A 72,089-nucleotide genomic window follows, 5' to 3' on the forward strand; every position below is an offset into this window, starting at 1 on the left:
CTGGAGTGCAGTGGCATGATCTCACCTTTGCCTCCCAGGTTTAAGCAATTCTCTGCCTCAGCTTCCTGAGTAGCTGGGATTACAGGCGCCCACCACGCCCGGCTAACTTTTGTATTATTAGTAGAGACAGATTTCACCATCTTGGCCAGACTGGTCTTGAACTGACCTTGTGATCCACCCGCCTCAGCCTCCCAAAGTGCTGGGATTACAGGTGTGAGCCACCATGTGGCCTCTGTGCTGTTTATTTATTTAGGTATTTTTAGTAGAGACAGGGTTTCACCATGTTGGTGAGGCTGGTCTCGAACTCCTGATCTCGTGATCCACCCACCTCGGCCTCCCAAAGTGCTGGGATTACAGGTGTGAGCCACCGCATCCAGCCTTCTGTGCTTCTTTTAAGGAAGTAGTTCTCTCTTCTCCCAGTGGAGAAGGAGGCTGGCTGGAGGACCCGGGGCCCCTCTGTCCTCCCCGCGGTGGCAGTCGCTGATCTCTGCTCAGGTGTGAGGGGTGCCACAATGCCCTGGGCCTGAGGTTGCCAGGCCCCACTCCTCCTCACTCCCCTGGACTCTTCCATGGTGGGTGTCTCTGTGCCCCTGCATCTTCCTATGTGTCCCTCTGATGAAAGGGGCAGTGGCAGCATGAAGCTGGTGGGAGGATCTGGCCGCAGGCTGAGGAGGGCTCACCCTGCTGTGGGAAATGCTCTGGTTGACCTCAGCTTTCTGTGCACCGAGCTGGGCCTTGACCCAAGGTTGAAGGCAAGACGTCCCTGGGCTGAGCAACCCTGGGTGTGGGTGCTCCGGCTGCTGCTGCTGTGGTTCCTGCTGTGCTCGGCTGGGCGGCAACTGGTACCAGCGCCCACCAGAAGTGCAGGAGCCATCCCATAGGTGGGAGGAGGTACTATTGGGGGAAACCACCCCCAGTAATTCAACGTGAGTCCTTTTCTATTTTCCCTAAGTGTCAGCCAGTCTGAGAAATAAAGGGAAAGAGTACCAAAGAGAAATTTTAAAGCTGGGTGTCCGGGGGAGACATTACATGTCGGCAGGTTCTGTGATGCCCCCCAAGCCGCAAAACCAGCAAGTTTTTATTAGTGATTTTCAAAGGGGAGGGAGTGTATGAATAGGGTGTGGGTCACAGAGATGACATGCTTCACAAGGTAATAAAATATTACAAGGCAAATGGAGGCAGGGTGAGATCGCAGGACCAGAGCAAAATTAAAATTGCTAATGAACTTTTGGGCACGCATTGTCATTGATAACATCTTATCAGGAGACAGGGTTTGAGAGCAGACAACCAGTATGACCAAAATTTATTAGGCAGGAATTTCCTCATCCTAATAGGCCTGGGAGTGCTATGGGAGACCGAGGCTTATTTCATCCCTTATCTGCAACCATAAAAGAGACATTCCTAGATCGGCCATTTCAGAGATGTACCCCTAGGAATGCATTCTCTTTCTCAGGGCTGTTCCTTGATGAGAAAAAGAATTCAGTGATAGTTCTCCTATTTGCTTTTGAAAGAAGAGAAATATGGCTCTGTTCTGCCCAGCTCTCAGGCAGCCTGACCTAATGGTTATCTCCCTTGTTCCCTGAACATCGCTGTTATCCTGTTCTTTTTGTAAGGTGTCCAGATTTCATATTGTTTAAACAATTTGTGCAGTTAACACAATCATCACAGGGTCCTGAGGTGACATACATCCTCAGTTTAGGAAGATGACGGGATCAAGAGATTAAAGACAGGCATAGGAAATCACAAGCGTATTGATTGGGGAAGTGATCAATGTCCATGAAATCTTCACAATTTATGTTCTTCTGCCATGGCTTCAGCTGGTGCCTCCGTTCAGGGTCCCTGACTTCCTGCAACATGGTTCTAGCCATGGTCCCTGAAAACCAGGCTCTGCTGAGAAATCTCAGATGCCAGGAACAGAAGAACTCAGAAACTTGAGCCAAACAGATGGACTGTTGGAGTAGCTGAGGGTGAAGCTGCCGGAACTCCTCAAAGTGGAACAGCAAAGCCAGCACTAGAGATAGACAAGAAAAATAAAATTTCAAAGAAAATTAGAAGAAATCAAAGGCAGATGCTAAAGCAGCAAAAAACCCTCCACACCACAATAGAAACAGAGTTGATGAAGGAGTCTGAGAAACGAATCTTAGTCACAGAGAGAAAGGACAGCAGTGAACATGGTTAGGTGCTGATGATTCTGGTCCACTGGATCTCACCATCCCTAGGACAGTAAATACTATCCCAGTCATTACCCAGCAAGCTACCACTGCAGCATTTCCTGTGTGTTCCAAAATGAATAAAAGTGATTCCCATCACAAGTGCAAATAAAAAGTCATTTATCATGTTTTTAATCTAAACTGTCACAGCTTAGTTTACTATTTTGTTCTTTTTGTGCTAAAACATTTTTCATTATTTCAGACAGAGTCTCACTCTGTCACCCAGGCAGGAGTATGGTGGCACAAACTCAGCTCACTGCAACCTCCGCCTCCTGGGTTCAATTAATTCTCCTACCTCAGCCTGCCCAGTAGCTGAAAACTACCGGCGCATGCCACCACACCTGGCTATTTTTGTATTTTTAGTAGAGATGGGTTTTCACCGTGTTTGCCAGGCTGGTCTCAAATTTCTGACCTCAGGTGATGCACCTGCCTCAGCCTCCCAAAGTGTTGGGATTACAGGCGTGAGCCACCCTGTCTAGCCAAACATTTGTTTTTCATTTATTTTTAATTTTTTTAAGGCAGAGTCTCACTCCTGCCCAGGCTGGAGTGCAGTGGCGTGATCGCAGGTCACTGCAGCCTCTGCCTTGCAGGTTCAAGCAATTCTCCTGCATCAGCCTCCCAAGTAACTGGGATTACAGGTGCCTGCCACCATGTCCAGCTAATTTTTGTATTTTTAGTAGAGACAGAGTTTCACCATGTTAGCCAGGCTGGTCTTGAACTCCTGACCTCAGGTGATACACTTGCCTTGGCCTCCCAAAGTGCTGGGATAACAGTCATGAGCCACTGCGCCTAGCCACATTTGTTTTTTAAAAGTGGCAGCCACAGTTCCTGTCTGTCTAGATATATTTTGAACTTTTGTACGTTAAGTGTAACATAAAAACTGTTATGTTTTAGGTAATGTAAGATTGGTGTACACTTTACAGATTACTGTAGGGTTCAGCAAATGATATATATAATGACATTTATATCTGTAGTTTTTAATGTATAAATCTTCCTTCAGAAAAGATTGACTTCTTTAAAAAATGACTCCACAAATTCAGGCTTATTTTATAAAATGGCACAGTAGTAAAAAAAAAAAAATTTAAAATGCTTTTTTTTTTTTTTTTGAGACGAGATTGCACTCTTTTTGCCCAGGCTGGAGTGCAATGGCATGATCTCGGCTCACTATAACCTCCACCTCCCAGGTTCAAGTGATTCTCCTGCCGCCTATTCCCGAGTAGCTAGGATTACAGGCACGCACCACCGTGCCCAGCTAATTTTTGTATATTTAGTAGAGACAGGATTTCATCATGTTGGTTAGGCTGGTCTTGAACGCCTGACATCAGGTGATCCACCTGCCTCGGCCTTCCAAAGTGTTGGGATTACTGGCGTGAGTCACCGTGCCTGGCCAAGAAATGGATATTTTTAATTAATAATTTGTGTTTTCAAACATATTGAAGTCTTGTTTTAGTAAGTCTGGGGATAGTTGACTAATTTTATTTATTTATTTTTTAATGGAGTGTTCAAAAATTTTATTGATTGATGAGTAAACAAATCATTTTCTTTCAAATTTCATAGATCTATTAAAGTGTCAAATATACTTTTAATTTAAAAATGTCTTTCAGTATTGTTTCAGGGATTTAGGTCTAGTTGAATCTGCTCAACCTGTTAATCATTGTCACCTGCCAGATTCCAAATCACTGTCAGTGTGCCTGTATGACTCTTCTTTCCATAGTCTTTAAATTAAATTTGTATTACTTCTTTGAATGTTACATAATACAGCTCATACATTTCAAATGAAACCACCAGGTAAAATGAGTTCTGACTTAGTATAAAGAAGTTGTTGGCAACTCAGTATTACACATACAGATGGATGCAGCTCAACAAGAATTTAGACAAAAATATTGAACTATAACATGTTGCCATTACTTAGTCTCTGATGAGTTTATAGATAAATTCATATTTCAGCAGATATATCCAGTTGTGTTCAGTACCTCTAAACGTGGTATATCAAGAATTCTTATGCTACTGTCTGAGAAAACAGACTCTGCTCTTACCTAAGAAGTCAGCTGGAAGGTGGGCCGGGCGCAGTGGCTCACGCCTGTAATCCCAGCACTTTGGGAGGCCAGGGCAGGTGGATCACCTGAGGTCAGGAGTTTGAGATCAGCCTGACCAACATGGTGAAACCTGGTTGCCACTAAAAATACAAAAATTAGCTGGGCATGTGGCGCAGGCCTGTAATTCCAGTTACTCAGGAAGCTGAGGCAGAATTGCCTGAACCTGGGAGGCATAGGTTGCAGTAGGCAGAGATCACGCCATCACACTCCAGCCTGGGCAACAACAGCGAAACTCTGTCCTGGGTGGGGGGTCGGGGGGAAGAAAGAAATCAACTGGAAGGCATTTTTATAATCTTGCACCACATAAGTAAAAACTGAAAGGTAGTACTAATAAATGCAAACTACATCACCTGGAAAATGGTAATCCAGAATGTCGCTTTCGATATTTAAGTATTTGAATTTTTGATATAAAAAATTTGGTAAAATAAAGCTTTTGGTAAGCTTTGTGTAGCTTGACATCAGCATAAAGTAGGAAAATATCTTAAAAAGAAAAACAAAAACCGACACCAAAAAAAAAAAAAAAATAACCAATGCTTATATATCAATCTTTGTGCTGTGGGAGTCCAAAGCAAAACATTTGATGAACTTGATAGTTATTTTGAGCATATTGGCATGCTGATAAAATAATTTAGGTTTCATTTGAGTGAAACATGTCCACATCTCAAAAATACAGCTTTGTACTATGAATAATAAATGCAAAGTCTTTTTCCTCAAGAGGATCCTGATTCTCAGCCCAACATATATGGCAATGCTTTCCATTGGTTCCTCCAAACTGAGGCCTCATTAAGGCTCAAATATGGAGTGAGAAGGACCCAGCAACAGACAATGTGAAACAACAAGGATGAGGTAAGATGGGCAGCTCTAAGGCTCAGGAATTGCCTGAGGAATCCCAATATAATGACATCAACTATAAAGCTTACTGGGTTAAATAAAATAAAATAAAATAATAAAATAAAATAAAAAAACTTAAAAAGCTGAAAATTCCATGAGTTGACTTTGGTGGGAGGGAGACTCTAGAATTTTAAGCAGTTGTGCCAAAAGGATTGAGTCAGAGTGACATTTATCTAAGGATTATTAAGGCAAAGGTTTACAAGCATGTAAGTGTTTGTTCCAAATCTTATTACTGTAGCAATATTTTTTTCTGTAATGTCAGCATCCCCAAGCTAGGGATGCCATAGACAAACTAAGACAAGTGCCTAATATGTTGTAGGTAATTAGTTTCAAATTTCAACAAACTTTCAATAAACTCTGTTTCATGTATAAATCTCACTGAAAAGCACTATGCAGTAGCTATTTCTTTCAGTGATTTCTGGGATTTTTCTGTTGCTTGATTCAAAACCAATGTTATTTGAACCCAATCATTTCTAAATTTCCAAATGTAATAACAAAAGAGAGTAGAAATGAAGCCAAGTCACCCCATGCACTTCATGTCCAATATATTTGGTTCTGCAAATGAACCAAAAATCACACAAGCTAAACAATAGTGAGTTTAAAATTCAACCTAATTTCAATTGTAGCAGTCAAAACCATATGCTAAAATTAGCAAAGCCACAATGCAGAATCCCTTAGGCTGTTATTCCAGGAAAAATAATAAAATTCTTATCTTGGCATTTTCAGAAAGAATACACTAAATATGACAAAATATACCCAGTTATTAAAAGTCTTTGAAATATAAATTCTTATTCTTAAATATTTGCCATATTTAGAAGAGCCTTTCAGTGAAAAATGCTTATAGCTACTATATATAAATTAAAACAGCCCTTGGAAAAATAGTATCTTTTATTAATAATGTAGATTGAAGCTCCAAGGACGTAAAACAATTTCTCCTGGGCACACAGCTCATGACCCAAATCAAGCTCAAATGAAGATTAGTAACAGTCATAAGTTATATTATTAAATTAAAATACTTCTAGAAATAAAAATAAAAGGAGAGATATAAAAACAAGAAAGAAATTTTAAAAAGAAAGTGAATTCCTCACAATTATTCCTAAGGTATGGATTAAACCTAAGTGTTTTTTCTTTCTTTTTTTTTTTTTTTTGAGACGGAGTCTTGCTCTGTCACCCAGGCTGGAGTGCAGTGGCCAGATCTCAGCTCACTGCAAGCTCCGCCTCCCGGGTTCACGCCATTCTCCTGCCTCAGCCTCCCGAGTAGCTGGGACTACAGGCGCCGCCACCTCGCCCGGCTAGTTTTTTTTGTATTTTTAGTAGAGACGGGGTTTCACCGTGTTAGCCAGGGTGGTCTCGATCTCCTGACCTCGGGATCCGCCCATCTCGGCCTCCCAAAGTGCTGGGATTACAGGCTTGAGCCACCGCGCCCGGCCTAAACCTAAGTGTTAATCAACAGGTGAACGAATATAGAAAATGTGACATATTTACACAACGAAATGCTATTCAGCCCTTCAAAAGAAGCAACTCTTGTTATTTGCAAAAACATCAATGAACATGGAGGAGATTATGCTAAGTAAAATAAGTCAGCAGAGAAAAGAACCCACATATTAGTTCTCTCTTTTTTTTTTGTTTTTTGTTTTTTTTTTTGAGACAGAGTTTTTCTCGTTGCCTAGGCTGGAGTACACTGGCGCAATCTTGGCTCACCGCAACCTCCACCTCCCGAATTCAAGCGATTCTCCTGCCTCAGCCTCCAGAGTAGCTGGGACTACAGGCATGCACCACCATGCGCAGCTAATTCTGCATTTTCAGTAGAGACAGGGTTTCTCCATGTTGGTCAGGCTGGTCTCGAACTTCCAACCTCAGGTGATCCACCTGCCTAGGCCTCCCAGTGTTGGGATTCCAGGTGTGAGCTACCTGCCCGGCCACATACTAGTATTTTCTATGTAGAGTGTACAAACAATTTAAACCATAGAAGTAGAGAGTAGACATTTTTAGCTAAGACTTTATCTCATTCAAGTGTGTTTTATAAAATTTGTTTGACATTTAAGTGTCTCTGACTTACCTGGAATATTGTAATTTTTCATGAATCCAGGTTGAGTACTATAAATAAACAATCTTTTACTAAAAGCTTTTCTGAGGCAGAGTAAGATACATCAAATTTTATTATAATATGGTAAAAGTGTGTTAACCATGTGTAATCCCTCTGAACACAGCATTCTCAGTTCCCAGTATTCACCTTGAGTCGCTCAGGGGAAATTGTTATCTCTGTAAGCAGGCAGAAGAAGGTGCCCCATGGAGGTGCACCACATTGCACAGAAATGCTGTCCACATGCACCTCTAGTGTCTTAATTTAATTGGGCTGTCATTTGCATGACTAGATACTTACTGAATCTGGTCATACTGTTTTTGGCAGCTAATGGTATTTGTTCCCCATCAGTTTTCTGCAATTATTTGCTTTGCTGAAAAACAAATCTTTTGTTAATTGAAAAACCAGATTTGCAATTTTCAATTTTTACATGTGAAAGCAAATCAGAGAATAATAGTATGTGTATGTAGCATGCATTTTCCTATCAAAATTCTTCTTGTATTGCCTTGGAAACCCTAGGAAGTCACCTAAAGAATTCTCCCTTCAAATTGTTTAGCCAGCATTTTAGATTTCAAAAGATCCAGAACTTAATAGTTGAGTAAAGCAAAAATCTTGTCTTTGCTTCTTGTTAGTAATCTGGTCATTTCAAAAAGCATGGCAATTATGCCAAGCTATTAAAAAGATGTTGTTTTGATTAATTTTATCCCATTTCAAATGTTTTAACTGTTTCTTTTATCTTGTCAATCTAAGAGAAACTATCTACATAACTGTTTATGCATTCACCCCTGTAATCCCAACACTTTGGGAGGCTGAGGTGAGTGGATCACTTGAGGTCAGGAGTTCCAGACCAGCCTTGCCAACATGGCGAAACCCCATCTCTGCTAAAATGTAAAAATCAGCTGGGCATGGTGGCGGACATCTGTAATCCCAGTTACTTGGGAGGCTGAGGCAAGAGAATAGCTTGAACCCAGGAAGCAGAAGTTGCAGTGAGCTGAGATCACACCACTGCACTCCAGCATAGGTGAACAGAGCGAGACTCCGTCTCAATAAATAAATAAAAAATAGGTGCAGAATAGACATTTGGCAAAATTCAACATATACTCATGATAAATCTCTTAATAAAATAGGTATAGGACAAATGCACCTCAAGCCAATATACACCAGATATACCAAAAAATGCACAGCTAACAACATATTAAGCAAGGAAATGTAAGCTTTTACTCTAAAAGCTAGAGCAAGACAAGAATGCCCACTTCGGTCAGTCTTATTAAATATGGTATTAAATGTCCAAGTCAGAAAATGTAGAGAATAAAATCAAAGGCATCCAGCTTGGAAAAAAAGTTATATGATCCCTGTTTGCAGATGACATACTCTTCGGTATAGAAAAGCCTAAGACTTCACTTAGAACTAATGAACAAATTTTTAAACTTGCAAAATACAAAATCAACACACAAGAGTCAGTAGCATTTCTACACAAGAACAATTAGCTACCTCAAAATAAAATTAAAGCAATTTCATCTACAATAACTGTAATAACTACACTTTGAAATCAATTTAACCAAAAAGTTAAAACACCTTACATTATAATCTAAAGAACATTCAAGGAAGAAATTAAATACTACACCAATAAAAAAATAGTCCTAATTCATGAATTGGATTTAATATTGTTAAATACCCATATTACAGAAAATAATCTGCAGATATAACACAACCATTATGAAAATACCAGTGACATACTTAATGACAATTTAAAATATATATATCTAAAATTTATATGGTACCCCACAAAAGATCCAGTATAGCCAAAGCAATCAAGGAAAAACAAAAACAAAAACAAAACACTAAAGTTATTACCCTACCTGACTTTGAAATATACTACAAACCTATAGTACCCAAAACACTATGGTACTTGAATAAAAACAGACACATATGCCAATGGAGCAGTAAAGACAAACCAGAAATATATCCATGTATTTACAGCTAACTCAATTTAAATATAGGTAACACTTTCTTAGGGAGAGGGCAGCATCTTCAGTAAATGGTGCTGAGAAAATTATAGCCACATGCAGAGCAATATAATGAGACCCTCATTTCACACCGTATCTAAAAATCTACTCAAATAGTTTACTTACCTAAATGTAAGGCCTGAATCTCTGAAACTACTACAAAAAATATAGAGTAAAACTCCCATAACATTGGTCTAGGCAGTAACTTTTTTGATTTAACCTCAAAATCCCAGGGAATCAAAGGTAAAATTGATGTCAGATTACTTCAAATTATTAATAAAAAGCTGCTGAAAAAAATCTGATACAACAAACAGGACAAGAAAAGTAAAAAATGGGGGCCGGGCGCGGTGGCTCAAGCCTGTAATCCCAGCACTTTGGGAGGCCGAGGCGGGCGGATCACGAGGTCAGGAGATCGAGACCATCCTGGCTAACACGGTGAAACCCCGTCTCTACTAAAAAATACAAAAAACTAGCCGGGCGCAGTGGCGGGCGCCTGTAGTCCCAGCTACTCGGAGGCTGAGGCAGGAGAATGGCGGGAACCCGGGAGGCGGAGCTTGCAGTGAGCCGAGATCGCGCCACTGCACTCCAGCCTGGGCGACACAGCGAGACTCCGTCTCAAAAAAAAAAAAAAAAAAAAAAAAAAAAGAAAAGTAAAAAATGGGACAAAATATTTGCAAACCATACATGTGACAAGATGTTAATATCAAAAAATATGTAAGAAACTGGGCCAGGCTGCAGGCTCATGCCTGTAATTCCAGCACTTTGAGAGGCCAAGGCAGGCAGATCACTTGAGGTCAGGAGTTAGAGACCAGCCTGGCCAACATGGTGAAACCTCGTCTCTACTAAAAATACAAAAATTAGCTGGGCATGGTTGTGGGTGCATGTAATCCCAGGTACTTGGGAAGCTGAGGCAGAAAAATCGCTTGAACCCAGGAGGCAGAGGTTGCAGTGAGTCAAGATTGCACCACTGCACTCCAGTCTGGGCAACAGAGTGAGACTCTGTCTCAAAATATGTGTATATACATATATCTATACATATACACATATATGCATGTGTGTATATATGTGAAATATATATGTATATATATGCATGTGTGTATACATATATATGCATATATATGTATATACATATATGCATGTGTGTGTATATATATGTGAAACTCAAATGACTACACAATAAAAAACAAATAACTATTAAAAGTGAGTAAAAGGCCTAAGAAAATACTTTTTCAAAAAAAGCATACATATAGCCAACAGATTTTAAAAATGCTGAACATCAATTATTATTAGGGAAAAGCAAGCCAAAAGAAAAAAACCTATGAGATATCAACTCACTCCTGTTACAATTACTCATATTAAAAAAAAAAAGTATTGGTAAACATACGAAGAAAATGAAATGTTTGCACACTGGACAGCCATTATGAAAAACAAAACAGATTCCTTAAAAAATTTAAAATCAAACTATTGTATAATACAGCAATTCCACTATTGCATATATATATCCCTAACAAATAAAATCATAATGAAGAAACATCTGCACTTCTATGTTGTTTGCAACACTCTTCACAATGGCCAAAACATGGAATCAACAGTTCAACATCTAATGAGTCAATAAAGAGATTGTGGTGTATGTACACAATGGAATACTATTCACCTTTTAAAAAGAAAATCGTATTTTCAATCACATGGATTAACCTGAAGGACACTATATTACTTGAAATAAGCCAAAGATTAATATCTCATAATTTCACTTACACATGCATTGTAAGAAAATTAATCTCACAAACTAGAGAGCAAAATGGTGATGACCAGATGCTGAGGTATTTAGAAGAAAGTGAGGTTTGGAAAGATGTCTGTCAAAGAATACACAATTATAGTTAAATAAGAGGAGTAAGTTCAAAAGATTTTTCTGTACAGCACAGTGACTATAGTTCATAATAATGTATTTGTATATGCTAAGAGAATACTGAAAAAATGAAGAGTGCTAAGAAAAATGCTAAGAAAATGTGAAGTGCTCTCACCACAAAATGTTAACTATGTGAGGTAAAGTATTAACCTAGAATTAAGCATTTGACATTGTACATATACTTCAAAACATGTTTTACAGAAAAAATGCACATTTTATGTCACATCAAAAAATTCATTTTTAAAACATTATGGAATGATGTTTCAAATACTGTGTCTTTTTCATAAACTTGGCTGAATAGTATCAAAAATACTTAGTTCTTGCGTGGTTTTTGTCATCTGTCATAATCACAGAAACTCTGATATTTAACACCATGTTCTGGACCCAGCACAGTCCATGGGAAAAGTCAATGTACTTTAGGGTTTTTAAGCTTGGGGCACCTGGAGTTTCTGGTACAGATGGTAATGGTATGAAAAACACTAAAAGGGCAGGTGTTTATGGTCCCATGACACCACTCAGAAAACAAATTTGCACGCAAAGAAATAGAAAATGTTTTAGTCCAAAAGTTGCCATGATCTCCACAAGTTTTCCAGAGAAAATGACCAAGTAGTTGGCTACAGATAGGTGACTAAGAATAAAAACTGTAGACTGAACTTCACCAACCAAAAAAAAAAAAATATATATATATATTTTGAAAGTGAGACCGGGAGCAGTGGCTCATGCCTGTAATCCCAATACTTCGGGAGGCTGAGGCAGGTGGATCATCTGAGGTCAGGAGTTCGAGACCAGCCTGGCCAACATGGCGAAACACCATCTCTACTAAAATTAGTACAAAAAAATTAGTACAAAAATTAGCCAGGCGTGGTGGCAAGTGCCTGTAATCCGAGCTACTCAGGAGGCTGAGGCAGGAGAATAGCTTGAACCCGGGAGGCAAAGGTTGCAGTGAACGGAGATTGTGCCACTGCACTCCAGCCTGGGTGACAAGAGTGAGACTCCACCTAAAAAAGTGAGAAATTCCTCCAAATTGTAATATCAATATGGAAAAGAAATACTATTCCAAATTTCAAATCAACAGAAGTCATTTTATTATTTTGCAATGTTTAACAGCCACACTTAAAAACAGAAGATTCTGTGTGAAAACATAAGTTGTGCTATATTGTAGAAAACTAAATTCAAAATGTTTGATTTATTGGGATTTTTTGTTGTTGTTGTTGTTTTTTCCTTTGATGGAGTCTCACTGTTGCCCAGGCTGAAGTGCAGTGGCGTGATCTCGGCTCACTGCAACCTCTGCCTCCTGCATTCAAATAACTGTCTTGCCTCAGCCTTCAAAGTAGCTGGGGCTACAGGTACACACGGCCACAGCTGGCTAATTTTTGTATTTTTAGTAGAGACAGGGTTTCACCATGTTGGTTGGGCTGGTTTCGCGCTCCTGGCCTTAAGTAATCCACCCAGCTCAGCCTCCCAAAGTGTTGGGATTAGAGGCATGAGCCAGCGTGCCCAGTCAGATTTACCATTAGCTCTCTCAAAAATTTAATTTCTGGCCAGGCACAGTGGCCTGTAATCGCAGCACTTTGGGAGGCCGAGGTGGGCGGATCACCTAAGGTCGGGAGTTCACAACCAGCCTGACCAACATGGAGAAACCCCATCTGTACTAAAAATACAAAATTAGCTGGGCATGGTGGCACATGCCTGTAATCCAAGCTACTCCGGAGGCTGAGACAGGAGAGTCAAACCTGGGAGGTGGAGGTTGTAGTGAGGCAACATCGGGCCATTACACTCCAGCCTGGGTAAAAAGAGTGAAATCCCATCTCAAAATAATAATAATAATAATAATTTATTTCTAACATATTTTCTAGCAAATTTTATATGTGCCACACTTTGTGTAAGAATCTAGTAAGATTTTTCTTTTACAGTTAAAAACAATGCCAAGTGATTTAATTCTCTCACCTGCGGACAGTATATGTCTTTTATCTTAATTAACAATCTGAGAGTTATATTGATAAGCAAACTCGCCAATTAAAAGCAATTTTTCAGTGCACTAAAAATACGAAATTTCTCATCAAAACTTACTAAATTACCATGCGAAATGACATGGCATAAAGACAACAGTGAGAAAACTGTAGCCATAACACAGAAAAAGAAGAGCTGTGATGCATACATTGTTGGAATACACATAAGACAAACAACCCCGACGATAATTAGAAAATTACCAGAATTTCTCTTTAAATTCAGCAGAATTCAGCTTTGCAGCCCGGAAAAAAAAAATGTCCTCTCCAAATGAAGAATCAATGTTACTGTTTCACTATTGATATATTCCATTTCTGACTTGAGGTTACAAACTAACTTCAACAGGAGTATTTATGTCTTACTATGGAGCATCTGTTACACAGCAAGCACTGTCATGTTTGTCTGCTATGTTTATATATAACAGCATCCTCATGACTCAGGAAGCCCTCCTAGTACTTACCTGAACAAATTCAATAAATAAATAAATTTACTTATATCAATTATGAAAAGTGAAAGAAAGAATAACTTTTTAAAAGTAGGCTCACATAGGGTTCTCCAATTAAAAGAACAAAGGGCAATGTTTTAACTAAATAAATAAATTATAACTTAATAGACTAATAGTTAAAATTATATCTAAAAATTACTTTTTGTACACTACTAAATTTTATAAAAAAGCATTGTTGTAATCCCTGACCAGCTCACATAATACTTCATAAACTGTATAAGAAATTGTAAGAAAAAAGAAATGTACAGCTCTACCATGAGTACCAGGCAAGTAAAAACAGAACATCTGCATGGGGAGATTCTGAACCATAAGCCATAATATTTTACAGTAATGAATTCAATACAAAGCAAAAAGAGTATAGATTTGCTTTCAGCATTTTTGAGGTTGTTAGTTTTCTAGTAAATTAGTCACTTATTAAAATGATTTGTTTTGTTCCAATATTGCTCTTTTCTTCTGAAAATAGGTACAAACATACTCACACAAGCACACTTACTCTACAATTTTCTTATACTTGAGATTTATCTTTAAAGTAAAATATATCTATATTTAACTCTATGTAAATCAAAACTAAAAGTATATGTTTGTAGGCAGAGGCCACATGTTAGAAGAAAAATATATAACACATTTTTAAAAATATTCAGGACTCAGAAATGTATTTTATTTACACTTTTGTAATTTTTATTATGACCATAAAAATAACCCTGTAGTCCACAACAATTTAGTTGTACATTTTAAAATAAAAGTATAGAACTGAACAGTTTGTAATACAAAGGATAAATGCTAGTAATGGATACCTCATTTACCCTGATGTGATTATTACATATTACATACCTGTATCAAAACATGCCATATATGGCATAAATATAAAAACATACTATGTACCCATGAAAAATAAGAACAATAAATTTAAATAAGAAAAAATATAAATGTAAAACCTATGGGAATATTCTTTGACTTATTTTTCGCAGTTTAAAGCCACTGGCAAAAGAGATTACTAAAGATGTTAGTCCACCATGTAACCATATAGTATATTGCTATCATCATCTTTTACCTACACCATTGAGTAAGGTGGGGCAGGTTAAAGTTTGTGGCATAAAAATGCTTCACTGAATACACAACAGTCTTAACATGTTAAAATATGTTTAAAAATCTAAGTTCATACATAATTAAAAATTTTGAAATGTACTGCATTATGAAAAGCACAATTCATAAAATACTGAATTTTAACTAAAATTTAAAAATTCACTCTAATGCAGAATATTACTCTGAACACCTACCTCATGCATGACTCAATATTATCAGTTAACCACAAGAGCCTCACTACTTAGATTTTCATCATGCGTCTTTCATTTTAATGTTCTTACTCTTCCATTAAAAAGGTCATAAATAATGCCCATCTAATAAAAAAAAAATCTCTCATATCTTTGATGCACCAACAGTTGATCACATGCTTTCACATGTGAATACAATAGGAACGTAGAAAAGGCCTGGACCAGGTGTGGTGGCTCATGCCTGTAATCCCAGCATTTTGGGAGGCTGATGCAGGCAGATCACCTGAGGTCGGGAGTTCGAGAGCAGCCTGACCAACACGGAGAAACCCTGTCTCTACTAAAAATACAAAATTAGCCGGGCGTGGTGGCACATGCCTGTAATCCCAGCTACTTGGGAGACTGAGGCAGGAGAATCTCTTGAACCCAGAAGGCGGAGGTTGCAGTGAGCTGAGATCACGCCATTGCACTCCAGCCTGGGCAACAAGAGCGAAACTCCGTCCAAAAAAACCCAAAAAACATGGATTTGAGAGTTGAATTACATCATTATTCACTTTTCAAAAAACCTGTAATTTTTTCCAAAGAAAAGTGTACTTTGAATGTAAATATACCTCTGCAAAAAACTTTTTCACTATTAGTTACCTACCAACTTGTGTTTTGGATAACTTTCTGTACTCAGCACTCTGATTTTGTGTAATGTCTGAAGTGTCAGTATCTTAAGATATCTGTACTGTGAATTCTCTGATATTTATATAAACCTAATTTTGGATCATGTATTTCATATTTACTGTTGCAGTTGCAAAAATATATTTTAGTATAATTCCTCTCATGTTTTCTAAGCTGTTGTTGAAAAAGTATTTTTCCAAATTCATTACACTCATAGGGTTTTTCTCCAACATAAATTTTCTGGTATTGAACAAAGTCTGAACAACTGCTTCAGGGTTTTTCTCTAGTACAAAATGTGTACAGTAAGATCTATGATACAAGCAAAGGTACTACAAACCTCTTCGTATTTTTGTTTCTCTTCAAAACATTCTGCTGCACTTTACAGGCTTATATTGTCTGAAAGATCTTTTGACAGTAATTTCATTGATAACACTTTTATTAAGTACCAACTTTCTGATGTTGAGTAAGATATGAGCAGATATTAATGACTTTTCTATTCTTTATACAATTTTTCTCAAGTATAAATGCTTTCCTGTGCAATAAGGTATGAGAATTGTTTTGTCACATTTGTCACACTTCTCGGAGTTTTCTCCAGTATGAATCATCTTATATACAATCAAGTGTGACAACCACTTAAAGGCTTTGTCACATTCTTCACATTTCTAGGAGTTCTCACCAGTATGATTTCTTTTATGTCTAGAAAAGTTTGAGGTGTTGTCAAAAGCACTGTCACGTCTTTTAGGTTTGTATGGTTTCTGTCCAGTATGAATTTTCTTATGTCGGGTAAGGTTTGAGGACCGGTTAAAAGCTTTTCCACATTCTTCACATTTGTAGGGTTTCTCTCCAGTATGAATTCTCTTATGTTTAGTAAGAGTTGAGGACCAGTTAAAGGCTCTGCCACATTCATTACATTTGTAAGGTTTCTCTCCAGTATGAACTCTCTTATGTTCAGTAAGGGTTGAGAATGCCCTAAAGGCGCTGCCACATTCTTCACATTTGTAGGGTTTTGCTCCAGTATGAATTATCTTATGTTTAGTAAGGGTTGAGAATACACTAAAGGCTTTTCCACATTCTTCACATTTGTATGGTTTCTCTTTAGTATAAATTCTCTTATGTTTAGTAAGAGTTGTGGACCGTTTAAAGGCCTTACCACATTCTTCACATTTGTAGGGTTTCTCTCCAGTATGAACTATCTTATGTCTAGTAAGGGTTGAGGACTGGTTAAAGGCTTTACCACATTCATTGCATTTGTAGGGTTTCTCTCCAGTATGAATTCTCTTATGTTTAGTAAGAGTTGAGGACCAGTTAAAGGCTTTACCACATTCGTTGCATTTGTAGGGCTTCTCTCCAGTATGAATTATCTTATGTTTAGTAAGGGTTGAGAATATACTAAAGCCTTTGCCACATTCTTCACAATTGTAGGGTTTTGTTCCTGTATGAATTATCTTATGTTTAGTAAGGATTGAAAATACACTAAAGACTTTGCCACAATCTTCACATTTGTAAGGTTTCTCTTCAGTATGAATTTTTTTATGTTTAGTAAGAGTTAAGGACTGGTTAAAGGCTTTGCCACATTCTTCACATTTGTAGGGATTCACTTCAGTATGAATTATCTTATGTTTAGTAAGATTTGAGAACTGGTTAAAGGCTTTTCCACATGTTTTACATTTGTAGAAATTCCCTCTAGTAGCAGTTTTCTTATGCTGAGTTAGTTGTGAAAGTATGCAACATGATTTGCCACACTCTTTACATTTGAAAGGTTTCTTTCCAGTATGTCTTTTCTTGTGTCTACTTGAATTTGAGAATTTATGAAGAACTTTAACATATTTATCACATGGAAATATTTTGCTCTGGGTAGTTGTCAAACATTGCTTAAGTCCATTATAACCTCTTTTGTGCACCTTATGTTCATCCACACTTTTACAGTCTTTTCTTAATTGTAAATTCTCATGTCCATATTTTCCATATCTTCTCAGTATCACTTTTTGAAAAGAATCTTTTAAGCCCTGCTTTGGCCAAAGGTCTTGGGCAAAATGAGAACACACAACTGAAAGAAATAAAAATAACAATTACTTCACTTACTAGACTCAGATGAATATACTTTACAAATCTAACCTATAAAAATATACAAACTACATAAGCAAGATGGCATAACAAAATACCACAGGCCCTAATTCCTTCACAGACATATCAATGTAACAAAACATACTGACCAAGATACATTTGTGGAAAATTTATAAATGAGTTAAGTGTGTGCAGTGCCCCAGGTGAGCACAATGCAAAGAGCCATATAGAAGGAAAAGAAAAGTCTACTGCGGGCCGGGTGCAGTGGCTCGTGCCTGTAGTCCCAGCATTTTGGGAGGCTGAGGCAGGCAGATCACAAGGTCAGGAGTTCAAGACCAGCCTGACCAACATGATGAAACCTCCTCTCTGGTAAAACCACAAAAATTAGCCAGGCGTGGTGGCGCATGCCTGTAATCCCAGCTACTCAGGAGGCTGAGGCAGGAGAGTCCCTTGAACCTGGAAGGTAGAGGCTGCAGTGAGCTGAGATCGCGCCACTGAACTACGGCCTGGGTGATCAGAGCAAAACTCTGTCTCAAAAAAAAAGAAGTAAATTGCAACTCTTGGTTTCTTTTTGAAAAGAGAAGAAAAATAGTGGCACACACATATTCATTTCAGACTTCTAGGGACCTTTCCAGACACTGATTTCTGTCTCTCATGACATAAAATGCAAAAGAAATGGTGACATACTATGGAATGACAGTTTGAGTCAACTGAGACCCAAGGTGAATGTTGCAGCAGCAGAGAAACTGCAGTACTACAGACAGGGAACAGGTGTAGCAAGTGACTACTACTGACTCATGAACAAACTCCTTTAACTAAAAAACCCAAAAAACTTCAGAAAAGACACACTTTAAGAACATGTTTGAAAGACTACCAAAATCTCTAGCCAAGACAGTTGGTCTCAGACTATGACAAGACAAAGATACATTATAAAGATTGTGATGGGTAGCTTGTTTTTAATGTCCAAATCTCAATAAAAAATTATAATGCATACAAAATATGAAGGCAACATGGCCTCATCAAAAACATTATAAAATTTTCTGAAAGCAACTATTAAAGAATGCAGCTGTAAAAATTAATTTTAAAAATTTAAAATAAATTGAATACTCAATGAATTAAATAGGGACAACTATTGAAAATCAGAAATATGAGGATAAAAACACGTGTTAACAATATCAAAAACAAACTGTTAAGGTAAAATTACAAAAAAAAACTAGAAAATTTTAAAAGTAGGAAAAACTGATGTAAAAATGAAGATGCTCAACAAACTAGGATACACACACAGATATTTATAACACACACATATATAAGCACGATTTCAACAGTCACAGGCAAGAGAATCTTGGGAACTGCAAGATGAAAGTGATGTGTCATTTACAAGGATGGTCTTATGAGAAAACCAGTGAATTTGTCAAGAACATTTTGCAGGCCAGAAAAAAACTGTGTGATATAGTCAAGTCCTTAAAAAAAAAAAAAAAAAAAGCTGCCAAGTGAGAATAATACCATCAGCAAAACTGTCCTACCAGATAAAAAGGAAAAGATCTTCCAAAATAACCAAATCCTGAAAAAGTATATTGGCACTCCATTTGCCCTACATATCAAAGATGGTGAAAAGGAGTTATTTCCACTGAAAATAACATGATGCAAGAAAACAACAGATAATCATATGAAAATACATAACTTTCTGGGAGAGATATGTACATACACAAAAATACTATTCCTTAGCATTATCATAATGGTGCAGTACACATTTTTAATTATTCTCTAGAACTGGAAAGATAAAAGCATAGAAACTATTATAAACAACTGTTAATGGACACACAACATAAAAAGATACAATTAGCACCATCAATAACAATGTTGAGAACAGATGTAACAAGGAAAAAACCTTGTATGCGGCCAAGCATGGTAGCTCATGCCTGTAATTCCAGCACTTTGGGAGGCCAAGGCGGGTGAATCACAAGGTCAAGAGTTCGAGACCAACCTGGCCAACATAGTGAAACCCTGTCTTTACTAAAAAAAATACAAAAATTAGCCAGGCATGGTGGCACGCGCCTGTAGTCCCAGCTACTTAGGAGGCTGAAGCAGAATTCTTTGAACCTGGGAAACGGAGGTTGTGGTAAGCCGAGATTGCGTCACTGCACTCCAGCCTCGGCAACAGAGTGAGACTCTGTCTCAAAAAACAAAACAAAACAAAAAAACTTTGTATGCAACTGAAGTTAATTTTTTTTTACCAGGTTAAACTATATTGTTGTATCTTTTAGAGGTTTTATGTAATCCCCAAGTTACCCCCAAAAATATCTGTATGGATACACAAATAAGAAAGAAATGAAAGCATCAAAGGAAGACAAAGAAAAATGAGGGACAAAGATACAAGAATCAAATAAAACAACTAATAAAATGACATTATAAGACTTTCTCCTTCAGAAAATTATTTGAATATATATAATTAACTTTCCAATCAAGAGACATACATTTAATAAAGGGATTTATTTAAAAAATTGAAAAATCAGCCAGGCGCGGTGGCTCATGCCTGTAATCCCAGCACTTTGGGAGGCTGAGGCGGTGGATCACCTTAGGTCAGGAGTTTTAGACAAGCGTGACCAATATGGTGAAACCCCGTCTCTTCTAAAAATACAAAAATGAGCCAGACATGGTGGCAGACACCTGTAATCCCAGCTACTTGGGAGGCTGAGGCAGGAGAATTGCTTGAACCTGGGAGGCAGAGGTTGCAATGAGCTGAGATGGTACCACTGCACTACTCTAGCCTGGGTGACAGAACAAGATTCCCGCTAAAAAAAAAAGAAAAGAAAAATCGAGATCCAATTTGCCTTTCTACAAGAGTCAGAAAAGATCTAATAATAAAAAGACTGAAAGTGGCAAGATGGAAGTAGACATTCCATGCAAATATTAACAAAACGAGAGCAGCAGACATCAAAACAGTATTCCAAGCTACATCTTAAGTAACTGTCATATTTTATAAAATGTACTTTAAGTCAAAACTCCAAAGAGACAAATAAGGACATTAAACAATAACAGATTCATGGGAACCTATGACAAATTTGCGTGTGTGTGTGTGTGTGTGTGTGTGTGTGTGTATGTGTGTCTCACATTAGGGTTCCAAATATATAAAGCAAATATCAACAGAATTGAAGAAACACATAGAGAACAATTATAGAATATTTTCATATCCCATTTTCTATAATAAGAATAAAACAAGACAGAATATTAGTAAGAGAACAGAGGACCTGAAGGCAGTATAAAACAAATATTCCTAACATAGGTATACAAAACTCAACAACATTAAGATACACACCCTTATCGATAGCTCATACAACTTTCTTCTCGATAGGCCACCAAATAAGTCAAAAAAGTCTTAAAAAGTATTTTAGAACTGAAATTTTATGGATTACTTTCCATAACAAAAATAGAATGACAATATAAAACAATAATATTAAAAGCTAACAAGTTTACAAATATATAGAAATTAAACCAAATTCTTTAGCATTCTTTTGTTCAAAAGTTGAAATATTGTGAAGATGTCTATACTGTTCAATACGCAAGATTTAATGCAATGTTTTCCCAATTTCTCATTGCATTTTTGAAGACATAAAAACAGCAACCCTTAAAGTATATGAAATCTCGCCTGTAATCCCAGCACTTTGGGAGGCCGAGACGGGCGGATCACGAGGTCAGGAGATCGAGACCATCCTGGCTAACACGGTGAAACCCCGTCTCTACTAAAAATACAAAAACTAGCCGGGTGAGGTGGCGGGCGCCTGTAGTCCCAGCTACTCGGGAGGCTGAGGCAGGAGAATGGCGTAAACCCGGGAGGCGGAGCTTGCAGTGAGCTGAGATCCGGCCACTGCACTCCAGTCCGGGCGACAGAGCGAGACTCCGCCTCAAAAAAAAAAAAAAAAGTATATGAAATCTCAAGGGACAATAAAGTACCTAACAATCTTCAAAAACAGGAACAATGTTGGAAGCATTATAGTTTCTGATTTTAAAACATATTACAAAGCTACAGAATTAAAACAATTTGCTACAAGTATAAAGGTTAAAAAAAAGTAGACAAAATAGAATGTAGCACATATATATACGGTCATATGAAGAGTCATTTTCATATCCATAATTATTATACCATTGCTACTGAAAGCCAATAGGTAAAAGCAAAACAAGTTTCTGTCACCAAATCATTCAGTAGGTACAATCTGAAATATAACAATACTTGGCTGGGCACTGTGGCTCATGCCTGTAATCCTAGCACTTTGGGAGGCTGAGGAGGGCAGATCACATGAGGTCAGGAGTTCGAGACCAGCCTGGCTAACATGGTGAAACCCCGACTCTACTAAAAATACAAAAATTAGCTGGGCATGATGGCACTCGCCTATAATCCCAGCTACTTGGGAGGCTAAGGCAGTAGAATCGCTTGAATCCCGAGGGCCAGAGGTTGCAGTGACCCAAGATCATACCACTGTACTCCAATCTGGGTGAAAGAGTGAGAATCTGTATTATAAAATAAACACACACACACACACACACACACACAAAACAAACAACAACAACAAAAAAACTGGACTGTCATTCAGTTTTCAAAAAGCAGAAGATAGTCTAACAACTATAAAGATAAATTTTGATGACATTATGCAAAATAAAATGAGCCAGCCATAAAAAGACAGAGATTGTTGAGATATATGATGCAGTTACACTCCTAGAAAAAAAAGACTGGTGTTTGAAAAGTGCCATGAAAATGGGAAAAATTGGTAGTTGTTTAATATGTGTTGAGACTTAGCTTTGCAAGATAAAAACATTTTAATAAAATGTTGCATAATTATAACTCAAGTGAATATTTAAGAATATTTATTGTAAATTTTGTGATTTTTTTTTTTTTTTATTTTAAATTTTGAGACAGTCTTGCTCTTTCACCCAGACTGGAGTGCAGTGGCACCATCTCGGCTCACTGCAGCCTCCACATCCTCAGCTCAAGTGATTCTCATGCCTCAGCCTCCAGAGAAGCTGGGATTACAGGCATGCACTACCACACCTGGTTAATGTTTTGTATTTTTAGTAGAGACAGGGTTTCACCATGTTGGCCAGGCTGGTCTCGAACTACTGACCTCATGTAATCTACCCGCCTTGGCCTCCCAAAGTGCTGGGATTACAGGTGTGACATGGACTAATCACTTGATCCAGGAGTTTGAGACCAGCCTGGGTAACATGGCAAAGCCCTGTCTCTACAAATAATACAAAGAAACTAGCCAGGCATGGTGGCTCACACCTGTAATCCAGCACTTTGGGAGGCCAAGGCAGGAGGATCACTTGAGGTCAGGAGTTCAAGACCAGCCCGGCCAACATGATGAAACCCCATCTCTACTAAAAATACAAAAATTAGTGGCTCTAATCCCAGCTACCCAGGAGGCTGAGGCAGGAGAATCACTTGAACCTGGGAGGTAGAGGTTGCAGTGAGCCGAGATCGTGTCACCGCACTCCAGCCTGAGCGACAGAGTGAGACTCTGTCTCAGGGGAAAAAAAACAAAAAAACAAAAACAAAGAAACTAACTGGGTGTCATGGTACGTACTTGTAACCCAGATACTTGAGAGACTGAAATGATAGAATCATCTGAGTTTGGAAGGTTGAGGCTGCAGTGAGCCAAGATCACACCACTGCAAACCAGCATAGTTGACAGAATGAGACCGTATCTTGAAAATAAATAAATAAATACAATTATTAAAAGAAAAAAAAAAAAAAGGAAATAGAATGCCAGAGTGGCTTAAGAAAAAAGCATAAAATATGCTACCTACAAGAGACTCATTTTAGCATTGAGTCAAATAGGTCACAGATTGGAAAATATCTGTATTCCGTGAAAATAGTAACCACAATTGGGTGAGGTGGTCATAATCATTTGACACAATATGCTTTAAGTATTAGTGGTTGGGCATGGTGGTTCACACCTGTAATCCTAGCACTTTGAGAGGCTGAGGTGGGTGGGTCACCTGAGGTCAGGAGTTTGAGACCAGCCTGGTCAACATGGTGAAACCCTATCTCTACAAAACTACAAAAATTAGCCAGGCATGATAGTGGGGGAGTGCCTGTAATCCCAGTTACTTGGGAGGCTGAGGTGGAAGAATGACTTGAAACTGGGAGATGGAGATTACAGTGAGCCAAGATCGTGTCATTGCACTCCAGCCTGGGCAAGAGGGCAAGACTCTGTCTCAAAAAAAGAAAAAGAAAGAAAAAAAAAAGCATTAGCATGAGGCAAAGATTGATATTACAAAATGGTAAAATAGGTCAATTTACCAGTAATTCATAACTATTATATCTATCTATCTGTGTATGTATGTATAACATCAGGGCTCCAATATATATATAGCAATTACCGACAAAAGTGAAGCAGGAAATACATACCAACATAATAATTGTAGACTTCAAGACCCCATTTTCAAAAATAGAAAATAGAAAATTCAAATAAATTAATAAAACAAAGAAAACTTAAGGCCAGGTGTGGAAGCTTATGCCTGTAATCCCAACACTTTATGAGGCTGAGACAGGCAGATCACCTGAGGTCAGAAGTTTGAGGCCAGCCTGACCAACATGGCAAAACCCCATCTCTAATAAAAATACAAAAATTAGCTGGGTGTGGTGGTGGGCACCTGTAATCCAACTACTTGAGAGGCTGAGGAAGGAGAATCGCTTGAACCCAGGAGGCAGAGGTTACAGTGAGCCAAGACTGCATCATTGCACTCCAGCCTGGGTAACAGAGCAAGACTCCATCTCAAAAATAAAAAAAAAAAAAAAAGAAAACTTAGACTTTATAGACCGTATTAATCATTTTGCATATAGAGGAATATCTGAGAGGGGATAATTTATAAAGAAAATAAGGTTTACTTGGCTCACCCTTTAGCAGACTATACAAGAAGTGTGTGCCAGCATCTGCTTCTGGTGAGGGTCTCAGGAAGCTTACAATCACGATGAAAGGCAAAGAGTGGACATATCACATGGTGAGAGAGCAAGTGTGAGGTGAAGGAGCCAGGTTCTTTTAATGAACCAGCTTTCATTTGAATTAATAAAGTGTAAGCTTTCTGATTACCAAGAGGATGGTGCCAAGCTATTCATGAGAAATTTTGCCTCATGACCAAAATAACTCCCATCAGTTCCCATTATCCAACATTGAGGATTACATTGCAGCATGATGTTTGGAGAACATGGACATTCAAACCATATTATAGATCAACTAGGCTTAACAGACATGCAGAAAATTTGCCAGTCAAATGCAAGAGATTACACAATATTTTTATTTACACCTGGTGTATTCTGTTAGGACACATATCAACTCATTTAATTTAAGAATACCATGGCCGGGCACAGTGGCTCACGCCTGTAATTCCAGCACTTTAGGAGGCCGAGGCGGGCGGATCACGAGGTCAGGAGATAGAGATCATCCTGGCTAACATGGTGAAACTCCATCTCTACTAAAAATATAAAAAAAAAAATAGCCGGGTGTGGGGTGTGGTGGTTGGCGCCTGTAGTCCCAGCTACTTGGGAGGCTGAGGCAGGAGAATGGTGTGAACCTGGGAGGCGGAGCTTGCAGTGAGCCAAGATTGAGCCACAGCACTCCAACCTGGGTGACAGAGCGAGACTCCGTCTCAGACCAAAAAAAAAGAATACCAGGCAGGCACAGTGGCTCATGCCTATAATCTCATCGCTTTGGGAGATCAAGGTGAAAGAATCATGTGTTTTGAGACCAGCGTGCACAACCTAGAGAGTCCTTGCCCCTACAAATAATTTAAAAAACTAACCAGACATGGTAATGCATGTCTGTAGTCCCCAACTACTCAAAAGCCTGAGGTAAAAGGATCACTTGAGCCAAGGAGGCTGAGGCTGCAGCCAGTGAAAATCATGCCCACTGCACTCCAGCCGGGATGACAGATTAAGATCCTGTCTCAAAACAACAAGTATAGAGGACCAAAATTATACACTGTGTGTTTTCTGACCAAAAATGAATGATACTAGGAATTAAAAGTAAAACTGGCAAATCTTAAAATATATGAAAATAAAATACTCTTCAACATATTTTTGCTCAGGGGTCAAAACATTAAATTTAAAAAAAAATATCGGCCAGGCACGGTGGCTCACGCCTATAATCCCAGCACTTTGGGAGGTCGAGGTGGGTGGATCATCTGAGATCAGGAATTTGAGACCAGCCTGGCCAACATGGTGAAACCCAGTCTCTACTAAAAAAAATACAAAAATTAGCCAGGTGTGATAGTGTGAACCTGTAATCCCAGCTAATCAGGAGGCTGAGGCAGGAGAATCGCTTGAACCTGAGAAGCAGAGGTTGCAGTAAGCCAAAATTGTGCCACAGCACTCTAGCCTGAACATACAAATTCAATATAATTTCTACAAAAAATCCCAATAGCACAGATTTTACAGAAATATTGTTAAATTTTGATTACGAACTATAGTCAAATATCCATGAAAAAGAACAAACAGACATTATACTTTCTGATTTCAAAACATATTAAAAGATACAATAACCAAAACAGCATGGTACTGACGCAAAAACAGATAAACAAATGAAAGAACAGAACAGGGAACTCAAAAATGAACTCTTCTGTATATGATCAAATGATCTTCCACAAAGTTGTCATGAGCACAATAGAGAAAAGATATTCTCTTCAAAATATAATGTTGAAAACTGGACCTCAACACTGATAACAGAAGATTGGATTATTTCCGTGAACCATATATGAAAAATATTTTAAATAAGATACTTAGAAAATTGGTCAGGTGCGGTAGCTCACGCCTGTAATCCCAGCACTTTGGGAGGCCAAGATGGGAGGATCAGATCAGGAGTCTGAGACCAGCCTGGCCAACATGATGAAACCCCGTCTCTACTAAAAATACAAAAATTAGCCGGGTATGGTGGTGCACATCTGTAATCCTACCTACTTAAGAGGCTGAGGCAGGAAAATTGCTTGAACCTGGGAGGTGGAGGGTGCAGTGAGCCGAGATCATGCCACTGCACTCCAGTCTAGGTGACAGAGCAAGACTCCATCTCAAAAAAAAAAAAAAAAAAAAAAAAGATACTTAGAAAAAAATATAAGGCAAAGACATGACATTGGTTTTGGCAACATTCTCTTAGACATGACATTAAATGCATAAGCAACAAACATAAAGAATAAAAAAATTTAACTACACTATATTTCAAAACTTTTGCACATCAAAGAAAACATTCAATAACGTGACAATGCCTCTTACTAAATGGGTGATAACATTTGCAAATCACATGTGATGCGAGTTAATATTCAGAATATATAAACAACTCTTAAAATGGAAAAATAAAGTTGAATAACCTGATTTAGAAATGGATAAATAATTTAATAATATTTTCATCAAAGATACACAGGCCAGCCACGGTGACTAGTGCTTGTAATCCCAGCACTTTGGGAGCCTGAGGCAGGAAGGTTATTGAAGGTCAGTAGCTCGAGACTAGACTGGCTAACATGGTGAAACCCCGTCTTTACTAAAAATACAAAAATTAGCCAGGTGTGGTGGCGCACACCTGTAATTCCAGTTACTCGGAAGGCTGAAGCAGGAGAACCAGTTGAACCCGGGAAGGCTGGAGGTTGCAATGAGCTGAGATCACGCCACTGCACTTCAGCCTGGGCAACACAGTCCATTTCAAACACACACACACACACACACACACACACACACACACACACACACAAATGGGAAAAAGTGTTTGAAAGGACACACAAAATTACTAATTTATAGAGAAATGCATAAAAATCACAATAAAAAATAAAATCATCTCACATTCAACAGAATGGCCACTACTAATTTTTAAAAACATCGAATCTTAATCATTTTTATTGGAAAATAAAACCCACGTTCATTGTTGGTGAAAAACCAGATGCAGCCATTATTTAAAACTCTTATAAATGTTCCTCAGATAATTAAAAATGAAATAATCACCAAATACAACAATCCTATTTATGAATCTGTATCCAAAACATGCAACACAGGACCTGAAAGACATATTTGAACTTTCATGTTTGTTGTACCACTATTCACAAAACCCAAAAGGCTGAAGCAACCCAGATGTTCCTTGAAGACATCAAAAAATGTAACACATACATAAAATGGAATATTATTGAGCCTTAAGAAAATCATGTCACATTTTAAGATAAACTTTGAGAATATTGTCTCCTGAAATAAGCCAGTGACAAAATGATGGATACTATATGATTCCACTTATATGAGATAGTAGTCACACTGATCAAAACAGGAAGTTGAAGGGTGTTTGTCAAGGGCCAAAGAGAGTAAAATGAACAGTTGTTACTTAATGGGTATTGAGTTTCAGTTTTACAAAATATAAAATTTCTAGAAGTTTTTAACATAACAATGTGAATATACTTTACATGTCTGAAATGTACAGCTTTTTTTTAATTCTTTTTTGAGACAGGGTCTCACTCTGTCATCCAAGTTGGAGTACACAATTTTGGCTCAATGCAACATCAAACTCTAAGGCTCAAGTTATCCTCCCCTCTCAATCTCTCTAGTAGCTGGGACCATAGGCGCACACCACCATGCCTGACTATTATTAAAAATTATTTGTAGAGAGGGCATCTTCATATGTTGCCCAGGGTGGTCTCAAACATTTGGGTTCAAGTGATCTTTCTGTTTTGGCCTTTCAAAATCCTGGGATTACAGATGTGAGCCCCCATCATACCTGGCCCTGAAATGTACACTTAAATAGATTTAAGATAGCAAATTTTATGTTATGTGTTTTTACAAGAATTACTTTTTTAAAAGAAAAACTGAAAAAACACACAATTATAAATCTTTCCAAAAATTACCTTCAAATAACAAAAGTGTTTTTCTTACATAAGGAAAACATATATTCAGGCCAGGTGCAGTGTCTCACACCTGCAATCCCAGCACTTTGGGAGGCCAAGGCGGCAGATCACGAGGTCAGGAGATCAAGACCATCCTGGCTAACACAGTGAAACCTCGTCTCTACTAAAAATACAAAAAAATTAGCCGAGTGTGGTGGTGGGTGCCTGTAGTCCCAGCTACTCTGGAAGCTGAGGCAGGAGAATGACATGAATCCGGGAGGCGGAGCTTGCAGTGAGCCAAGATTGCGCCACTGCACTCCAGCCTGGGTGACAAAGCGAGACTCCATCTCAAAAAAAAAAAAAAAACAACAACAACAACAACAAAAATACACATTGTTAAAAACACATGGGGAAAAGAAGACTACTTCCATGACTACTTACTTAGATAAAACAACCATTGAAAATCATCTAAGAAAGAATATATACAAGATAAGCCATGACCAAAATTGAGGTCATATTTATAGACAATAACACACACATATATAAAATCTGATTGTGATAGACTTGACTAACTTCTCTCTTAATTAAACTTCACATTGTCTTAAAGTATACAAACAGAATTGCAAATTGTCTAAAATTATATGTAAGTAAAAAACAAAAAACACAATACACTGATGTTAAGAAACCAACAATAAAATAACACTAATCTGGAATGGCAACAATAATAGAAAACGTTTACTCGTAAACTATGGTATGCAACATTGATGTACCATTAAAAAAGAATTTATTAGCCAGGCATGGTGGCTCATACCTGTAATCCCAGCACTTTGGGAGGCCAAGGCAGGTGGATCACGGGGTCAGGAGTTCGAGACCAGCCTGACCACAGTGGTGAAACCTCGTCTCTACTAAAAGTACACTGGGCATGGTGGGAGGCGCCTGAATCCCAGCTACTCAGGAGGCTGAGGCAGGAGAATCGCTTAAACCCAGGAAGCGGAGGTTGCAGTGAGCTGTATCATGTCATTGCACTCCAGCCTGGGACATAAGAGCTAAAAATTCTATCTCAAAGAAAAAAAAAAGGAAAAGAAATATAAAATAAAATAACAGAAAAAATTTGAACTAGCACATAGAAAGTAAACTATATAGGGAGAGTGACATTAGTAAGATGCAAAAATAAAAGGTGCCCTATTCGTTTATCCCCTCACAACAAGAAAATTTGTCAGCCATCCCTGAAAAAAATGCCTCTATGAGAGAATCAGGCATCATGGCTCACACCTGTAAGGACAACTACATGGTACATTAAGGTTGGAGAATCGCTTCAGGCAGGAATTTTAAGACCAGCCTGGGTTATGTAGCAACACTCCATCTTCAAAATAAACTCCTTTAAAGAATCTTTGAGATCCAGGGAGGAAGTTATGAAATTCTGCTAAAGTCCAAGATTGAGGAGTGTTTTTTCCAGAAGGTAGGCCCTCATTCAGGAGGCAAATTACAGGACCCCTGTTCTTGGCTGCAGACCACGAAATGGCCCACCCAACTTGGTCTCACTGCGAATTCTGAATTTACTCTGTAATGATCCCAAACTCCTCCCAGCCACAATCTGGGAGAGGTCCTGCCCTTCCAGAGGCTTGGAGGAAGACACACATTTATAGCCATGTGGACAGGCCTGCAGACCTTGGGTTTTACTATGGTCCCTGAAGCAGTTCAATGACTCAGTTCCAGCTCCCTGAGCTACAGCTCATGGCCAGTTCTGCCTACATAGAAATCCGCACAGTGACCTGGGAAAATCCTCTCTGGTACTCAGTGAAATCCATACTCATCCATATCCTAATAAAAGGCCCACCATATATAGACCCAACTGCAAAAACCTGCCCTGGTGTATTCCCCACAAAGCAAAGTCCTGAAAGATTCAGTCTGTCCAAAAATATAATGGGAATTACAACTACCCAAGCTCCTTGTAACAGTCAACTAAAGGTGGACCCTAGAGCAAACCCAGCATCCCTGTGAGCAAGCTACCTCTCCACTACAAACCCAGAGGGCAACCCATCACTCTGGGGGCCAACACAAAGAGATCTTTACCCCCTGAAACCAGGTTATAAAAACTTAAAGAGGTGTTTGTTTCTTCAAATTCACAGACATCAATGCAAAACAATATTGTGCCATTGTCAATTGCTTCTATTTTAACATAGCACTGGAAGTATGTATTAGAAGAATTAGTTTTTAAAAAAAAAGAGGCTGGGCGTGGTGGCTCACGCCTATAATCCCAGCACTTTGGGAGGCCGAAGCGGGTGGATCACGAGATCGAGACCATCCTGGCTAACATGGTGAAACCCTGTCTCTACTAAAAATAGAAAAAATTAGCCGGGTGTGGTGGCGGGCGCCTGTAGTCCCAGCTACTCGGGAGGCTGAGGCAGGAGAATGGTGTGAACCCGGGAGGCGGAGCTTGCAGTGAGCCTAGATAGCACCACTGCACTCCAGCCTGGGCAACAGAGCAGACGCCATCTCCAAAAAAAAAAAAAAAGAAAGAAAAATAGCCATTGAAATTGAGGACAAATAAGTTGCTGTTGCTGTTGTAAATCATATGATCTTATCTTTTAAAAACCACAACTAGTACGTGAAAACCTGTTTAAACTAATAAATACACTCAGTAAATTACCAAAATATAAAATTAACATACAAGTTATGATTCCATACACTTAAACTATCTGGTAAAATAGAGGAAGAAAACAATCTTATTTACATTAGCATTAAATCATAAATTTATGAGAAGAAATTTAACCAAGCTGGTAAAAAATCTTTTTTGACAGTTTTGCTCTGTTGCCCAGGCTGAAGTGCAGTGGGGTGATCTCAGCTCACTGCAACCTCCGCCTCCCAAGTTCAGGTGATTGTCCTTCCTCAGCCTCCCAAGTAGCTGGTGGTGCACACCACCACGTCCAGTTTATTTTTTGTATTTTTAGTAAAGACGAGGTTTTGCCTTGTTGGCAAGACCAATCTCGAACTCCTGACCTCAAGTGATCCACCCGCCTCAGCCTCCCAATATGCTGAGATTACAGACGTGAGCAGCCATACCCAGCCTAAAAAATCTTCACAATGAAAGATATATCAATGAAAAAAATTAAGACACAAATAAACTTAAAAATATTTTACACATATGGATTCAAAGAATAAATACTGTTAAAATGTCATTTATCCAAAGTGACCTAGAGATTTAATAAACTCCCTATCAAAATTGCAATGGTATTTTGTTTACAGTAATGGAAAATACAATCCTAAAATTTACATGAAACCACAATAAACTTTTAATAGCCAAAGCAATCTTGAGGAAAAAGAACAAAGTAGAAGGTCATCATACTTTATAATTTCAAACTATATTTCAAGGCCATAGTAATAAAAACAGGATTGTATGTGCAGAAAAATGAAGAAAAATCCAATGTAATAGAAACTACTCCCACATATTTCAGACACGATGCAAAAAGAGAACTTGAAAAATAGTTTAACATAGTTTCTCAAAATTATGCAGATATCTGTGTGTCCCCAAAAACAATGGAAAAGCAGTAAGACTGTGCAGTCTCCTATATGCCATGAAGAGGACTTTAGCTTTCACCATAAACTTGAAGGAAAAATCACTGAAGGGAAAGTAGAGCCTTAGAGAATTTAAAAGCACAGACAGAATATGCTCCTATGCAAGAGCAAAAGAAAAAAAACCCAGCTCCCCAGAAACAACTTCTTTGGAACACAGCTTCCCAAATCACATTTTTTTCTTTTTTTTTTGAGACGGAGTCTCACTCTGTTGCCAGGCTGGAGTGCAGTGGCACGATCTTGGCTCACTGCAACGTCCGCCTCCCTGGTTCAAGTGATTTTCCTGCCTCAGCCTTTCAAGTAGCTACAACTACAGGTACACGCCACCACGCCCAACTAATTTTTGCATTTTTAGTAGAGACAGGGTTTCACCATGTTGGTCAGAATGCTCTCAATCTCTTGACCTCGTTATCCCCCCGCCTCCCAAAATGCTGGGATTACAGACATGAGCCACCGCGCCTGGCCCAAATCACATTTTAAGAACTGGCTTTCTCCTTGACCTTTAGACCTGTTATCTGTGTCATCTGTTATATTCACTGTCACTCTCACCTACCTGGGGGTTTGACTACCATCGCATGTCTCTTCATATTGCAGGGCTCTTTTCCTTGCTCCAGACAAATGATCAGGTCTGGCTTGGAGACAGCAATACCTGTTTTATTAAAAATGAGTAACATGAATCTTGCTCATATTCTCCCATTATCAACCTAGTAATGTGCTCAGTAAAGAGGATGTAATTGTTGTAGTAAATTAATCCCAAAATATCTAATAACATAAATTTCTAAATATTTGGAAAATATTTTAAATTTGTATGTTCTTAATTTCACTACTCAGTACTACTGCATCATTGGTGGTGGCAATCAGATTTTAAGGTGTAGGCAACTTTTATGCCACTAAATTTTTGGAATTATCATTAATCTAGAGTGAAGGATACAGAGTAGCTCAGGAATGAGGAAAGTTCAGGTCAAGATGAAACATCTTAAAGAGATTCGTTTCTAAATGAACAAATCCCCAGGATTTTCTTGAAAACAGGGATCTAAAACTTATTTATGCAACAGGGATCTAAAACTTATTTATGCAAAGCACAAATTTCCAAAAAAATACCTACAGAAAGGAGCAATGAAACCTTTAAATTATGTATTAAAATTATCCTCACCCAGGAAGACCAGGTTTCTGTAGTTATCTAACATCACATTCCTATACAAATTCTGCTGTGAAGTGTCCAGGCATTGCCACTCCTCCAGAGAGAATTCTATGGCCACATCCCTAAATGTCAGTGGTCCCTGAAAAACATACACACAAACATATTTACCAACTTGCCCTGGACAGAATTTTTAATTTGACTCAAGGTGGAATGGGAAAGTAGATAATTGGTTTTTACTTATAGGAGTGACTAAAATTATCCAATAAAATAATTTTCAAAACAGAAATATTCTCAAATGTATTCTCCAACTCTGAGAAAAGAGTGGCAGAAGATCCACAACAGCAGTTTATATATGATACTTTTCTAGATAATAAAGTATAGAATTAATGACACAAAAACATGTACATTTGTGAGTGCTATATTTACATCATACAGAATGAGCTGTGTATATTTTTCAGATAGAAAGAAATGTGTTACAAGCTAGATTTAAAATTTTAATGTGTACAATAATAAACTGGAGATCTTGTTATGCAGATTTTCTTTCCAGAGGATCTGGAATAAAGTCTGAGTTTCCAAATTTTTAACAAGCTCACCAGTAATGCCAATGTTTTTGGCCCAAGAAGAATATTTTGTCAAACATCCAGTAAGTGGAAGAGCCTGTGTCTTTCCCAGATTTTCTGGCCTGTAAACAAAGATGAGAGCCTTTATTTTCCAAAGACAAATATATACAAAGGAAACCTAAGAAAGAAGGGCAGCTTCCAGATTAAATGTGGTTTACGCACATTAGCTGCATAAAGATACTTAATAAAGAAGAGAAAAACAACTCTATAGTAAGAAAAATAAATCTGTCAGGGAGCTCTTTTATTATACATAAGTTCTGGGTTACATGTTCTGTTACATAGGTATACCAAATGAATCACTAACGTCAACTGAACTAGGACAAATTTGTATGATGTGCTGAGGCAAACAGAAAAACACAGCATCGCTGCTTCAATATTGCCCCTCGCAAAAGTAAATTATAGTCTGAATGTAACCATACATAAATATCAGTTTTATGCCCTCTTTAAGATACAGATAACTCTTACGTTGTTATTTTGTGTGTGTGGTTTTTTTTTTTTTTTTTTATCTGAGACAGTTTTGCTCCCTTGCCCAGGCTAGAGTGCAATGGTGTAATCTCGGCTCAGTGCAACCTCTGCCTCCCTGATTCAAGCGATTCTCCTGCTTCAGTCTCCCAAGTAGCTGGGATTATAGGAGCCGGCCACTATGACCAGCTGATTTTTTTTTTTTTTTTTTTTTTTTTTTTAGTAGAGATGGAGTTTCACCATGTTGGCCAGCCTGTTCTCGAACTCCTATCCACCTCAGCCTCCCAAAGTGCATGGGATTACAGGCGTTAGCCACGTACCTGGCTTATGTTGTTATTTTTAATAGTAATTTTAAGTAGTCTTTAACACCATAGAGAGGATTTTCTCCTAATATTTTTTTTTTAGAGATACAGTCTCACTCTGTTGCCCAGGCTGGAGTGCAGTGATGCAATCTCTGATCACTACAACCTCTGCCTCTCAGGCCCAAGCGATTCTCCTGCCTCAGTCTCCCTAGCTTGTAGCTGGGACTACAAGCATGCGCCACCACACTCAGCTAATTTGTGTATTTTTAGGATAGATGAGGTTTCACCATGTTGGCCAGGCTGGTCATGAACTCCTGGTGTCAGGTGATTTGCCCACCTCAACCTCCCAAAGTGCTGGGATTACAGGCATGAGCCACCATGTTTGGCCATCTCTGAGTAATTTTTTTTTTTAGAACTTTTTGGGTAATAAATGTTATTCTGTTTAAATAAGCATTTTGTTAATTCTGTTTTGCATAGAGCTAATGGAGAACACAAATGGAACCCCAACATTACATGTTCTCCATATTTTACAAATGACCCCAGCTTGTTAGGAACAGGCCCCCCAAAATCTGGCCATAAACTGGCCATAAACAAAATCTCTGCAGCACTGTGACATGTTCATGATGGCCATAACGCCCATGCTGGAAGGTTGTGGGTTTACCGGAATGAACATCTGGCCCACCCAGGGCGGAAAACCGCTCAAAGGAGTTCTTAAACCACTAACAGTGGCATGAGTGATCTGTGCCTTAAGGATGTGCTCCTGCTGCAGATAACTAGCCCAACCCATCCCTTTATTTCAACCCATCCCTTTATTTCCCATAAGGAATACTTTTAGTTAATCTATAATGTATAGAAACAATGCTTATCACTGGCTTGCTGTCAATAAATACATGGGTAAATCTCTGTTTGAGGCTCTAAGCTGTGAAGGCTGTGAGACCCCTGATTTTCCACTCCACACCTCTATATTTCTGTGTGTGTGTCTTCGATTCCTCTAGCACCGCTGGGTTAGGGTCTCCCCAACCAAGATGGTCTCGGCACCAGCTTTTCCCCAACAGGAATTTTGAGTATCTACAGCCACAAAGGAAACATTTTTAATGTTTCACATCACAAATTCATGGTGAGAATTCTGCATGGAATATAAGAAGCCATGGAAAGGAGTATTTTTCAGAGACCCTTGACTATCATAAGAACTTTTTAAAGTAGTTAAAGCAAACTTATTAGGGAAGAAAACTGCAAGTAGAGAAGCAAAGGTTCACAAGTACTAAACGCATGGCATTCCAGGAAGAAGAGTGGGCATGATCTGAGACATGTTTAGCTAAGGAAAAAAAAAAGACCATTTTTTCCTCTTTTCTCCTCCTTCTCTGGGATTCCTTCTCAGATGAGATTCTCTGAACAAATTACACCTGCATCTTGAGAATATGCCTTTAAAGTGTCAGCACCACCTGTTTACCTGCTAGCACCACACCCACAGGCAGATGACAAGAAAAAGTCCAAAACAGATAAAGTCCACCCATTTCTGTTCTTTTTTTTTTTTTTTTTTTTTTTTTTGAGACGGAGTCTTGCTCTGCCGCCCAGGCTGGAGTGCAGTGGCCGGCTCTCAGCTCACTGCAAGCTCCGCCTCCCGGGTTCAGGCCATTCTCCTGTCTCAGCCTCCCGAGTAGCTGGGACTACAGGCGCCCGCCTCGTCGCCCGGCTAGTTTTTTTGTATTTTTTAGTAGAGACGGGGTTTCACCGTATTAGCCAGGATGGTCTCGATCTCCTGACCTCGTGATCCGCCCATCTCGGCCTCCCAAAGTGCTGGGATTACAGGCTTGAGCCACCGCGCCCGGCCTTCTGTTCTTTATAACAGCAAAGATTCAGGAACAATGAGCTGCTCCAGAGAGATAAAAATAAAGTTTCTCTTTCTCTGTCCTCAGGTGCCCTCCCTTGCCACAGACACCAGCAATTTCTGCTACAGTAATGGCAATATGGGCTGCACTGTTCTGTTCCTACCAAATTCAAACAGAACTGGCCCTGTGACCACCCTTTAGTACAAAGGCAGAAATTAATTCTTATGAATGTATTTTGAACCCCTCATAGCTGATTCTGTTCTCACTCTAGAATCACCTGAGGCACTCATTAGGTTGGTGTGAAAGTAATTGTCGTTGCTGCCAATTTCTTTTTAATGGCAAGGAAAAAGAAATAAAAATAATAAGTAATAATAATAGTTGTTTTTGTTGTTTTGTTTTGTTTTTTAACAGCAGAAACAGACCAGGTGCGATGGTTCATGCCTATAATCCCAGCACTTTGGGAGGCCAAGGAGAGTGGATCACCTGAGGTCAGGAGTTCAAGACGAGCCTGACCAACATGGCCAAACCCCATCTCTACTTAAAAAAAAAAAAGAAAAAAATTACCAGGACGTGGTGGTGCATGCCTGTAATCCCAGCTACTGGGTAGGCTGAGGCAGAAGAATCACTTGAACCCAGGAGGCGGAGGTTGAAGTGAGACAAGATTGAGCCATTGCACTCCAGCCTGGGCGACAGCAAAAATCTCTCAAAAACAAAAAAAGGAGAAAACGACAATTACTTTTGCACCAATCTAATAATTAAAACAACATGGATGCTTCCACCAAGGACATTAAACAGAACTTGCGGAAAGGGCACAAGTAAAAAGATTTCTGCAAATTGGCCATGTAATCCTCATTAGAAGCCTGAGCTGATAATCACTTAGCTAAGCATTGCCTCTCAGACTTTAATGAGCTTATAAATCAGTTGGTGATTTTGGTCCCACTCTATGTAATGTGATTCTGCAGGTTTGGAAAGGGTCCATGAACGGGTATTTTAAAGAAGTCCTTGTCAATGCTGATGTTGCTCCCCTTAGGCTCATTATTAGCACTAGTTAGAGGAAGCAGGCACAGCAAAGTGTAGCTTATACTCAACACTCTTGTCACAACACAAATGAAGACAATCCATCTCCACCCTAAAGTATCTTCTTTGCTGTCTCTTTAAAGTTTACAGATGAAAAAGAAGGCAGCAATGTCTGAATAAGTCTGCCTTTGGAAAACAGCACATACACATGTACACTGCAATGTTTATTAAGCAGACACTGTGTTCACTGTGTTCTCACTCTCAAGAGTATGTTACACAGCGCTTCACTGGGAATAACACATTATGTGATTGAATCCTCATAACACCCTGGGGGCTAGTACTAAATGTTCAGTAATTCCCAGGATTTAGATGAAGGACCCAGTATTTTTATTTCTTCTTCTGTTTCTCTGTCATTGGGTTTTTAAAAAATGTACAGAATAGTGGCTCAAGCCTGTAATCCCAGCACTTTGGGAGGCCGAGACGGGCGGATCACGAGGTCAGGAGATCGAGACCATCCTGGCTAATATGGTGAAACCCTGTCTCTACTAAAAAATACAAAAAACTAGCCGGGCGAGGTGGCAGGCGCCTGTACTCCCAGCTACCTGGCAGGCTGAGGCAGGAGAATGGTGTAAACCCGGGAGGCGGAGCTTGCAGTGAGCTGAGATCCGGCCACTGCACTCCAGCCTGGGCGGCAGAGCGAGACTCCGTCTCAAAAAAAAAAAAAAAAATGTACAGAATAAAAACAAAATACAGACAGATGAGAGAGGCACAGAAAGGAAAATTTCAATGTAGTTTAAAGGAATTTTTATTGTGTTTATATTTAGTTTTCTGTGATTTGTGAAACAACCACTGCATCTGCAGGAATAGAAAGTAAGTTGCTGGCTGGGTGCGGTGGCTCAGGCCTGTAATCCCAGCACTTTGGGAGGTCAAGGTAGGTGGGTGGAACACCTGAGGTCAGGAGTTCGAGACCAGCCTGGCCAACAGGGCGAAACCTCATCTCTACTAAAAATACAAATATTAGCTGGGCATGGTGGTGTACACCTGTAGTCCCAGCTACTCAGGAGGCTAAAACAAGAGAATCGAATGAACCCACGAGGCGGAGGTTGCAGTGAGCCAAGATCGCACCACTGCACTCCAGCCTGGGTGACACAGAGAGCGAGATTGTCTCAAAAAAAAAAAAAAAACTGAAATGAACCCTGAGTCAAAAAGAAAAACAAAGGATTTAGCTGTTCATATGATTTACATACATTTCAAAAAAGCAGAAAAATATCTACATATAATCTAAATGCTTTAAGAAAACAGAGAAGAGCAAAATATTCTCCCTTATTTTCAGGAAACAGAAATAAAGAGTAATAAAGTCTCTTATTTCTAATTTATATTTTCTCCTACAACAGCCAGGCCTCTGGACATACTGTTGAACTCTTGGACATCTGAACTCAGTAGATAACTGGCTTCTGGCATCTAAGCAGTAACCTTGGGCACACTGTGTGCACTTTAAAGAATGTTCATGGGGGCGGGGGAAAAACAGAAGAAAAGAGGTGTTATTCATGAGTGCATATGAATAAAGCAAGTTCTTGGAAACCTATGAAGAGACTTCGATTCTAGCACAGTAACAGTGGGAGACAACAACACCCCACAGACACTATTAGACAGATTATTGAGGCAGGAAATTAACAAAGATATTAGGACCTAAACTCAATACTTGGTCAAATAATCCTAATAGAAATTACTCTCCATCTTAAAACAACATAAATGGCCCGGCATGGTGACTCACGCCTGTAATCCCAATACTTTGGGAGGCCGAGGCAGGCAAACCACCTCAGATCTGTTCAAGACCAGCCTGGCCAACATGGTGAAACCATGTCGACTCTACTAAAATTACAAAAATTAGCTGAGTATGGTGGCGGGCACCTGTGATCCCAGCTACTAGGTAGGCTGAGACACAAAAATCACTTGAACCTGGAAGGCAGAGTTTACAGTGAGCCATACAATTACATGGAACTTAAACAACTCGCTCTTGAATGATATTTGGGTAGATAATGGAATTGAGACAGGAATAAAGAAGTTTTTTGAAACAAATGAGAGCAAAAATACAACACACCAGTATCCCTGGAACACAGCTGAGGCAGTGTAAAGAGGGAAATTTATGCCATTAAATGCTCACATCGAAAAGTTAGAAAGATCTAGATTTAACAACCTAATATCACAAATAAAAGAATGAGAGAAGCAAGAGCAAATCAACCCCTAAACTAGCAGAAGACAAGAAAAAAACTAAAATCAGATGTGAACGGAAGGAAATCTATACATAAAAAAATTACAAAATAACAAGAAATTCAGAAGTTAAATCTTTGAAAAAATAATAAAATAAACTAATAGCTAGATTAATGAAGAAGATTCAAATAAATACAATTGGAAATGACAAAATGAACATTACCACTGAATGTACAAAAAGACAAATAACTTGGCCAGGCACAGTGGCTCACGCCTGTAATCCCAGCACTTTGGGAGGCCAAGGACGGTAGATCACCTGAGGTCGGGAGTTTGAGACCAGCCTGGCTCGGCCAACATGATAAACCCCATCTCTGCTAAAAATACAAATATTAGCTGGGTGTGGTGACGCACGTCTGTAATCCTAGCTACTCGGGAGGCTGAGGCAGGAGAATCGCTTAAACCTGGGAGGCGGAGGTTGCAGCGAGTCAAGATCGTGCCATTGCACTCCAGCCTGGGCAACAGAGCGAGACTCCATATTAATAAGTAAGTAAGTAAGTAAGTAAGTAAATAAATAAATAAATAAATAAATAAATAAATAACTTGAAATCTACTATGAACACAAACTAGAAAATCTAGAAAAAAATGAAAATTTATGGAAAAATACATCCTCCCAAGACTGAACAAAAAAGGAATCAAATCCCTGAACAGACCAATAACAAGCTCCAAAATTTAATTAGTAATAAACAGCCTACCAACCAAAAAAAAAAAAAGTCTCGGACCAGACAGATTCACTGCTGAATTCTACCAGATGTTCGCAAAAGAGCCGGTACCATTCCTACAAAAACTATTCCAAAAAAATTGAGAAGAAACTCCTCCCCAACTCATGATATAAGAACAACATTATTCGGAAACTAAAACCTGGTAGAGATACAATAAAAAATAGAAAACTTCATTTAGCCCAATATCCTTGATGAATATTGATGAAAAATTCAACAAATACTGGCAAACCAAATCCAGTAGTACATCAAAAAGCTAGTTCGGCCAGGCGCGGTGGCCTGTAATCCCAGCACTTTGGGAGGCTGAGGCGGGTGGATCACCTCAGGTCGGGAGTTTGAGACCAGCCTGACCAACATGGAGAAACCCTGTCTCCACTAAAAATACAAAATTAGCCGGGCATGGTGGCGCATGCCTGTAATCCCAGCTATTTGGAAGGCTGGGGCAGGAGAATCACTTGAACCCAGGAGCAAAGGCTGCAGTGAGCTGAGATCATGCCATTGCAACAAGAGTGAAACTCCATCTCAAAAAAAAAAAGCTAGTTCACTATAATCAAGCAGGCTTTGTCTTTAAAATGCAAAGTTGGTTCAACAAACACAAGTCAATAAATGTTATTTATCACATAAACAAAACTAAAGACAAAACCCACAAGATTATCTCAGTAGATGCAGAAAAAGCTTCTGATAAAATTTAACTTACTTAATATAAAAAACCTTCAACAAACTAGGCATTGAAGGTACATACTTTAGCCTAGCATACTTTAACCTAGCAGTGGCTCACTCACACCTGTAATCCAGCACTTTGGGAGGTCGAGGCGGGCAGATCACGAGGTCAGGAGATCGAGACCACCATGGCTAACGCAGTGAAACCCCCTCTCTACTAAAAACACAAAACAAAGTTAGCCGGGCATAGTGGTGGATGCCTGTAGTCCCAGTTACTAGGGAGGCTGAAGCAGTAGAATGGCGTGAACCCAGGAGGCGGAGCTTGCAGTGAGCTGAGATCATGCCACTGCACTCCAGCCTGGGCAACTGAGCAAGACTCCATCCAGCGGGGCGGGGGAGAAGGTACATACTTCAAAGTAATGACTTGTCTATGACAAACCCACAGTCAACATATTGAATGGACACAAGCTGGAGGAATTCCTCCTTGAAAACTGCCAAAATACAAGGATGCCTTCTCTCACCACTCCGATTTAACACAGAATTCTAAGTCCTGGCCAGAGCAGTCAGGCAATTGAAAAAAAAAAAAGGCATCCAAACAGGAAGACAGAAAGTCAAACTATCCCTGTTTCTAGATGACATGATTCTATACCTAGAAAACTGTATTCTCTACAGAAAAGCACTTTAAAATGACAACTTCAGCAGTTTCAGGATACAAAATAAATGTACAAAAATCAGTAGCATCTCTGGTACATCAAAAACATCCAGGCCAAAAGCCAAATCAAAAACAATTCCATTCACAATTTCCACAAAAAAAAAAAAAAAAAAAATCTAGGGATACAGCTAACCAGGGCAAGAATTACAAGACACTGCTTAAAGAAGTCAGAGATGACACAAATGGAAAATCACTGAATGCTGACAGACAGAAAAGACTGGTATCATTGAAATGGCCATACTGCCCAAAGAAATTTACAGATTTAAGGCTGGGCATGGTGGCTCACGCCTGTAATCCCAGGAGTTTGAAACCAATCTGGCCAACATGTCGAAACCCCATCTCTACTAAAAATACAAAAATTAGCTGGGTGTGGTGGTGCATGCCTGTAATCCCAGCTACTTAGGAGGCTGAGGCTGGAGAATTGTTTGAACCTAGGAGGCGGAGGTTGCAGTGAGTCGAGACTGAGCCATTGTACTCCAGCGTGGGCGACAAGAGCAAAACTTCGTCTCAATAAATAAATAAATAAATAAATAAAAATTTACAGATTTAATGCTATTTTATCAAATTACCAAAAAGATTCTTAACAGAAAAAAAACTATTTTAAAATTCATATGAAACAAAAACAAACAAAACAAACAAACAAACAAAACTCAAATAGCCAGGGCAATCTTAAGCAAAAAGAACAAAGCTGGAGTCATTACATTACCCGACTTCAAACTATAGTACCAGGCTGCGTTACCAAAGCAGCATGATACTGGTACCAAAAAAAAAAAAAAAAAAAAAAAAAAAAAAAAACAGGCTCATAGACCAATGCAACAGGATAGAGAGCCCAGAAATAATGCCACACACCTATAACCACCTGATCTTCTACAAAGCTGACAAGAGGAATGTGGGAAGAATTCCCTATTTAGTGGTGCTGGCATAACTAGCTAGCACTATGTATAAGATTGAAACTGGACCCCTTCCTTACACTACATACAAAAGTCAACTCAAGATAAATTAAAGACTTAAATTTGAAACTTAAAATTAAACAAAAGCCCTGGAATATAACCTAGGAAAGACCATTGTAGACATAGGAACTGGCAAATATTTCATTATGAAGATACCAAAAGCAATTGCAACAAAAGCAAAAATGGACAAATGAGACCTAATTAAACTAAAGGGCTTCTTCACACCAAAGGAAACTATCAACAGAGTAAAAACACAACCTACAGAATAATAGAAAATATTTGCAAACTATGCTTCTGCCAAATGTCTAATATCCAAAATTGATAAAGAACTTAAGCAGGTTTACAAAAAAAGAAAAAACTAAGTAGGAAAAAAGCATGAAGAGATTTTCTTCAAGAGAAAAAAACACATGTGGCTAACAAGCATATTAAAAAATGCTCATTATTAATCGTTAGAGAAACGTAAAGAAAAACCACAGTGAGATACAATCTCACACCAGTCAGAATGGCTATCACTAAAAAGTCAAAAAAAAAAACAAAAACCACAGATGCTTGTAAGGCTGCAAAAAGAAAAACAAAAGAATACTTATACACTGTTAGTGGGAGTATAAATTAGTTCAACCACTGTGAAAGCAGTGTGATGATTCCTCAAAGAACTAAAATCAAAATTACCATTTGATTCAGCAACCTGGATACCCAAAAAATACCCTATATACCCCCTAAAATACAAATTATTCTATTTTAAAGACACATGCACATGCATGTTCCTTGCAGCACTATTCACAATAGTACTTGTGAGCAAAGACATGGAAGCAACCTAAATGTCTATCAATAGTAGACCGGATAAAGAAAACATTATGGCTGACACAGTGGCTCACACCTATAATCCTGGCACTTTGGGAGGCCAAGGTGGGCAGATCACTTAAGGTCAGGAGTTCAAGACCAGCCTGGCCAACAGGTTGAAACCCTATCTCTACTAAAAAATACGAAAAAAATTAGCCAGGCATGGTGGTGCATGCCTGTAATCCCAGCTGCTTGGGAGGCTGAGGCAGGAGAGTCGCTTGAACCTGGATGTTGGAGGCTGCAGTGAGCCAATATCGCACTGCTGCACTCCAGTGTGGGTGACAGAGGGAGACTGTGAAAGAGAAAAAAAGAAGAAAACATATTGTCGGGTGCAGCGGCTCACGCCTATAATCCCAGCACACTGGGAGGCCGAGGCAGTTGGATTGCCTAAGCTCAGCAGTTTGAAACTAGCCCGGGAAAATGTGGCAAATGTGGCAAAACCCCGTACCTGCAAAAAATACAAAAAGAAAAACTAGCTAGGTGTGGTGGCATATGCCTGTAGTCCCAGCTACTTTGGGGGCTGAAGTAGGAGAACTGCTTAAGCCCAGGATATTGAGGCTGCAGTCAGCCAAGATCACACCACTGTACTCCAGCCTGGGCAATAGACTATCCTGTCTCCAAAATAAAACAAAAGATTTAATCAAAACAAAATATGATATATAAACATCATGAAATACTATGTGGCCCTAAAAAAATAATAAGGTTATGTCCTCTGCAGCAACATGGTTTGAGCTGGAGACCATCATCTTTAGCAAGCTAATGCAGAAATGGAAAACCAAATACATGTTCTCATTTATAAGTGCTAAATAATAAGAACACATGGCATCTTGGGAGGCAGAGTCCAGCAGATCAGTTGAGGTCAGGAGTTTGAGACCAGCTTGGTTAACATGGTGAAACCCTGTCACTATTTTTAAAAATAAATAAATTAGCCAAGCATGGTGGCAGGTGCCTGTAATTTCAGCTACTCGGGAGGCTGAGGCAGGAGAATCACTTGAACCTGGCAGGCAGAGGTTGCAGTAAGATCATGCCACTGAACTGTAGCCTGAGTAAGAGAGCAAGACTCCATCTCAAAACAAACAAACAGACAAACAAAAACACATGGACACAAAGCAGGGAACAACAAACACAGAGGCCAAGTTGAGGGTGGGGGGTGAGAGAACAAAGAGGATCAGAAAAAGTATCTATTTGGTGCTATGCTTACTAACTCAGTGACAAAATAATCTGCACACCAAAGCCTCACGACACAATTTTACCTATATAACAAATCTGCACGTGTACCATGAACCAAATATAAAAGTTAAAAGGAAAAAAAATCCACGAGTGGAGAATAGTACAATGTAGGTGGAAGGATTTGTTTGTGCTATAAGACAAACAGCCCAGGGGGCTGTACTCTGATTTGTGTCCATGCAGGCAGACGAGATGATGAACAGGTGGTGCAGAACTGTTGGTTGGTGGAGAAAGCAGGTTGCTACTGCAGATTCAGTGTACGGGGGTGGGGATATGCCCAGAGACATGTAGACACTTTTGTGGATTTTTGGCAAAAAATACCAGGATCAAAAATGGTGAAATTCCTGAGGGCGGTGCCTAGTCCTGGGAGGGGTGTGGACACATCAATGTCTAGTGGGTATGTTTGAGAGTGGACGGGAATCCTGTGGTGGCAGCTGTGGAAAAAAGGGGTCCGTTATCACAGCTCATTTCCTCTAAGTTTTCAGTTCTTGCTTACCTTGGGAGGAGACCTGGAATCACAGGACAACGGGCAGTGTGACAGCCTGTGTACAGGAGAGCAGAGTCTCCCATTCCCACATACCCAGAGTTCCATTCCAGGCCAGGATTCTGTGATATCTCTCCTCTGGTACCAAATATCTAAAGTTTGTTGAATACCAAGCAATTCTCTAACATCAACTAATTGTCTAATATCTGAATTCTGACACCACCCGGGGTCAGCACAGACCCTGATTCAGGGCTCAGTCCCACAACACTATCCTCACTGCAGATGCCAGTCACAAATTCCATAGGCCCATCTATACACTGGGGTTACCGTTTAAAAATCTGGGATTCCCATAACCTCCCTCAAGTTCAATAATTTGATAGAGCTACTCACAGAACTCAGCAAACACTGTAGTTATGTTGACCAGTTTATTTAAAAGACACAACGCAGGAAAACTCAAATGGAAGAAACAGGACCCAGAAAAGAGGTGGGGAAAGATGAAGCACATAGATAATCCTGGTAAACAGCTGTGATTAATAAAATTATCCATCCTTTGTGTTCTCCAGGAACAGTTTATGGAAAGAAACACCCTTCCCATTATGATTTAGATGGTGCTCTCTTTTCTTACTTATCACATAACCAAACACAGACTCCACATTTTCTTTTCTCATTAAAAAACAAACAACAACAACAGAAAAAAAAACAGCTGAATTGGTCTCAGTGGCTAAGAAAAAATACTTCTTAATCAAACTTTACTTAAGTTTATCTTCTTCCCACAGGTTCAGAACTTTGAGCTACCCTCAGTCTGAGCCAACACACACCATTTTATGTCCCAGCTAAGAACACACTGACTTCAGAGTAAAACATTCTCTGATATAAAATCTAATTTTCCCACCCTCTATTTGCCATCTCCTCCCACCTTCTTTCTAATCTTGTCTGCCTAAACTTTGCAATCCGTAAAGATCTTATAGTTGGTACTTTGCCTGTTGCAATACTCCTTTGGAATTCAAATTTTTTTGTACATAAATATAACTTTGTTTTATTTTATAAAGTCTAGAAACTACCTTAAAACAGTAACAACTTCATCTTCAGTAAGACCCTCCCAGTCCCCTTCCATCTTAACCTTAACTGCATCTGCCTGTGCGTCCCCAGCTTTCCTGGGCTCTGTTGCTTCTCTCAGTATAAAGGCTTCTTCCATGGCTGGTGTGAGCAGGCTAGAACATCTGCAGGGGAGGCTCTCCAGAAAAAACCTAACTGGGCCTTTAATAACCTCCTTTTGCAGGCTCCATATTAGCCTTAGCTTGGAGTCACTGGGCTGAAGCTTTAATTTCCATGTCAGAGGTATTCACTTGGTTTTTGAAAGTGTTTTAAAAAGTCCAGCAAAATTACTCAAACACAGTGATCATATAAGGGGAAGACATTTTAAGGTGTCTACATTTTATACCTCAACAAGAAAAGCAAAAGTATCCATTCCTTTTAGATGATAAATGTGTTACTTTATAATTTTTATTAAAAATCATGTAGTAAACAATTAGTCATATGGGAACACTTCTGGGAGGTACCAAGTTTTACCATATAATTCAGCATTAAACTCAGAAATCAAGATAACAGGACATAGACCAGAGATATTCACTGTCACAAATGTACTCTACATGTACGAACTGATGTTTTCACAAATGTAAGTAACTCACCAATCATCTACTACATATTCTTGTGGAAAAGTATTTATTTTCTTTTTTTTTGAGACAGAGTCTCGCTCTGTCACCCAGGCTGGAGTGCAGTGGCCGGATCTCAGCTCACTGCAAGCTCCGCCTCCCGGGTTCACGCCATTCTCCTGCCTCAGCCTCCCAAGTAGCTTGGGACTACAGGCGCCGCCACCTCGCCCGGCTAGTTTTTTTTTTTTTTTTTTTTTTTGTATTTTTAGTAGAGACGTGGTTTCGCCGTGTTAGCTAGGATGGTCTCGATCTCCTGACCTCGTGATCCGCCCGTCTCGGCCTCCCAAAGTGCTGGGATTACAGGCTTGAGCCACCGCGCCCGGCCAAAAGTATTTATTTTCTACAGCCAAAATTAAAAAGAGATTCTCCCTATTTTTTTCCTTGGTAGCATTCTAAAAGTCAAGACTTGGAATTCTGTTTGATCTCACCTATAAAAGACACACCTGAGAAAATTCTAAAACTCATTCTGGGAAAGAAAAAGATAAATGATGATTTTTAACAAATGGACTATATAATTAGATATTTCTCTCCCTGAAACCCACTTTTAAAAAAATTTTTACCTTTCAAGTTTTACTAATAAAATGCAATTTACAGTAAAAAACTGAAGTCAAAAAAAGTGAACACATTTTTCAAGATTATAAACCCCCATAGAGTGGCAGTGCTGATCAGAAAACTGATGTGTTTGACTCCTGTCAAGTCAGGCCATGATGACTTGATTCTCCCACCCCATCCTGCTAAGTGCTCAATGACCACCCTGTTCGGAGACACTATACCTCAGTTACTGCTCCAGATGCATTTTAGTTTGCAAGTTCTTGCACCACCTCACTGGAGTAAGTTTTTTTAGTTTTGTTTTGTTTTTTTTTTGGTACACTATTTTTTCTTTCACAAATGTTAGAGAATTCAGGGGGAAGAAATTATTTGTTTTCCCCTTAATACCAGCATCTGATTGGCTGACCAGCAATCTGTCTCCAAGAAATGAAAGCTGGGCTGGGTGAAGACAATCTTAATGTCTCAACGGGTTAGCTTTTCAAAAAATACAAAAAGTGTGGCCAGCGCAGGGTGCCTGTAATCTCAGCACTTTGGGACGCCAAGGTGGGCAGACCACTTAAGGCCAGGAGTTCAAGGCCAGTACAGCCAACATGGTGAAACCTCGTCTCTACAAAAAACACAAAAATTAGCCAGGTGTGTCAGCGTGCACTTGTAATCCCAGCTACTTGGCAGGCTGAAACTAGAGAATCGCTTGAACCTGGGAGGCAGAGGTTGCAGTGAGCCACGATCGTCCCACTGTACTCCAGTCTGGGTGACAGAGTGAGACGGTCTCAAAAAAAAAAAAAAGTGCACCAGGAGATGCCTGTCAGCCCCATGACATCCATCTGCTCTTTGGAAAAGCTGCACTCCATACATGAGACTGTCCTATGGGAGAAAATGACCCAGGAGCTGATATTCACTAAACATTCTAGCAGACATAGCGATTGTGGGTATCTTGGTTTATCCCCAGACAGTACTAAAAGTCAAAACCAGGAAAACACTGAGGAGCGGCTGAGGAAACATCACTCCATAAAGTTTCCAAAGGGAAACCTTGACCCAAAAACATTTTGATAAGATCTCTGTGCCTAGGGAAGATTTTTTTAAAAAGAGGCGCAGACATTTTTTACAACACAGTGTCAGGGGATGATTCTTTGCTTTCTTCTCCTGGGAAGTATTTTCAAACAGAAAAAAATTTTTCTAAAGTGCTATCCGATGCTTTGTCAAAAAATGATTCATTAAAATACAGTATCTAAAATGTACACTAAAACAATGTGAATTAGGATGAGGAAGTTGGCATTTCGGAATGTCAGAACTGGAAATTTGGTATTTTACTGCAAGTCAGAGTTAAGCTGGAGGAATTGGGGGTGGGGAGTAGTCTTGAGATTCTGCTTGGGCCACATGTGAAAAATTCAGGGGAAAATCTGTCCCCTGTGGAGTGTGAACATAATTAAGTAGTAGGCAATCAGACTGAGGTAGCTCCAGTCCCAGGGTCCCCATTTAAAAAAAAATTTAAGTCAAATTGGCCGGGCGCAGTGGCTCACGCCTGTAATCCTAGGACTGTGGGAGGCAGAGGCCGGTGGATTGCCTGAGCTCAGGAGTTTGAGACCAGCTTGGGCAACACAGTGAAACCCAGTCTCTACTAAAATACAAAACAATTAACTGGGCGTTGCGGCGTGCGCCTGTAATCCCAGTTAGTTGGGAGACTTAGGCAGGAGAATTGCATGAACCCGGGAGGCGCTGGTTGCAGTGAGCCCAGATCGCGCCATTGCACTCCAGCCTGAGCCACAGTGTCAGACTCCGTCTCAGAAAGAAATGAAAAAAAAAAAAAAATCTAACTCAAACTTTTTGTAAATTACAACATTGGGGGAAACAAAATTCAGGCTTAACCAACCATAAACTACCAATTAACCTCTGATGACATAACCAGGAAATGTTCACCCTGATTTTACAAATTAAGAAACTACATAACGGTACCTAACCAACTACTGGTTTTCTTCATCACACACCTTATACAAGTCTTTCCTTCAAGCCCCTCCCATGGACCACAAACTACAAACCACAGTTGGGTGCTCTATAATCTGTGAATGACTGATTAAATTCTTTAATATTTTCGGGGTGACTTCCATACATTTTAATAAAAAAAGGAGGGTCTGGGAACCCCACGAACCAAAGCTCTTCCTATTCATGAACCCTGCACCCTGAGTCATCGGGGAGAGATGCGGCGCTGCGGGTGCAGAGCTTCCCAGAAAGGGTTCCAGGCCAGAGCACGGTCACTCCGCAGGGAGGAGACAGGACGCCCGGGGTCCCGGCCGCCAGCCCAGCAGCCATCTTATGACTGAAGGGGACTGAGGGCCGAGCTGCGCCAAGGAGAACTCCCGGCCGCGGATTTTGGAATCGACTGCAGAGCAGCCGGAGTCTTGCCACCGCCACTTCCCAGCAGTTCCAACCAGCCCCTCCCCCTATCTCGGGATCTGGGATCCGGCACTCTCACCATTTCCAGGCTTCCAGGGAGTCCTGGCGTCTTAGCTGTGGATCTCCCAATACCTGCAGGTAACGGGGCCACAGAGGCTGGACCTCTAGGAGCAGAGGACACAGAGCAATAAAGACGAGAGCCGGAGCTGCGGCTGAGGCGAGAGACAAAGGCCCCGCCAATTCCCGGAAGCCGTCCTGTCCGCTCCAGCTGCGTGCCTGATTGGACGGGTCCTAGTCCAGCATCTCTGATTGGATGATGTTTAAGGACCCGCCCCCTCAGGCCCTGAATGACAGAAGACGTGCTCAGTTGCTGGGCTGAAAGAAGATAGAATGAAACCTAAGCTGCAGGCTTTTCAGTCAGGGCTTCCTCCCTGAACTGAGCCAGGCCCACCCACCGGGTATTTGCATTTACCCTTGAGTATAAAGTCATACGCATTTGTATTAACAAATAGTATACTGTGTGAAAGGAAAATAAATTTTGGGGCCCCAAAATCACTAAGCTATAGGGAAAAGTCAAGCTGGGAACTGCTTAGGCAAACCTGCCTTCCATTCTATTCAAAGTCACCCCTCTGCTCACTGAAATGACTGCATATCTGCTTGCCTCCTTTTCTGAGGCTAATCAGGAACTCAGAAGAATGCAACCATTTGTCTTTTATCTACCTAGGAACTGGAAGCCCCCTCCCCATGTCCAGTTTTCTTTCTTTCTCTCTCTCTCTCTCTCTCTCTCTCTCTCTCTCTCTCTCTCTCTCTCTCTCTCAGTCTCGCTCTGTCTTCCAGGCTGGAGTGCAGTGGCACGATCCGATCTCCGCTCACTGCAACTTCCACCTCCGTGGTTCAAGCGATTCTCCTGCCTCAGCCTCCAGAGTAGCTGGCTAATTTTTGTTTTAGTAAAGTGCTAGGATTACAGGCGTGAGCCACCGCGACCGACTCAGAGGTACTTTTTTTTGAGACGGAGTTTCACTCGCATGATCTGGGGTTTTACCATGTTGGCCAAGCTGGTCTTGAACTCCTGACCTCAGGTGATCCACCCGCCTCGGCTTCCCAAAGTACTGGGATTACAGGCGTGAGCCACCGCGCCTGGCCTCAAAATAAACTTTCGAAATTAACTGAGATCTGTCTCAGATATTTGAGGTTCACAATTATATGGCTATTAACAAATGGAAAAAATATAATAACATTATTCAACAATTTCAGATTTTAGGACCTTCCTAGCTTCTGGTCCTTTAAGCAGGCAGCCTGAAATTTTAAAACGGAGGCAATCCTCTGAAACAAAATGTAAGTAACATGTGAATTTTAAACATTCTAGTAGCCAAACTTAAAAAAAAAAAGAAGCAGGTGGAATTTATTGTAACAATTTCATCGTTACTCTAGTTCTAGAATTCAAATATTCTAATATTCAAAAGATTATTTTAATATGTGAGCAGTATGTAATTTTTCATGTAATATATTATTGTATATAATATAAAAAGTATATAATAATATATAATATTATGTATAATATTATACATGACCTCAAGTGATCCACCCGCCTTGGCCTCCCAAAGTAGTGCTAGGATTACAGGCATGAGCCACCGCGCCCGACCCAGAGGTACTTTTTTTTGAGACGGAGTTTCACCCGCATGATCTGGGCTCACCACAACCTCCACCTCCAGGTTCAAGCGATTCTCCTACCTCAGCCTCCTGAGTAGTTGAGATTACAGGCATGCGCAACCATGCCCGGCTAATTTTGTGTTTTTAGTAGAGACGGGGTTTCTCCAAGTTGGTCAGGCTGATCTCGAACTCCCAACCTCATGTGATCCGCCCGCCTCGGCCTCCCAAAGTGCTGGGATTACAAGTGCTTTTAAGAGAAAGAGACAGACACGTCATAGGAGGATCCCATGGCAGAGAAAAGAAAGAGGACTGGGCGCGGTGGCTCACGCCTGTAATCCCAGAACTTTGGGAGGCTGAGGCGGGCGGATCACGAGGTCAGGAGATCGAGATCATCCCATCCGGGCTCACACAGTGAAACCCCGTCTCTACTGAAAATACAAAAAACTAGCCGGGCGAGATGGCGGGCGCCTGTAGTCCCAGCTACTCCGGAGGCTGAGGCAGGAGAATGGTGTGAACCGGGGAAGCGGAGCTTGCAGTGAGCCGAGATCGCGCCACTGCACTGTAGCCTGGGCGACAGAGGGAGACTCCGTCTCAAAAAATGAAGGGAAGGGGAGGGAAGGGGAGGGGAGGGGAAAGAAAGAAAGGTCTAACTTATGGAAGAAAGAATCACCTATCATCTGGAATAGCATAAGACAAGCAAAAGAGGTCACAACATGACTACGTCAATGAGAAGAAAAAGGCATCCTGGCTGAAAGGACTCATTGGCATCATGAAGCTACATTTAGTAAGCTGAGGTGAATGGTCAGCCTCTGGGATACCGACAGTCTACCAAGAAGACTGAACTCATTCTAATAAAATCAGCATGTCTGCACCATTCTGGTGGCATAGGGTTACAGTATCCTTACAGAAACCCCATAAAGACCAGTGGGTACCCTCCTAGAATTGAAGTTATTATGAAAAAGCATATCAGCGCCGGTCACGGTGGCTCATGCCTGTAATCCCAGCACTTTGGGAGGCTGAGGCGGGTAGATCACCTGAGGTCAGGAGTTTGAGACTAGCCTGGCCAACATGGTGAAACCTCATCTCTACTAAAAATACAAAATTAGCCGGTATGGTGGTGTGCACTTGTAGTCCCAGCAACTCGGGAGGCTAAGGTATGAGAATCGCTTGAACCTGGGAGGCAGAGGCTGCAATGAGCCAAGATGGAGCCATGGCACTCCAGCCTGGGAGACAGAGCGAGACTCTGTCTCCAAAAAAAAAGCATACCAGCTTGGTGCCTTGGCTCATGCCTATAATCCTCATGGCATCGTGGCATGGAAAACTAGAACATGGACACACACACAGGTTCAGAGTGGAACTTTATAGGCAAAAGAGAAAAAAGAGCTCTCTGCAACAGAGAGGGTTCTTGGAGAAGTGGGTTGCCGGTTTCCTGGTGAAATGCAAGGTCCCTGACTTACATAGGGTATGAAATATTGGTTGGATTAGGTGCGCCATTTGTATACAGTGCAAAAAACTGGTTAGGTCTAGTTGTGCTATTTGCGTAGGTGCGAAAATCTGGCCACCCCCACCCTAATTTTTTATTATGCAGATAGGTTCTCTGCCTGGCCAGCAGCCATATTGCCTATTTCTTTAACGTAGACATGATGAGGAAAGGGAGGACGGAGCCTCCATGTCGAACATACCTGGCTCTCAGGTAACCCTTTTCTATTGGCACAGCTTCTGGCATTCACTAGTGCAAGGTTCCGGTTTGCTTATCCATGTTTGCAGCTCAATTTTTCAGGCTGCTTTTGGTTAAAAGGGAAACCTTGCCAGGGACTCTTTTACCCGTGCTATCTATCTAAACAATTTCTTTATATCTCCTGTACCACTAGCATTTTGGGAGTTTGAGGTGGATGGATCACTTGAGCCCAGGAGTTTGAAACCAACCTGGGCAACATGACAAAACACCATCTCTTAATACTAAAAGTACAAAAATTGCCCGACATGGTGGCACAAGGCTGTATTCCCAGCTACTCAGGAGTCTGAGGTGGGAGGATCACTTGAGCCTAGAAAATGGAGGTTGCAGTGAGCTGAGATTTCACAACTGCACTCCAGCCTGGGTGACAGAATGAGACTCGGTCTCAAAACAAACAAACAAACAAAAAAAAAAAGAAAAGAAAAGAAAAAGCATAAAGCATACCTAATCATTTGTTTTCACAGTTAAAAAACGTTGAAACCAGACCGGGTGTGGTGGCTCATCCCAGCACTTTGGGAGGCCGAGGCAGGCGGATCACATGAGGTTGTGAGTTCGACACCGGCCTGACCAACATGAAGAAACCCTATCCCTACTAAAAATACAAAATTAGCCAGGCTTGGTGGCACATGCCTGTAATCCCAGCTACTTAGAAGACTGAGGCAGGAGAATCGCTTGAACCCGGGAGGCAGAGGTTGCTGTGAGCCAAGATCACGCCATTGCACTCCAGCCTGGGCAACAAGAGCAAAACTCTGTCTCAAAAAAAAAAAAAAAACCTGAAATTACATTGAACTTCTGCTAATTTTAGAGAATTCTGCTATACTGTACTGTACTACAATACTGAACTTTAAACGCCTTCCTTAATATAAATATATATATATATATACATTTTTTTGTGTGTGATGGAGTCTCATTTTATCTCCCAGTCTGGAGTGCAGTGGCGAGATCTTGGCTCAGTTCAACATTTGTCTCCCAGTTTCAAGCAATTCTCTTGCCTCAGCCTTCCAAATAGCTGGAATTACAGGTACACACCACCACACCTGGCTAATTCTTGTATTTTTAGTAGAGATGGGGTTTCACCATGTAGGCATGGCTGGTTTGGGACTCCTGACCTCAAGTGATCCACTCGCCTTGGCCTCCCAAAGTGTTGGGATTACAGGTGTGAGCCACCGTGCCTGACATAATATTTCCTGAATGCATAAATAGTTATGTAGATAGTTTATCTTAGATTAACATGATAAAAGTAACAATTAAAGACAACATTTTAAATGGGATAAAATTAACCAAAACCACCTTTTTTTCAATGGCTTGGTATAATTGCCATGTTTTCTGAAATGAGAGATTACTAACAAGAAGCAAAGACAAGATTTTTGCTTTGCTCAATCGTTAAGTTTTGGATCTTTTGAAATCTAAAATTCTGGCTAAACAATTTGAAGGGAGAATTCTTTAGGTGGTTTCCTAGGGTTTCCAAGGCAATACAAGAAGAATTTTGATAGGCAGGAAAATGCATGCTATATACACATATTGTTCTTCTCTGATTTGCTTTCATATTTGAAAATTGAAAACTGAAAATCTAGTCTCTTAGAGTAAGTTAACAAAAGATTTATTTTTCAGCAAAGCAAATAATTGTAGAAAACTGATGGGGAACAAATGCCATTAGCTGCCAAAAACAGTATGACCAGATTCAGTGAGTATCTAGCCATGCAAATGACAGCCCAGTTAGTTACATTAAGACCCCAAAGGTGCATGTGGACAGCATTTCCATGCAATGTGGTGCACCTCCACTGGCCACCTTCTTCTGCCTGTTTACAGAGATGCCGATTTCCCCTGAGTGACTCAATGTGAATACTGAAAACTGAGAGTGCTGTGTTCAGAGGGATTACACATGGTTAACACACTTTTACCACATTATAATAAAATTTGATGTATCCAACTCTGCCTCAGAAACGCTTTTAGTAAAAGATTGTTTATTTATAGTACTCAATCTGGATTCGTGAAAAATTATAATAATCCAGGTAAGTCACAGACACTTAAATGTCAATCGAATTCCATAAAACACACTTGAATGAGATAGTCTTCTTAGCCAAAAATTTTATCAGTAATAACAGTGTTTGGCACGTGAGTACTACTGAAATGAGTGCTCTTCATTGTCATCATTAAAATGGCAATAGCAACACGTGCTTTCCTGTCACCAGCTGGCTTGCTTTTCATTGGTGTAAAGTGAAGAAGGTGTTGAAATAGAGAAGAAAGGTGATAGAAATTGAATACTTATATAAAATACAATTTTTAATAAAAAGTAGCATTTGATGTACAACTACAGGTAAGATTTGTATGAAGTCATAATGTTGTCCTATTGACAGAATAACTTTATTCACAATATTCTTTTTTCAAACAATATTCCTTTTTTGGCTACATATATGCCAGCATTTTGGTGAAATATTACCTGAGCTCAATAGAAATCAACAAAATGAGGCCGGGCGCAGCGGCTCACGCCTGTAATCCCAGCAGTTTGAGAGGCCGAGGCGGGCGTATTATGAGGTCTGGAGATTGAGACCATCCTGGCTAACACGGTGAAACCTCGTCTCTACTAAAAAATACAAAAAATTAGCCAGGCGTGGTGGCAGGCACCTGTAGTCCCAGATACTTGGGAGGCTGAGACGGAAGACTGGCGTGAACCCGGGAGGCGGAGCTTGAAGTGAAAGGAGATCGCCCCCTGCACTCCAGACTGGGCGACAAAGCGAGACTCAGTCTCAAAAAAAAAAAAAAAAAGGAGAGAAAAAGAAATCAATAAAATGAATCTTTATTTTACCAGAAGCATTTTAGTATTGATGCATATGCTTATTTTGCTTAAAATACATTCGCTTTTTGGCTGGGCACGGTGGCTCACGCCTGTAATTCCAGCACTTTGGGAGGCTGAGGCGGGTGGATCATGAGGTCAGGAGATCGAGACCATCCTGGCTAACAAGGTGAAATCCCGTCTCTACTACAAAAAATTAGCTGGACGTAGTAGCAGGCGCCTGTAGTCCCAGCTACTCGGGAGGCTGAGGCAGGAGAAAGGCATGAACCTGGGAGGCGGAGCTTGCAGTGAGCTGAGATCTCACCACTGCACTACAGCCAGGGCCACAGAGCAAGACTCCGTCTCAAAAAAAAAAAAAAAAAGCTTTTTATGAGAGACACACTTTTCTTTCAGTGATTTCTGTACTGCTGAAGAGTGGTTGTTCTACCAGGATACTACTATTCTCAGCTCTACCAACATTAACTAATAGTGAGTGAAAGTGATGTGTGGATAAGAAGCAAATGTGTCTTCTCTTCATCTCTTTTTTAATTTATTCACTGAAGAAAAAGAAGAATGCAGATAGATGAAAAATAATATGATTCCTGTAAGATCATGAAGTCCTCTTAACCTGAAAAAAACGAAAAACTAAACAAAAAAACAACGAAAAAAACCACAGGGGATAGTGATGTGAGCAGAAAATATATTATTTTTCTAAGCCTCTGAAATTTCAATATACCGCCTACATTTCTTTAACAAATATATATTTCCTTCAGTTTTGACTCCTCAGGATATGATTCCATTCCCTGGTGAATCAAAACTGAGAGAAGAATAAATTATATGTTAAGGTAAGAGACATAGGGAAGACCCATTACTTTTGACCCACATCTCCTCCACCCCCAGCCCCAGGCAATCATTCTACTCTCTGCTTCTATAGTTTCTGTGCTAATTTTACTTAGCATAATGTCCTTCAGGTTCATTGAGGTTGTTGCAAATAACAAGAGTTGCTTCTTTTGAAGGGCTGAATAGCATTCCATTGTGTAAATATACAACATTTTCTATATTCATTCACCTGTTGATTAGCACTTAGTTTGATTCCATACCTTAGGAGTAATTGTGAGCAATCCACTTCCTTCCTTTTTTTCATTTGCTTTTAACTCTTTTTATTTTTATTTCTAGAAGTATTTTCATTTAATAATATATCTTATGACTGTTACATATCTTCATTTGAGCTTGATTTGGGTCATGAGCTATGAACCCAGGAGAAATTCTTTTACATCCTTGGAGCTTCGATCTACATTATTAATAAAAGATACTATTTTTCCAAGGATTGTTTTAATTTATACATAGTAGCTACAAGCATTTTTCACTGAAAAACTCTTCTAAATATATTACAGTAAATATTTAAGAATAAGAATAAAATCATTTATATTTCAAAGATTTTTTTATACTTGACTGGGTATATTTTGTCATATTTAATGTATTTATTCTTTCTGAAAAATGCCAAAATAAGAATTTTATTATTTTTCCTGGAATAACAGACTATAGGTTTCTGTACTGTGATTTTGCTAATTTGCATTTATTAGTACTACCTTTCAATTTTTCCTTACGTGGTATAAGGTTATAAAAGTACCTTCCAGTTGATTTCTTGGGTAATAGCAGAATCTGTTTTCTCAGTAGCCTAAGAATTCTTGATATACCACTTTTAGAGGTACTGAACACAACTGGATATATGTGCTGAAATATGGATTTATTTATAAGCTCATCAGAGACTAAATCATAGCAACACGTTATAGTTCAATATTTTTGTCTAAATTCTTGTTGAGCCACATTCATCTATACATGTTGAGTTGCCAATAGCTTTTTTATACTAAGCCAGAACTCATTTTATACTAAGCCAGAACTCATTTTACCCTGTGGTTTCACTTGAAATGTATGAGCTGCTATATATGTGTGTGTGGTGTGTGTGTATATATATATAACTTATATATAATAAGTAATAAAAATTTAATTCAAACAGTATGGAAAGAAAAGTCATACAGGCACACTGTTAGTGAATTGGAATCTGGCATGTGACACTGATTAACAGGTTGAGCAGATTCAACTAGACCTAAATCCCTGAAACAATATTGAAAGACAGAATTTTTAAACTAAAAATATATTTGACAATTTAATAGACCTATGAAATTTGAAAAAAATCAATTTGTTTACTCATCGTCAATCAATATTAGGTTAAACTAAAAATTTTTAAACACACCATAAAAAAATAAAATTAATTAACTATCCCCAGAGTTACCGTGATTAACCCAAGACTCCAGTGTATTTGAAAACACCAAATTATTAATTAAAAATATCCATTTTGAAAAGATCTTCGAATTTTTTTTTTCTTGAGATGGAGTCTCGCTCTGTCACCCAGGCTGGAGTGCAGTGGCACAATTTGGGCTCACTGCAACCTCCGCCTCCTGGGTTCAAGCGATTCTCCTGCCTCAGACTCCCGAGTAGCTGAGATTACATGCATCTGCCACCACACCCAGCTAATTGTTTTTTGTATTTTTAGATACAGAGTTTCACTATGTTAGCCAGGCTGGTCTTGAACTCCTGACCTCGTGATCCATTCGCTTCAGCCTCCCAAAGTGCTGAGATTACAAGCATGAGCCACTGTGCCTGGCTCAATCTTTCATATATAACTACTATGTAAAACCTAATACTAATATGTTTGATTTATGGAAGATTTGTGAATGTCTATCACTGTAGTTAAAAATCATAAAATTATATAAATATACTGTCTAAACAATTTTGATTAAAATATTTGGTATTTTATTTGAGTACCAGTATTTATATAGTATGACAAATTCAGGCTTATTTTGTGAAATGGCAAAAGAGTATTTTACTTTTTTAGAAAAGTAAAAAGTATTTTTATTTTTTTTTACTGTTGTGCCATTTTATAAAATAAGCCTAAATTTGTGGAGAAATTTTTTAAAGAAGCCAATCTTTTCTAAAGGAAGATTTATATATCAAAAACTAGAGATATAAATGTCATAATATATACATCATTTTCTGAACCCTACAGTAATCTGTAATGTTTGCTTGTATACACCAATCTTAGATTACATAAAACATAATAAAGTTTTTTAGTGTTATATTTAACATACAAAAGTTCAAAATATATCCAGACGGACAGGAACTATGGCTGCCACTTTAAAAAAACAAATGATTGGCCGGACATGGAGCCTCATGCCCGTAATCCTAGCACTTTGCGAGGCTGAGACTGGTGCACCACTTGAGGTCAGAAGTGTGAGACCAGCCTGGCAAACACAGTGAAACCCTGTCTCTTCTAAAAATACAAAAAGTAGCCAGGTGTGGTGGCACACACCTGTAGTTTCAGCTACTGCAGAGGCTGAGGCAGGAGAATTAATTGAACCCAGGAGACGGTGGTTGCAGTGAGCCCAGATCGTACCACTGCACTCCAGCCTGAGCGACAGAGCAAGGCTTCGTCTCAAATAAATAAATAAATAAAAACAAATGATTTAGCACAAAAAGAACTTGAAATAGTAAACTAAGCTGTGACAGTTTAGATTAAAAACATGAGAAATTACTTTTTATTTGCACTTATGCTTGCATTTATGCTTAATTACCTTTATTCATTTGGGAACATGTAGGAAATGATGTGGTGGTAACTTGCTGGGTGGTGACTAGGACGGTATTTACTGTCCTAGGGATGGTGGGATGCAGTGGACCAGAATCGTCAGCACCTCACCATGTTCCCTGCTGTCCTTTCTCTCTGTGACTAAGATTCCTGAGAGAGGAAGGGAAGGGGAGGGGAGGGGAGGGGAGGAGGGGGAAGGGGAGGGGAGGGGAGGGGAAGGGAACGGGAGGGAGGAAACAGAGCAACTCACCTTTGCACCTCCCATGCAGGTCAGAAAATCCATTTATGGTGGGCCTACTGTGTGTTGCTTGGAGACTGCATGACATGTTCACACCTGCCCTCAATATGCCATCAATAGGGGAGCCAGATAAGTTAGCAAATAATTAGCATGCATGAGCTGCTATTCTCTGCTTTAGAGGCTGCTCCTCTTACTTGGTATCTACTTGTAAGGAAAACGATCCATCTCTAAAGATTTCTATTTACTGAAAGAAAACAGAACATGATGGACTGTTCTTGTACACAGCTTCTTTTAAGTTATGGAAAGATGTTCATGATAGACTGTGTTTAGTGAAAAAATGGTATGCCATGCATGCTCAAAGTTGTGAAAAATATACACTTTAGGAAAGGGTTATATCAAAGTGTCACAGTGTTTGGTTGTCTCTGAGTGATGATGAGTCTTAATGATACAGGAAGTAGAATAAAATTATTTGATGGATAGTGAGCATAAAAGAATACTTGGCAGAGCTTCCCTTTAGCAAGAGAGCCAAATAAATTTTTTTCTTACTAACAAAGATTGGCCTGAAAAATGGAGCTGCAAACATAGATAAGCAAGCTGGAAGCTTGGAAGGGACGGCAGCTGTGCCAATAGAAAAGGACTGTGAGCCAGGCATGTCCAACATGGAGATTCCATTTTTGTTGTTGTTGTTGTTGTTACTACATGTACAGTAAAGAAATAGGCAATATGGTGCAGCTCAGGAAGAAGACCTGCTTACATAATATAAGATTAGGGTGGGAGTGGACACAAATTTTCACCCTATGCAAATTTTCCATTATCCATGCAAATGACATATCTCTAACCAATTTTTCATGCTTCATGCAAATGACATACCTGGTCCAACCAATCTTTCATGCCCTATGTAAATCAAACACCGCCCCCCTCATCAGGCATCTATAAAATCCCCTGCATTTCACTGTGGATCCTGCAGCCCATTTGGGACCTCTCTCTCTGCAGCGGAGGGAGCTTGTCTCTTTCTTCCACCTATTAGATTTCTGCTCTTAACCTCACTCTTGTGTGTCCATATGCTAGTTTTTTATGGCCATTAGACAACAAATCTCAGGTATCACCCCAGAAGAAAAAGGCTGCTTCATTAGGTTCCTGGAAAATGACACTGAACCCCTGTCCTGGGGAAGACAGAGAGGATGCCCATCCAAGGTCATGGATTCATTCCTAGCTTCTCTTCTATTTACCATAAAAACAAGACTAGCTGATATTACTGAGCACTAACTATGAGCCAAGCACGGTTGCTAAGCAAATTACATAATAACTCATGTAATTCTCCCTCAGCAATTCTGGTAGGCCTAGCTGATTCCAGTGCTTGTTTTCCATTGTTTCTCCAAGTGTGGCAGCATTTAGGAGAATTGTTTTCTTTTTAGGTTTGAATACTGTTTTTTATCTATGAAAGAGGAACTCTGATTTCTCCCAAATGACTGATACATTTAAACGTTGTTGCAATATCCAGTTATTTCTTTTCACTGGAAGGAAAGGGGGCATGCAGTTTTATTTTTGTCAGCATGCTCAGGGCCACAAAGGTGTGGACACCTAGGAGCCAGGGTCATTTTCTGAGGACAATGAGAGTCATCGAAAGGCACAAGCAGGTGAGGGACAGATTGGGGTGCTGGTTTGAAAGCGCAACATGGAGCTCCTAAGGTGCAGGCAGCTTGGAGGCAGAGAGGCAAGTGAGAGGCAGGAGTAGCAGCCCAGGCTGTCACCAAGGAGGGGACAATGTGGCAAAAATGGAGAAATGCACATGGGTCTGAAAGGTTTAGATAAATGTGGATTTCAGCACCTCCTCTCCCACACCCCACTTATCAGCTGTGAACCTGGGACAAGGCACTCCTTTCTGTGTCTTTAGGACTTAGCTGAGGTGACCACTAAATAGGAAAAGTGTCTGGCTGGTGACACATAATAAGTAGCTGCAAGTGGTAGCTTTCTTCCCTACCCACTTGAAGCAGAAATTGGTGACCGGTTTTTCCCTCTAAGATGTCCAGCTGGCACCAGAGAAATTCTGAGGCTGCTTGTTCAGACAGGGCCACCATGCCTGGGCAGCATGGCAAATCTGATCCTTGGGCCAGTTTGGAAAAGGTTGTGAAGGAGACAGAGTCAGAAAAACTGGGCCAGATGCCTGTATTCCAATTCATACCCAGGCCTAGGCTCCTCTGGTTCTGGCTGTGCTGTGCCTGTCTGGGTCCTGAGTCAAGTAATACTTGGTCCTTACCCTCAGGAAGGTCACCATAGACCAAGGAAAACGCACCAATACAGCCATTGGGTAATGCCAGAGGATACCGAAGCCATCTTCTCATGCCGAGGCCTTATTAAACCCCAGTGGCTACTCTGGGAGAGAAGTGCCATTGTCTCCATTTTAAAGATAAGGAAACTGCAGCTTACAGAGAGATATGGCCAGAGTTGTCCAGCCTGGGAGTGGCTGAGGCAGAACTGAAGTCATAACTTGCCCAGCTACAAGGCTTGAGTTTTCAGCCTAGTTCAGAAGACATCATCCTGCCAAAGCCTGGATGCAACCTCACCCACCTGTGACTCATTTCTGGGACAACCGGAAAGAACAGGAGGCTCTATTCTGAGCAATGGGTAGCCCATGCCAAGCACAGCTACCTGCCCCTGCAGAAACGAGTGGGGCTGAAAGCTTCATGGTTTCCAGCTTTTCATATCTACCCTGAGCCAACAAAGGCTTGTGGCTGTTGGCACACAGGTAAATTGTCCAACCTCCAGATGGAGCAGAGCAATGGTGAAGGAAGCCTGCTGGTTCTTATCTCAGCTCAGCCACTTCTGAGCTCTGTAGTCTTGCACCAGCCTTTGCCCCATCACTGAGACTGTTTTCTGCCTTACAATGGGGACACTGATACAAACCACACACACAATGTGGATGAAAAGAGATAACCGGTAAAATGATCTCACCTGCCAGGGAGTCCATGCTCAGAGAACTCTCATGCTCTTGGGTGGAATATTTCCTCAGAGAAATAGAGCTTGGGGGTCAGGGACATGGGCCTGCTCTGTGACTCTGAGACAGTGGCTTCCCCCCTCTGAGCTCAGATCCACACTGGGCAGGCTGCTCTGATCTCCTGTGTCCCTATGATGGGAAGGGAGTTGGTCCTCCCCAGCTTGTCAGGGAACCGTTGGCCATGGCTGAGGGGCAATCTGGCCCCAGTGCCCTGGCTTATTGGAACAGCAGTAAAAGGCAAACACAAAACCCAGAACGCAGCTGACCAGGGAACCTGCTCTCCTTGACCTACAAGGATATGTTGTGATTGAAACAGCCTGTGACTCTGTCCACATGCTGCTCCTCTGCAGGGATGCTGCTGTTCACTCCTACTCTACTGAGACACGCAACATCCTCGCATGGGAGAATTCTCTCTCTCTCTCTCTCTCTCTCACACACACACACACACACACACACACACACACACACACATCCCTAACCTACTACCTCCAGGCTCGTAAATCACCTGTCCACAAAAGCTGCCTTCAGCGGCCCCTTAGCCTGTGAGCTGCCCTCATCCCCCTCACAGCCCTGAGCGAGGGTGCGCAGCCTCCTTGGGCAAGAGGATGGAGGCTCTGGGAGACTGCGTCGCACATCTCCAGTCCCCAGTGCGGGGCCTCTCATCTGTTGGGACAGTGACCCGGGTCTGAAGCACCTCAGTGCTGCTCATGATTGCAGAGGATGGCCTCACCAGAGAGGGGGTCCTGGAGGGCCTGGGGGATTGGTCTCTGACTGCCAGCAAAAGAAGCCCACATCGAGGCAGCAGGCGACAAACACTGAGGCAACTGACTTGCCCGACTTTAACCCTCAGGTTTTTTAAATAAAATGCAAATGCAGGGGCTTGGGCTCGGGACTCCTGGAGCCCCGTGGGGCTGAGCGTGAATGGTGTTCGTTGTCCGGCTTCACTCCCAAACCGCACCTGGAGCGTTTGCCGGGCGGAGGGACCCCAGGGCGACGGTTCCCGAACAAACCCAGGCGGCTTCGGTCAGCAGCAGCCCCGCTGCTTTTCCACAGCGCGGGGACCCCCATCCCCGCCAGCCCCATCGCACTGTCCCTCTCAGGTCAGAGGAGCCCGTGGAGGACTGCGTGGCATCAGGACCTGCCAGGAGCCAGGGCGACCTAGAAGAATCCGGGAACCTGGCGTCCAGCTAGGACGCAGCCCCCGAAGAGGAGAGGCCACCCGGGCAGGAGTGAGAAGGGGCTCCGCGCTCCTGGGCGCCCGTGGGAGCTGCAGGGCCCTGCCAGATGACCCCGGGTCCGGACCCTCCGCACCAGGTGTAGGGGCGGAGAGGACGCGGTGGGTGTGGCTCAGGCACCGGCGGGCGAGAGCCTGGACACCGCCGGGAGCCCGACCTCCTGGCCCTTTGCGGGAGGGGAGCGGGGCCAAGGAACAGCGCCAGCCCCTCACCACAAGCCGGCGAACCCATGACTCCAGGGGCTGCCGCCTCCAGCAGGTGAGCTCAGCCCGGGCGTCCCCTCCGCAACCAGGCCGGGATCCCTGCCTGGCTCCTGGAGCCTGGACTGTGACTTCCGCAAAAGGGCTGCGCTCCAGGTACAAGAAACGTTCTTCGCTCCCTGCTTTGTGGGCACTCGGTTCCTTGTAGGCGGTTCTGCTTGGCCCCTTGACCTTATTAACCTTGACCGCGGCGGCTGGGTGGACCGGGGCTGGACACCCTGGGCTCCACCCGAGTTTTCTCTTGCTGGGTGACCTGGGCTCTGGCACTCAGGACCTCCGTTTCCCTGGCAGATAGATGAACATTGCTTGAGACACTTTGTGGTCAGACAGTTTCTTCTTTTCAGAAAGTGGCCCCCACAGTGCCCTTCCCGGCAGCATGGAGTCGACAGTGGCAGCGTTTCTGTCCCGCTCTGCGGGGCTGGGTGTGAAGGGGACTGTCCCATCCCGCTGTCCTCCAGGAGCGGCACCTTTCTCTCCGCAGACTTTGCTGAAGACGCGGCCCCCTGGTCAGGGGCAGAAAACAGATCCAGGCCGCCCCGCTCCTGCTGGGTGGTGGAGAAGGAGGGCGGGCAGGTGCTAAGTGCTACTGTGAAACTAAAAATAATCATAATGAAGAAAGAATGGGTTTCGTATCTCTTAATTCTCACCATCAATAGGGTATTCATGGGCCCATTTGACAGAGGAGGAAGCCACCTGGAGAATTTCCCTTCCTTGAGAGCCAGGCCGTTCCCTGTCCAGCCCTGTGTCACCTGCTTCCCTTACAGCTCGCCCTCTCCCCCTCTCATCTTCATAACACGCTTCCCCATGGGGGCAGGGATTTCAGCTTAGAGGTGTTGAGCAGCCTAGGTGAGGCCACAGAGCTCACAGGAGGAAGGACCCCCATAATGTCAGGGACATCTGAGGAGGGAGCGCCCTCCTCTGGCTGGAGGGTGGGGTAGCAGCAGCTGCCAGGCTTCAGGGAATGGGGTGAAATGAGGGCCCTAGGGGCTCCCCAGGTGGAAGCACAGGTCTGGCAGAGGTTCCCAGGTGACAGAAGTTTGAGTGAGCGTTAGGGAAGTGTGTGAGGAAGGTGGAGATAGGTCCCACTCGGGCAGGTCCTGCCTGAGTGCCAGCATTGGGGCTGGAACTTAACAGGGATGGGGGAATTTTCTGCCTGCCCTGGGGCTGGGGTTATGCCCTCAAGGCAGGTAGGGCTTCCTGCTTCCCCCATCACGATGCAAGTTCTGGAGTCGCACAGGGTGAGGAACCAGTGACCCGCCCGACCACCGCTCTGAAATGGGTCAAGGGGAACCCTGGGGCAGGACACCCTGCTGAGAGTCAGAGCCCTGAACTATTAAGAAAAAAAAAAAAAGAAGAAGAAGAAGATCGGGCACGGTGGCTCATGCTTGTAATCCCAGCACTTCCAGAGGCCAAGGCGGATGGATCACGAGGTTAGGAGTTCAAGACCAGCCTGGCCAACACAGTGAAACCTCGTCTTTACTAAAAATAAAAAAGATTAGCTGGATGTAGTGGTGGGCGCCTGTAACCCCAGCTACTTGGGAGGAGAATCACTTGAACCCAGGAGGCAGAGGTTGCAGTGAGCTGAGATCACACCACTGCATTCCAGCCTGTGCAACAGAGCTAGACTCCATCTCAAAAACAAACAAACAACAACAAAAAACACTGCACAATGGAGGGCCATGCAGGACCACATGGAAGAAGGGAGACCCACATGGAAGGAGATGATCATAAGACCAGGTGAGAACATGCAAAGGGCAACTGCAGGGGCTGGTCTGAGGTGTGGGAGGAGTTAAGTCAGTAAGGCAGGCTGTGCATTTTAGAGAAAGCTGCCTGTGTCAAAGACTTACAGGTGCACACATTCACAGCATGGCCTCCACTTCATACATCAGAAAATAATGATAGACCTAGCTTTGCACACACACAGGGATTTGACCCAGATGAGACCTTAGTCCAAATCCAGTACCAACCATGGAAAAGTATCTCCCTAAGAGCCCCAGTGTCCTTGTAACATAACACTTTTGTGAGGAATAAGTAAAGGGACATCTGTAAAGTTCTTGGTGTCGTGCCCAGCCTGGTAAGTGCCCAGCACCCATCTGCTGCCACTATCATAATGTGTGCAGGCCAAGGAAGAAATGGACAGGAGACTTCCACATGGGGACCATGCTTATCTCTGGGAGGCAACATTGGTGATGATTTGTGTTTTCCATTTTCACTCTCTTCTGTGGTTTCCTCCTTGTACCACAATGAGCAGAAATTACTGTTTTGATGGAAAGTAAAAAGCATCATATGTCACCTCATGCAGGTGTGCCCAGGTGTGAGTTCCTTTTGCATTGAGGACTCCACTGTACCTGGCTTTGGTTAAGATCCTTCACCATCTTAGTCTCAGTCTCTTCAACTGTACCGTGGAGATTGGGGATTACCTCAGACAGCTGATGTGTGAGGGTTACATGAGATGACAGTGGCTGAGTTTGTGAGTGCACATTGACTTTGCAGGCTCAGTATCACTGCATCAGATTATAATGGAAGATTTCTTAGCTCTGCACCAGGTGCCCAGTAAACATGTAGCGACTGTCAGGTTATATTAGTAGAGTTACATTTTCTCCACCAAGGGCAAATTCAGTTTCTTCTTCTGTGCCTTTTGTGACAGTGAGCTCACTTATCTTACTTTCCAGATGCAGCAGAAATGCCTACATTCAGTCCAGCTCCATTCTGCATACTGACATGTCTACCCCACCCCACTTTAATGAGAAAACCAGCTCAGTAAGGTGAAGTAACCTTCCAGGAGTCACACAGCAAGCAACAGTTCATCAAATGCCCCAGGCTCATTCAACTGAGTAGGGGAGGCCCCTTCAGAGCCTACTGTGTGCTGAGCTGGGCCTGTGAACCTTGTTTCTTCCTCAAAGCTGCTCTGCAACAGACGACTGTGTCCTCATCAAATAGGTGAGGAAGCTGCCTTGCAGAGGTGGAAATCCAGAGAACCTAGTCAACATCAGTGTGGTTTCTCCCACCTAAGCCTACATAATTGTCATAGTAGCTACCTTTCTGGTCTCAGTCTCCCTGCTTCTGCCCAAGGCCCCTGCAGTCTTTTCTGACCTCAGCGGTAAGCCAGAGTGATTTGTTTAAACCAAGATCGCAGTCCTGTGAGAATTTGAGTAATGGAAACCATGCCAGTCTAGGAAGACGAGCGCATCAAGATCTGATCTGGGCCTTCCTTTTCCTTCTAACTTTCTCATCTCCTCCATTCCCTCCCAGTTGATGTCTGCTTTGGTCAATGGCACTGTGGCCCCAGCACCGCCTTACCCATCTTTAGAAGCTTTTCCGTGGGCGGGCTTCTCATATCCAGTGAACCTTTTGTGACCCTGTCTCTCCCCTATCACCAAACCCCAGATCCCCTCTTATGCCTCCTCACTTCCTCTCCTTCTCTCCTGTAATTGCTTCTCCCTTTAGTCTCAGTATTAACCTGGGGCAACTGAGAGGTCTGGAGGTGTAGGTGCGAAGTGACCCTGGGATGAACACACACAGATTCATGAGACTCTGCAATTCCTAAAGGGTAGAGAGTGGGACCTCGTATCACCAACGTGAGGACTTTCCCACAGGACAGGTGACTTAATGAGTAGCAAATGTGACCAAGAGGTACCATTTTACCAGGCAGACAGTGAAGGGGCAGAAGAGAGGAGGGCTGGAAGAACCATTTCTGTTTTCTATCTGATCCATTTATCTCTGTCCTAACCGAAGACCTGCAGGAGAGGCAGTGACTTGCTTAAGGTCACAGCACCTTGGAGGAGACAAAGCCAGGACTACAGAGAGAGCTTGGGGAGGCATTGGGTCTCTGTTGATGATTCCTAACGCTGGCTCATCCCTGCCTTATCTTGGGGTAGTGGGACTATCCCGTGGATCCCCCAGAGAAGACAGGCGAGAGTCCAACGCCAACACATGTCCACAAAGGTCCCCTGGTCCACGAAGCGGGAGAAACTTGTCATCAGGCAAAGGTGGCATACACTGAGACGCGAGGTAAGGCTCACCGCTCGCGACAGGTGTCTCACGACTGGCGCATGCGCATCCGCGAGGGAGGCGCCGGGACCAGGCTGTCAGCCTGCCTGAGCAGAGGAAAATGGGACAGGCAAAGTCGGCCTAGTCTCGGGAAAATGCTGCCTGCGACAATGACTGTGGAAGCCTAAAAGTAACGACCACAGGGCATCCTTGGGCCGTCTCATTAGTCGGGTCCCGCTGGAGGAAGAGGCGATTCCAGTGGGCTCTGGGAACAGCTCTTTGGACTCCATTTCCGAAAGAGTCTGTGTGCAAGAATCCGGTCCCAGGAAGAAGGGAATACAGTCTGGTGAGTTGTTGAGGGATCTCCGGGTGATAGAATCATACCTGAGACCCCAGAGGAGGGTGTCAGCGGAAGATTGCGGGGCCCTTGAACTCACTGTCTCCCTTCATCCAGGGCCTCCCAGGGGCTCCTGCTTCTCAGTACGGCTGTCTGGGTTAGGCAGAAACGACAATAAAGGCAAGTCCAAGGTGGAGAGAGGTCTCACACCTGGAACTGGCATCCAACAAGGGCACATAAGGTTGAGAGAATGTTTCATAAACCGTCTGGTGTGATTGTAAGCCTGAAAAGGGTGCCCAGGAGTGCTGTTGAGGGGCACTGTGGATGCCCCATGAAAGCAAAGGGAAATAAAGGCTCAAATGGGAGAATGAGAGGGCTTGTGCTGGAGTCAAACCCAAGTTCACGGATTCTTGCCAGAGGACCCAAGAGACTCCTGTAAAGTGCAAAAAACCCCAGCCCCCAAAATGAGACCACCACCCACAACCTGGAGGGCAGTCAAACTACCGAAAATCCCTTGAGCTCACTAAAATCCCTGGCAAGCAAAAGATCTGTGGCGAGAGGCAGTCACACCCAGCCCAAAGAAGAACCAACTCCACAATGAGAAAAGACATGCAGATGAAACGAAAGAGAGCCTAGATTACCAGGTAAAAACCAGACTTGGCTGTCTAGGTCTCATCATATAGGAATCATGCTGTACTTCTATAGAAGTGGGAGAACAAGAGTTTCATTGTTGGCAGATATAACGGGAATTTACTGTTCCAAAAGTATCACAGCTGCCTAGTCCTTAAAATCTGACAGTGTTTAGAAGAAAACAGTCATACAATGGTCCCCGTGAGGGTTGTCCTCCGTGAACAGCAAAATGTTGACTGTGGAAGCCTTTGAGCCAGACCCAGGAAACCCTAGGCCCACGAGAAACATGGAAGTCAGGAAGAGAGGGTGCCGGTGTGCAGGCACATCCCAGCCAGCCTCACTCCATCCCGCTCCCGTGTGTTTCCCGGAATGACAGCCGCAATTGGGAGCTGGCCAGAATGGCCTGGGTTTGCACTCCAACTGTTCCCCGGGATGTTGGAGTCCTCCCACCTGGGCACTGGGCCATGGTGTGGACGGCTTGTGCGATGAAGGGAATGCAGGGGTGGAGTGGGAAGTACCTTCTGTATCATCTGTTGAAGGGGGCCAGGCCTCCACACTTGTGGGTATTTCTCCTCAGGTAGGACGAGAGACTGAGAAAAGAAATAAGACACAGAGACAAAGTATAGAGAAAAAACAGGGGGCCCAGGGGACCTGCGCTTAGCATATGGAGGACCTGCACCATCACTGGTCTCTGAGTTCCCTCAGTATTTATTATTATTTCCACTATCTCAGCAAGGGAAATGCAGCAGGAGAGCAGGGTGATAGTCGGGAGAAGGTCAGCAAGAAAACATGTGAGCAAAGGAATCTGTGTCACAAATAAGTTCAAGGGAAGGAACTATGCCTAGATGTGCTCGTAGGCCAGATTTGTGCTTTTCTCCACTCAAACATCGCAGTGGAGTAAAGAGTAACAAAGCAGCATTGCTGCCAACATGTCTCGCTTCCCACCACAAGGCAGTTTTTCTCCTATCTCAGAACTGAACAAATGTACAATCGGGTTTTATACCGAGACATTCCATTCCCAGGAGCAGGCAGAAGACAGAGGCCTTACTCTTAACTGCAAGAGGCCTTCCTCTTTTACTAATCCTCCTCAGCACAGATCCTTCACGGATGTCAGACTGGGGGCCGGTCAGGTCTTTCCCATCCCACAAGGCCTTATCGCAGGCTATCACATGGGGAGAAACCTTGGACAATACCTGGCTTTCCAGGGCAGAGGTCCCTGTGGTTTTCCACAGTGCATTGTGCCCTTGGTTTATTGAGAATGGAGAATGGAGATGACTTTTACCAAGCATACTGCCTGTAGACATTTTGTTAACAAAGCACATCTTGCATAGCCTCAGATCCCTTAAACCTTGATTCCACACAATACATGTTTCTGTGAGCTCAAAGTTGGGGCTAAAGTTACAGATTAACAGCATCTCAGGGCAAAGCAATTGTTCAAGGTACAGGTCAAAATGAAGTTTCTTATGTCTTCCTTTTCTACATAGACACAGTAGCAGTCTGATCTCTCTTTCTTTTCCCTACGTATCCCCCTTTTCTTTTTGACAAAACCACCATCGTCATCATGGCCCGTTCTCGCTGGTCACTGTCTCTTCGGAGCTGCTGGATACACCTGTAGACTAACAACAGACAGAACAGACATACAAGGATTAATATGAAACTTACAATAGTGGAATGCCTGATGGTTTTAACCCAAGTGACAGGGTTAAGATTTGTGAGGCCATCAGCAGCTTTGATGATTGCCTCAGTTTCTGGCACCAGATTTAAATGGGCTTTTGATGTCTCAAAAATTTGTCATTTTAATTTTGAAATATCTAAAGTAAGATTATGTTTTCTTCCTTGTAGATGGCGTCTAACCATGTCCCAGTGATGCTCAGACTCATTATAGGCTCGGGGTGTAGTACAAAAATCTGATTTATTCCAGTCACACTGTAACTGAAAAAGATATTCCAAGCTCATGAGCCTATCTCCCATCCAAATGACAGTTTGTCTAAGATCATTAATTTGGTTTGCCAATTTTTGATCTATTTGGGTCTGAGAATTCCACAATTTTGAGGAATTCTTTTGCCAATTATTTACATATTCTGCAATTTGAACAGAGGAGTATAAAGCAATTCCAGCAGCCACAGCAGTAGCTGTGACTGCAATAAGACCCACAATCACTGCAGTTAAAGTAAAAATGAATCTTTTGGATCTAGTTAGAACTCTTTTTAATACTTCCATTAAAATATGGACAGACGAGGAAGCCTCCCACGGTTGGTCCATGGACCCACGGATCCACACACCCTCTCTTGCCCTCACCAGCAGAATATGGTGCTGCCAATCAAAAGTCGAATCAATGCAAGTAAGCAATCTACAATTTTCACAGGCTATAGTTTGGGAATCTCATTTAATAACTATGTTTCTTACAACTAGCATATAAGGAGGTTTTACACAACTTTGCAAAGGAATTGTCAGATTGGAATTTAGGTTAGTAGTATAATATGGCTTATGATCTCTTGTTCCTATAGCTTGATTTCCAGACAAAATTCTAATGTGGTGTGAGGCCACAGTAAGCTTCCATAATTCCGGATGTTCAGGACCAGTAGCAGGACTAACTAACTTTG

General features: G+C 41.4%; 2 protein-coding genes and 1 long non-coding RNA gene across 3 annotated transcripts in view; all 3 read right to left on the reverse strand.

Annotated features, from left to right (window-relative positions):
• Positions 1–14,668: 14,668 nt before the first annotated feature.
• On the reverse strand, positions 14,669–50,266 carry LOC117073531 (zinc finger protein 273). Its single transcript, XM_033194562.1, has 4 exons — positions 50,080–50,266; positions 33,271–33,397; positions 32,671–32,766; positions 14,669–17,685 (listed from the first exon to the last, which is right to left on the reverse strand). Exons 1-4 carry the CDS (start codon positions 50,080–50,082, stop codon positions 16,301–16,303), a joined length of 1,611 nt encoding a protein of 536 aa, XP_033050453.1. The 5' UTR covers positions 50,083–50,266; the 3' UTR covers positions 14,669–16,300.
• A 19,843-nt stretch (positions 50,267–70,109) lies between these two features.
• Positions 70,110–72,089, reverse strand: part of LOC117073550 — an 8,629-nt gene continuing 6,649 nt past the window's right edge. The window contains exon 2 of the long non-coding RNA XR_004433269.1: positions 70,110–71,102. This is a non-coding gene — a long non-coding RNA (uncharacterized LOC117073550). The remainder of the gene's footprint in view (positions 71,103–72,089) is intronic.
• LOC117073546 (endogenous retrovirus group K member 25 Env polyprotein-like) overlaps positions 70,110–72,089 on the reverse strand; it is a 5,240-nt gene continuing 3,260 nt past the window's right edge. Inside the window, exon 1 of the mRNA XM_033194583.1 lies at positions 70,110–72,089. This exon is cut by the window's right edge and continues 3,260 nt beyond it. Within this exon, the coding sequence (XP_033050474.1) occupies positions 71,869–72,089 (221 nt within the window). The 3' untranslated portion in view covers positions 70,110–71,868.

This window comes from Trachypithecus francoisi, unplaced genomic scaffold (genome assembly GCF_009764315.1).
Source record: "Trachypithecus francoisi isolate TF-2019V2 unplaced genomic scaffold, Tfra_2.0 Lachesis_group4, whole genome shotgun sequence".
Classification (NCBI taxonomy): Eukaryota; Metazoa; Chordata; class Mammalia; order Primates; family Cercopithecidae; genus Trachypithecus; species Trachypithecus francoisi.

Excerpts from the sequence above, each read along its gene's own strand:
- LOC117073531 (XM_033194562.1), bottom strand. Across the intron at positions 32,767-33,270 it reads CAGAAACCTGGTCTTCCTGG|GTATTGCTGTCTCCAAGCCA; the intron begins GTGAGGATAATT and ends TTAATAAAACAG. Across the intron at positions 17,686-32,670 it reads GATGGTAGTCAAACCCCCAG|TTGTGTGTTCTCATTTTGCC; the intron begins GTAGGTGAGAGT and ends TATTTCTTTCAG.